Source organism: Gastrolobium bilobum, unplaced genomic scaffold (genome assembly GCF_033153095.1).
Source record: "Gastrolobium bilobum isolate Gb01-03AN ecotype WA unplaced genomic scaffold, APGP_CSIRO_Gbil_v1 utg7600, whole genome shotgun sequence".
Taxonomy (NCBI): Eukaryota; Viridiplantae; Streptophyta; class Magnoliopsida; order Fabales; family Fabaceae; genus Gastrolobium; species Gastrolobium bilobum.
Genome location: NW_026897674.1, coordinates 241,500 through 313,130, shown reverse-complemented (window position 1 = coordinate 313,130; position 71,631 = coordinate 241,500). Strand labels below are relative to the sequence as shown.

The following is a 71,631-nucleotide window of genomic DNA, read 5'->3' as shown; positions in this document are numbered from 1 at the left end:
AATATCAAGAATAAAAGCAAGAAATTAAAGATTGAATTAACTAATTTAAAAGAACGTAGCTAGGGGTTCGATTTCCTTTAATCTCTTTATTACGGTTGAATTTCTTCTTAATATTAATCGTCCTTAGTATCAATCTAATCAATTCTTTCGCATGTAATTAGGGCTCAATCCCTTGTTACCCTAAACCTTTACGATCTTGGAAGAACCCTAGTTCCCCGGTTATTCCCCAAGAACGTGAGCATTAAGTTCAAGAATCTTAAAGATTACGCAAACTCTATGTCTATCCCTAGAATCATAAAGCGTCCGATGAAATTATCATATTAGGATCACACATCAACATTCCTATTGTCATGCATTTACTCGGGATTAATATATAAGATTCAAGCTCATATAAAGCATTAAAAACAGATGACTTCATTCATGATAAAAAGGAAAATTAACATAGTGAATTGTTCAAAGCATAATAAATCGATTGAATTCCATCTAACCCTAACTACTTAAAGAACTAGCCAGACATAACAATATCAAGAATGAAAGACAATATAAAAGCTCCCCCAAACTCCATAGATGATTGGTGAATCTTCAATATCCCCAGTGCAGACTTGATGTTGATCCGTCTCCGCTGCTCACGAACATGAATCGAGTGTTTTTCCGCGTCCCCTCTGCCTCCAAGTACCAAAGACTCTCTTAGAATATGAAAAGTTATTGATTCTGAACCCTAAATGTGTTTTTAAGGGTAAAGAATTTGTGCCCTAAGTGTATTCTTCAAGTGGGCTTAAGTTGGATCTTTCGGGGCGCTTAAGCTTGCTCATTCGCGCTTAAGTTTCCTAATTTATGAATGCAGGATTAACATTCGCGCTTAAGCCTGCTGGAGCGAGCTTAAGCGCGCTCTTCGATTCTGAACTTCCTTCTTGGCTCGCGCTTAAGCCCAAGGTTGGGGGCTTAAGCTTGCTAAGGCCGAACAAATTTGCTTATACAGGAGGCTTTAGCTTCCTAATTGGGGCTTAAGTTTGCTTAGGCAGAGGCCATTTGCTGATTTTTGGAGGCTTTAGCTTCGAATTGGGGGCTTAAGCCCCCTCTCTAACAACTTGAGAATCTTGATAAGATCTTCAAATCTTTTTGTTTTGCTCTCCTTCTATCCATATCTTCATCTTTGACTCCATTTGTCATCAAATCCCTTAAAATAGCAAATATTATTTAATTAATTCCTAATCAGATAATGTTCATGATTTTATATTAAAACCCTAGTTTTGACTTGTTCAACTTAATAATTTATATTAATTTAACCTATAAAAACAAGATAAACTAAAGGTTTATCAACAAGCTCTCGCTAGCTGTGCTCAGTAGTGGACTCAGAAAATTTTATTTATGACTGCACATTTAGTGGTTGGGATTCGGGGCAGTGTCCCCGAACAAATTTTTAAAGAAAATTTTAAATGCATTAAAAAATAAAACAATATAAACAAAAGAAAAGAAAAAAACTTCAACTTAATATATAAAAAGATAATAATCAAGAGTCAACTAAGCTATTATAATAAAATCAATGGCAGAACCAGAAATTTATATAAGGGGAGGTGAAAATAAAAAATATTATATAATAAATAAAATACTTACAATATAATAAAGACCGAGTAGGATTTCTAACAGCATTTTGAACGAAGTTAGCTATAATGTATCATATTTTTTTGTCTTATTTTACACAGTGGAATTTTTTAATTAAATTTAGAAACTATCACATAAAGACTAAAAGCATTATATTTTCAGTACTAAATTAGAATTGATCGCCATGTGTCCACCAATATCCTCCCTCTCTCTTTGGTGCATGGTCGACATCTACCCAACACAAAGGACACTATGCATTCCCTTATCCCTTTCACGGCTAGGACCCTTGACCAGATCCCAATTCATGCAATCAGAAAATTCATTCTCCTCTTACTCCCAAAATCGTAGACCCACCCCTTCACTTAATATTTTCTTTGGACCGTGGAGTTACATCAAGTTCATCACCATCGTCATTCCCTCTTCTTCCTCAAAATCGAAGCTCACATTGCTTTCCTGCACTTTGTGATTTGAGGGGGAATGAAAATAGACATTTTGTGATTTGAGAAAATGACACTTCATAATCAGTATACAATTTCAAAAGTTTATGTCTGCACTTGCAGTTATCATTGGCGCAAGTGCAAGTCCATTACTGGCTGTGTTGATGCACAACTAATTGTGCAACTCACGAGAATTTACCACTTGACGGTGAATTGATGCACAATTAATTGTGCATCAATTTGAGTGTAAATGATTCCATTAATTGCATAAAATATTAAAAAATGACATGAATTATATAATTTATTATTTAATTTTTTTTATCCGGAAAGGATACGAGCTCCAATCTTATATTCTAAAGGAATGTCATTCTTTGGCAAGTTTGCTGACGTGTCGCTTTCTCCTTCACTTTCAGCTTTGTGTTCACACTACAAAATATTTAAACCCTTTCTTTCTTTGGTAAAAAAGAATAAAAAGAAAAATATTAAATAAAATCAAATTTGTAATTAAATTTAATTGAAAAAATATGTTAACAATTGTTGGTGGCAGACAACTCATTTAATGTCCTTCAACTTTTCGCATTGGAATTTTCAAATTAATAATATCTCTGTTTTTTGAAATCTTCATTTTGAATTTTGAATTTTGAATTTTGAATTTTAAATTTGAATTTGAATTTGAATTTTAAAGGGTGAGAAAATATTTGAACAATTGTTGGTGGCAAGCAGCTCATTTACTATCTCATTACTTTTTTTTTTAGACATTATCCCATTACTTTCTACATGGTTAATTGTTAACCATATTAATGCTGCATAAAAAAAATACTATTTTGTTAAAAAAAAATCATTAAAAAAACGAAAATATTTTATAAAAAATGCAAAGATTTTGTGTATAAATAGGATATGTGTTATGGGATTTTTTCCATTTGGTAATTAGCTTCTGTGCACATATTTCCTCTCTTATCTGTCTGTTTATCTTCTCAAATTTGGTAATTAGCTTCTGTGTACATATTTCTTCTCTTATCTGTGTGTTTATCTTCTTCATCTTCTCAAATTGTTATTCTATTACATGAACATGTAATATTTTTGGTTTTTTTTTTGCAGCTTTGTTGTAGAACAAAACTGACGGGATGATTTGGAATCAATGGGATATGTGTTTATGTACTTCCTCAGAGGAAGGTATGACATTCTTCTCTATATTCTTTTCTTTTATAAGTATTTTCTCCATAATCTAATATCATGAATGAATGAGATGATATAATAAAATGTCTTAACTTTTAAATGACTAAATATTTAACTTTAGCCTTCTCTGGAAAGATCTACAAGCTGCAACAAAGAAACAAAAGTATACAACGAGCAATGGCATAATGCGTGGATCTCTCATCCTTTTGGCCAGTTCTGTCTTTTTCTCTCCTGTGTGTTATCTATGCTCTTTGGGCACCATATCAAAATTTAACACGGTAAAAATTTCTCCTTTATCTTAAAGTTCTTCTATTTTTCATCTTTAATGTCTGCAAGAGCAAGAAAAGCTTTCTCTTCTATTCTTCCTGTCCATACATAATTTGTTTCACATTGTTGTTGCTGTTCTTTAATTTATGTCTGTTCTTGACATATATGCTTACCATGATGATGGGAGTGATGAGTTGGATATGGATGATACTACTTTGATCCTCATAAAACCATGTTCTATTTCTTCAAAGAATGTTGGAAGTGTGCCAGATGCTAGACCAGTGCAACCCAATGACATAGTTTCAAAGCAATTTTTCTTTTAGGATTTTTTTGCTTTAATTATCACTATTAATTTATCCTTATATATATATTTTTTTTTGTGCCTATTGTATAAGTGCCTAGCCTAATTCAATGTAATTAGGCATTGAAAAGCTCTATTTTGCATGATCATATTCAAAATATGAACTAGAAGAGAAATTGATGGCTCTTCAATTTCAAAATATAATACAAGCATATGAAGCTTTTTATCTTCTAATTAAATTTATCATAATTAGCCTTGAAACCAACCTCCTTAAAAAAAGTGAATATTCCAAAATGTTTTTTTAAAAAAAACATTTCGAAAACATAATACAAAAAAAGAAAAGAATTTCGTACTAGTAATTTTTTTTTAAAATATTTAACATAAACATTTTTCAAAAATATTTAATCATTTTTTTATGATTAATATCTCGGCAAAAAAATTAAAATAATGCTTTTTAATTAAATAATTACGCATTTATTGCAGTTTTGGAAATAATTACGGATGTATTGCACAATGTGACGCCTCATTGAGGTGTCTCACCCTAAGGGTAGATGCCCCAATGGGGCGTCACATGTGACGCCCAAAAGGAGCATCACATGTGTGCCCTATATATACCCCAACCCCTCCATTCACTCTTCACACCTCTTCTCTCACTCTTCGTATCTCTCTTCTCTACCAAAATTCCTATAATCCTTTATCTTTAATTTAGTATTTGAATTTTATTTCTTATTCTATTTAAGAATGAGTTTACATCCTGATTCTGTTCGTGTTGTGTTATATTACAATGGTAGGAAGGTAGAAGGTCGACGAGGTGTCATGTTTGAAGGTGAAAAAAGGCCGACACATATCCAACGCAATGCAACCATTGTCGAACTGCATCAGAGAATTCAGCAGAAGTTAAGTCTTCAAGGCAACCAATGTATCACTCAGATCACGATAAGGTTATGGCAATGTGATAAATACATTAGTTTGCAAGTGGTTGACGATGAAGACGTGGAGATAACAATGGAAGAATTTTTCAACATGTCAAGGACAGATTTTCTGGAGTTGTATATCGACATCGCCGCAACGGATGAAGTTCCATTACCGGTGAGGTCAGCTGAATTAAATTCTCGCCGTCTTCCATCTTCGTCTGTCGGTCATGCGTCTCTAGTTGGTAACTTTTCTGAGGGAGATGAAAATGATCCGACTTGGGAAATGCACGAGGAAGACGACGACGATGATGATGAAAATATCGCAATGGAAGAACGTTTTTTGTCCGAGGATGCTAGTGCTTCAGAAGGAGATGAAGGTGGTGAGATGGGTGCGTCTCAAATCCCAATATTCCATGAACCAGTGGTCGCGCAAATGCCGCAATTGCTTGACATTGCGTCAGCCCCATTAGGTAATCATCATGAAGGTAATTGATATAATTCGTATATACCTGGATACATACCTGATTTAATACATGATGTAGGAAGTTTGTATTAAAAAAGTTAAAAATCGCAGTTGCAAGTGACGAGGCTGTTATTCCTTTTTGGCATGGAATTCTGCATCATTCGTACATTGATTGGAGTTATCGGAGCGAACAAGAACCATGCACTGATGGTACGATTTCAGGATCAGGTTCAATACAAGGTCCGTGGCAATTGGGTGACAAGTTATTTGTGAATCAAGAATTTGCAACAAAAAAAGATGTCTAAATGGCACTTAAGCACAACCTGATTAGGGAGCATCAAGAAGCAATTGTAATTGAGAGCACGCCTACAAAGTTATCTATGAAATGTTGTGCGTATGATAAAGGTTGCCCGTGGCGTGTCAGGGCGATCAAACCAGTGTTTGGTGAAAATTGGAAGATTACGAGATGGGGTGGAGATCACAATTGTTTGAATGAGCACATTTCCCAGGGACATAGACAGCTCGATGCGGACGTTATTGCGAATCTCGTTCTAGGTACATATTTATTTTTGATAAATTGTCAACGTTTACATATTGCTGTTTAATTAAATTCGTTCAATTTTATCGAGTGTGTGACCTATTCACTGCAGGGATGATAAGGGAAAAACCATCCGTCTCAATTTCTTTGGTTCAAGAAAGGATAACCTCTAAATATGGCTTTAAAGTTTCCTACAGAAAGGCATGGTATACGAAGCAGAAAGCGATGGCTATTATGTACGGTGATTGGGAGGAATCTTATGCTTTTTTGCCAAGGTGGTGCGAATACATGCTTCGCTTTTCTCCAGTTCATTTTATCATATCCAAACAAATGATTTTTATGCGGAGCATGGGTTAGTTACTGGAAAAAAGGTCTTTCATCGCATTTTTTGGACGTTTAGACAGTGTTGTGAGGCGTTCAAATTTGCCAAACCAGTCATATAGATTGATGGAACCCATTTATATGGGAAGTACAAAGGGAAATAAATCTGTAATTACTCCCTTAGGGTGAGACGCCTCAATGGGGCGTCACATGTGACGCCCAAAAGGGGCATCACAGTGTGCAATAAATTTGTAATTACTCTCAAAACTGCAATAAATGCGTAATTATTTAATTAAAAAGCATTATTTTAATTTTTTTGCCTTAATATCTCATTACTTTTTTAAATCTCGAAATTCAAACTTGATATATGTGGGAAAAGAGTTCAGTATTAATTGGTGGCAAATATTTTTATTTATATCCCACTACTTTTTTGAAATTCGAATTTTAAATTGATATAGGTCGAAAAAGAGTTCAACAATTTTTAGTGGTAGACAACTGTATTATTATATATTTATTGGAAAATATATTATTATGGTTAGGTTTAATAATTTTTATTATTATGTTATTTGGGCTCAATTTATTAGATCAATTAAAAAATATCATATATTATAATAATAAAATTTCTCCTATATATAATAATAAATTTTAATTTAATTTTTAACATTTATTCAACATTTAATGTTTATGAAGTGCAAAGATACATATACATATATATATATAATAAATGTAAATTTAATATAAAATTATAGATCAAATGAAAAAATATTTAAAATTATAAAAATATATGCATAATTGTTAAAAAATAAGAAATGACACATTTATACTATAAAAGAAAAAAATAAAAAAAATAAACTTAAAAAATTAATACCAAAAGAGAAAAAAATTCGTACAAGTATTTTCTTAAAAAAACAAGTAACATAAATATTTTAAATATATGTATGTAAATCTAATCTAAAATTATAAATTAAAAGATAAAAAAATTATTTTTCGAATAATATGTAAAATTAATAAAAAAATTACATCTATTATTCTGTATAAAATAAAATATAAAACTTTAATCACTATTAAAATGAATGACCATTTAGTGACCACTGACCATTCAACTCCTTTATCCTAAAAAGATGTTTGCCATTAAGTATTTTACAGACTATTTTAATGTTTCTCATTACTTTTTTCATGGAAAATTATTAAGCATATAATAATATTATTTATTATATCTTTTGGGGGAAAATATTTAATGTATATAATTCAAACTTTTTAAATTTGAATTTTGAACTTGATAGGTGGGAAAAGAGTATAAAGCAAAAACTGATATTATAAAAAATTGAAATTTGATTAAACAAAGTATTCTAATTACGTTTTTTCTAATGTTTTTTTTTTAAATAATAAATTATTCGATTATATTAAATGCAGTTCAATACAATTTACCAAATATACACAATGAAAATAAATGAATTTAAATTTTAAATTTAAATAAAAAATAAAAAAGGACATTTATCGTTCTGTAAAAAATAAATAATAAAATTTAATCACTGCAAAAAAGGTTTTAATTTAATGTATAACAAACAAATTAAAATTTTATTTTTTTGATGTAAGAGTATAAATAACACAATTTCATATGTCGTAAATGAAAACTAGAAACTATTATTTGGAGAATCTGCACATCTTTTTATCCATGTTTCCTACTACTTTCTATATGAAAAATTATCTTAAACTTATTAATAATATTAATTGTTATGTCTATTGGGTGGAAAAATATTCAATATTGAAAATTTAAATTTTAAATTTATATTGGGAAAAAATATCTATATAAGAAATTTGAATTTAATATAAAATTATAGATTAAACAAAAAATATTTAAAATTATAAAATATATGTATAGTTGATAAAAAATAATTTAAATTTTAAATTACAATAAAAAATAAGAAATGAAGAATTTATACTTTAAAAGAATATTTATTAAAATTTTAACTTAAAAAAGTAATACAAAATGAGAAAAAAATTCCGTACAAATATTTTTAAAACAAATATTTAACATAAACATTTTGAATATACATGTATAACCATTTAAAAAAACATATAAAAATATAGTAAGTTAATACAAAAGAATTTAAATTTTAAATATAAATAAAAAATAAAACGACCTATATAATTCTGTAAAAAAAATTTATAAAAATTTAATAACTATAAAAATAAAATTTTAATTTAGTATATAAGAAAGAAATTTAACTTTTATTTTTTTATTGCAAGAGTATAATTAACACAATTTTCTATGTCGTGAATGAATAACTAAGAGCTATTACATGAAAAAAGTGCACAACCTTCTACGTATGTTTTTCACTACTTTTTGTATGAAAAATTATGAAGTCTATAAATAAAATTTATTATTATATCTATTGGGTGAGAAAATATATAATATTTAAAATTTAAACTTTTTAAATTTGAATTTTGAACTTGATAGGAGGGAAAAGAGTTCAGCATTTAATGTTTCTGAGGTGGAAAAAGGACATATAAAATAAATTTGAATTTAATATAAAATTATAGATTAAACAAAAAATCTACTTAAAATTAAAAAAATATTTATAGTTGATAAAAAATAATTTAAATTTTAAATTTAAACTTCATAAGTGGGAAAAAAAAGTTTAAAATTTTGGTTGTCAAACAGCTATATTGATATCACACTACTTTTTGCATAGATGATTCTTAAGCCTATTAATAATACCATAACTTTTTGCATAAAAAATTGTTAAACCTATTAATAATATTTTGTTAAGCCTATTAATAATATTTATTATTATGCAATTAAACTAATGAATGATCTTTTGATATTACCCTATTCAACTATAAAGTGTTTGATAGAATATTAAACGTACAAATTAAAATATTTTTCAACTCTTTATCTCTTATATATGTCACAAATACACATACCACAAATAGTCAATTTAAAGGCAACTGTAAAAAATATAGATATATAGTAATCTAGATGCAACTATATGAACAATTTTGTGTTGCTAAATACAAAAACATATTACATGCTCATATAAAATGCTAACAGTTAAAAGTGACAAATTGGGCCCGGCCCGAAAAGCTTGCCCACCAACTTATTTTAATAATTAAATTAAAATTTTATAATTATTCTTTTATAATTAAATTCCTAAATCTGATTTCAATTTTTGTAAATATAAATTTGTAAAATTCAAAATACTAAGGATACAAATCCTTGCAAAAAAATTATTATTTACATAAAATGTTGTTAGTTAAAGGTTGCAAACTGGGCTTGGCCCGAGGGCCTTCCCGCCCCGCTTGCAACCGAGTTTTTATAATTAAAATAAAATTCCACTAGTCTTCTTTTATAATTAAATTTCTAAATATGATTTCACTTTTTGTAAATACAAATTTGTAAAATTTTAAATACTAACGACTCAAATTCTTGCAAAAAAAAATAGTTATTTCTTATTATTTCATAACTATAAAAGCCTTTTTTGTGGATAAATATAAAAACTCATTACATGTTGATAGTTAGATGTGACAAACTGGGCCTCAGCCCGCAGGGCCGACCCACCAACATATTTTTATAATTAAATTAAAATTTCATCCTTCTTCTTTTTTAATTAAATTCCCAAATCTGATTTTAATTTTTGTAAATACAAATTTGTAAAATTTCAAATGCCAACGACACAAATTGTTGCAAAAAATAATAATAATAATTATTTATTATTAGCAAAAAGTTCACCAATACCCTTGTGGTTTGCTTCAGAATCACTTATGCCCCATGTGGTTTTTTTTGTATCACATATGCTCCTGTGTTTTGTAAAAAATAAAAAACCCCGGGGGTATATGTGATAAAAAAAACATACCATTTTGCAACCACAGGGGCATATGTGATAAAAAAAAATCACAGGGGCATAGATGATTCTGAAACAAACCACAGGGGCATTGGTGAACTTTTCCCAATATAAAAACCTAAATGCAACTATAAGAACATTTTGTGTGGATAAATATAAAAACATATTACATGCTGATAGTTAGAGGTGGCAAACTGGGTTCGGTCCGGAGAACCGACCCACCAACTTATTTTTATAATTAAATTAAAATTTCATACTTCTTCTTTTATAATTAAATTCCTAAATCTGATTTTAATTTTTGTAAATTCAAATTTGTAAATTTCAAAATACTAAGGACACAAATCCTTGCAAAAAAATAATTATTTATTATTATTTTATAAATCTGATTGTAATAAATGAATGTCCATCTCTGGGATAAAATATAAAAACTTAGATGCAACTATAAGAATTTTTTTATGTGGATAAATATAAAAATGTATTAAATGCTGGTATATAATGCTGACAATTAGAGGTTGCAAACTGGACTCGGTCCGGATGACCGGCCCGCCAACATTTTTTTATAATTAAAGTAAAATTTCGCCCTTCTTCTTTTATAATTAAATTACTAATTCTGATTTTAATTTTTGTAAATACCAATTTGAAAAATTCCAAATACTAACAACACAAATCTTTGCAAAAAAATATTTATGTATTATTATTTTGTAAATTTGATCTTTCTAAATGAAAGTTCATCTCTGGAAAATACTGAAAGAAGATGAGTCAAACTCTGTAATTTTTGAATGATTACATGACAAGGTAAAATGCAGCAATATACTTTTATGTGTTGCGTTAAGAGTGAATCATGGAATGAATTTTATAACTTTTGCAAGTATACGTTACGCATCTTTCTTATTACCTTGATGTCAAACACAATGTTTAAATTTTTTTATTACAAATACATTATATTAAGTTGCAAATCACTTGGATATTTTGAATTTTAATCAAGTTTTTATTAATTATTTTTTATTTTATCATCGTCATGTTAATAATACATGTTTTGTTACCTGTATATATGAATATGTTTTGTAGTGCAGCTCAACATCGTTATTTAATTTGAGACTGAAGAAAGATATATCTTTTTTGTTTGTTCCTACACCATTCTATTAAATTTTAACAAAAAATATTATTTATAATATTTATTTTAAATTTAGGTAAACTTTTACGAGACAAACAAATCGTTTTTTTCTATGGATAATACACTAGTTTGGCAAGAAGCAGAGGCGCAATTCCAACATTTTTTTCAACGACAGGATCAGTGATTTTTCAACGGAAAATAATCTTTTTGTACAGACACGACCAGTTATTAATTTTTTTTGTATTTGTCAAGCAACCACGTAATGGGAGAGCTTCCAGATTACTGGGTAAATTTTCAATCATTGATCTTCCTAGATTTGACTAATGATAGATTTTATGGAAATCTACCGAAAACTATGGGCTCATTAAGACATATTCAAGGATTATATTTGGGGGCACCAACAATTTTTCAGGAGAAATATCATTTTCCTTTGAAAAATTGGAAAGAGCTTAAAATTTTATGGGCCACTACCGAGCTGGATTGGAGATGGACTTCCGAAAATGCTTGTACATGGGCTGCAGCTCAATAAGTTTCATGGGAGCATGCCATTCTGTATATGTCATCTTGTTGAACTTCGTCTGACCTTTCTTTAAATAATATCTCTTGTAATAAAGCCAAATGCTATGGCTAGTCAATCAAATTCAAATGTAACTATTACCTACAATAATTATGTATAATATACTAATATATAGTGGCTGGTGTTGGATCTTATGTTACAAGTGCATCACTCGTATGGAAAGGCAGAATGTCAAAATATAAAAGTGCCCTAGGATTGTTGAAAAGTATTGATTTCACCACCAACTGATTAATTGGTGGAAATTCCCAGCAGGATCACAAGTTTTCTTGGCTTAGTTTCTTTGAACACTTCAAGAAGCATTTTATGTATAGAAATCCCTTCGACTATTGGACAACTGAAATCATTAAATTTTCTTGAGAAGTCCTTTAGATACATGCAAATATAAGGCCCATCTTATAGCAAACATTAAGCAAACTAAAATTGGATGAAGAAACTATTGTTTACCATTAAATAAGAATAAAAAAAATATAATTACATGTTAATTGATGTGTTATTTTCCTAATCCTAAAGGTAGAAAAACTTATTACTTATCACTCCTAGCAATAAAGCAATACAAAAATCTCAAGGAATAAAAAGACAACATAAAATAAAAGATCAATGAAAAGCAAGGGGTGAAAGTAGGTGGAGTCTACTGATCCTTCTTAGTGCAGCCCTAAAGTTCTTGCAATGGCCGTCTTCTTGCAATCGCCACCTTTTCGTCAATCAACGATTATTATTTTCATAAATTATATTTATTAATTAATTATTAATTCATAATAATTGTATTTCATAGCTCGTATAATTTTACTGTCTCTCTGCGTTAAGGATTACAGCTGCTCAGTTGTGTTGTCTCTATCTTTTGTTTTTTCTTTTTTTTTTTGTTTGACATAGTAAATGAATACATAAAGGAAAGGCTCATAATTACCTATTAAATAAATCATTAGCTGGCTAGGTGCAAAGAACTTTCTTTGTTTTTTCTTTACATAATTAAGGTCGTTTTAAATATTTTATGCAAAGTTAACTTTATACTAAGGGTGGTCATCTGTATAATATACAATTTTTGTTGATGTCACTTGACATAGTGGTGGTAACCAACAAATGCCTTCCTACTGGCTGATTTTCAAAAAATATTGATTTCTTATTTATAGAACTATAAAAATAATAGAGAACTATAGAAATTATTACTGCATGGCTTTCTGCATAGTTGATACTGGCTGATTTTATTTTTTAGGAATTAATATTTGGTATGGATTAAAAATTGTCTAGCTCCTCCATTGACTTGACAAGCTCTCGTTAGTTGTATTCAGTAACGGATTCAGAAAATTTTATTTATGTTTGCACATTTAGTGACTGCCCCTGAAATGTTTTTAAAAATTATGGGACCACCACACACAAAGTTTTACCCTATCTAAGAACTCAAAAATCAAATAAAAATATTTTAAAAAAATGTGAAGTGGTCTAAACAATGGAATTTGGGCAAAACAGTGTGGGTCTCACACTTTGGGTGAGCCTTTCTTAGGATATGTTATCCAAAAATTTAGCCTAATCAGAGCAAAAACAGCAATTGCTGAAAGAACCGATACGTCTTGTCGCGACCAAAACTTCCTAAATTATAACAAAACTTCCTAAATTATAAAAGATCAAATAAGAAAAAGAATTAGGAAAAAAATAAAATAAAAGGAAAGAAAGAGCAAAAGGAAACAAAATAAAAATAAATAGAAAAAAAATTAAGAATAAAAGGAAACTAAATCTAACAAAATATAATATAATCTAACAATATCTAACAAAATCTTAACATAATCAAAAGATTAGGAATGATTGGAAACAAAATCTAGTCTAATCTAATCAAAATTCTAACAAAATCTAATCTACTGTTAATATTCACTAATTAGAAAAAAATAGAAATAGAAAAACAAAAATTAAAAGAAACAAAAACAGAAACAAAAAATAAAAACGAAAATTCAAGAAAACGAAAAAATATTATTATTTAAAAAGAAGAAGAAAAAGAAACAGGAAAAACAAAAAGTAAAAGAAAAAGAAGAACAAGAAGAAACAAAACAAGAAAACAGAAAAATTAGGGAAAAAGAAAGAACGCTTGACGTGCAGATTCCCCGGCAACGGCGCCAAATTTGGCGTGCGCTGTCGAACCCACGCAAATTATCGAGCTTGGCTTTGTAGTGATAGGACAACTTGGATCGTTTCCCAAAGAACCTGTTAGAAATTAGAAATGCTCTTGTAAAATAAAATATAAAAGGGAAGAGGGATTTTGTTGATTTGAAATTTAAATAGAACAGATTTGAACTGGATTTAAAAATTAGAATTAAAAAGCAATCAACCTAAGGAATCAGGATTCATTAATTTATTTCATCATTGGATAAAAAGATATAATTATCAATTCATGATTAACCCCAATCGAACTAGGAATCCTCAAATTCAATTGGAAACCCTCTCTAGACTATCGCCTAGCGTTTGGTTGAATACAATATTTAAATTATGCAATCGCAGTAATTTAAACCTGTTCAACTTATGTTCATCGGGTTGATTAATCTGACCATTAAATCTAATGATCAATTTTCCCTTCTAGAATGCAATCGCATTATTCAGTTTGAATATCTACAATCGCATGATATTCAACCTGAATTAGGACAAAACAAAATTGATGAAAAAGTTAAAAACCGATCCTCTGAAATAAACTAACGAAACTTTAACCTTAGATTGATTAAAGGTGTTTAGCCTAGCATCGCGAGGTTAAATATAATTCAAAATTAAATAGCATAAAAGAAGAAGAAGAAGAAGATGAAAAGAAAAGTGCAGAATTTTGTTAAAGAAAACTGAAAACAATTGTTCAATTCCAAAATCTGACTGCCGAAGGGTTTCCTAAAGTTTCCCTTAAATAACCCACATTCAGAACGGGTTAAGGTTCCAACACTTCGGCCCATAAAATAAAAACTGAATAAAATAAAATAAAACATTAAAGCATAGCCTTGGGCCCTAAACACATTGGGTTCTAATATGATTTACAAGTTCAAACGTCAAAGTAAAATTCCAGCAAAAATATGTTATCTTAGGTAGGGGTGTTCGCGGTCTGGATTGGATCGGTTTTGGAAGCAAAAATAATTCGATCCAATCCTTTCGGTTTGATCATATAATCATCCATTCGGTTTGGATTTTTTTCAAATCCGATCAGATCCAATCCAATTTTTTTCGGTTTGGATTGGATCGGTTTTCGGTTTTTTGAAAATTCTAAAATTTATTTCATTATTATTGTGCAAATAACATCTTTTGTATATATTGGCTCTGTAATTTTTTTTTTTGAAATATAAAAGTATTAGTAAACTATAATATAGTTTGTTTTTGGCAATGAGATATGAAGCTCTACAAAGATAAAATTTTGTTGATGAGATGTGACTAGATATTTTCTTGGGTTTAGTTGATGGGTTAATGGGTCTTGAGTTTAGAAATTTTTGGGCTATGATTGGAGAAAGACCCAAGTAGATGGGGAAATTAATATATTGGATCGATTTTCATCAGCCTATCCAAAAATCGATCCAATACAATTAAAATTTGCGATTTTTTTTTGGTTTTGATTTTCAGTTTTTTGATTTTCGGTTTATTCGGTTATCGGTTTTTTGGTTCGGTCACCGCGGTTTGAATCGGTTTGGATCGGTTGATGAACACCTCTAATCTTAGGCTCAGGTTTTTACCATCTTCTGGTCCTAATTGGGCTTCAGTGGCTGAAATAGAGATTGTAACCCTTTCTGTTAGCTGCAAAACGAAACAAGAACGGAGTTAATCGGACATCTGTAAATTGAGATATAGCCAAAATACGAAAGTAATGTAAATCTAAAAAATTCTGACGAAAATCAATTAAACCCAATCAAAATCTAGAATTATGATTTGACCCAAAAGACCTTTATTTAATTCAAATAAATCTTAAAAATACCGACCAAGAGTAATAAATAGCTGTAACAAAATATGTGTTATCACACCGTCGCCGCCATGTCATCTCCATCACCATCATCGCAGACACTGCTGTCACCACCACCACCATTACCGTCGCCGCCACCACTACCATTATCATGCCACTGCCACCACCATGTCATCATCATCACCATCATCGCAACCGCTGCCGTCACCACCATCACCCCAATTGCTGCCGCCGCCACTATGCCACCATTACCACCACTACCGCTGCCACCATTACTGTTATCACGCCATTGCCACCGCCACCGCCATCGCCACCACCACCATGTCGTCACCATCACCAGCACCATGTCGCCACCATCACCACCATCGTTGAGGCCACTGCTGTCACCACCACCACATCTACGTCACCGCCACCATCACCCTCATCACCACTACCATCATTGTCACCACCATTTTCACGACCATCACCACCACCACCGCCGTAGCTACTAGCGTCACCACCACCACCACACTACTACCACCTCCATGCCACCATTACCATTGTTATCACCACTGTCGCTGTCACCATTACCACCGCCGCTGCTACCGTGCCATCACCTTCACTACCACCACCATGACGCCACCGCCACATCATATGAAAAGGAAAGTGATGATTTGAAAATTTTTTATGCTTAATAGGAATGATTCTTTATTGTATTATTTGTTATGTTATCAAACGCAATTCTCATTCTCGGAATAACAATAAAAAATGTTATCAAACACATTTTTTTCTTTGAAATTGTTCCAAGGCACAGAAATAGAAAAGAATAGAATTGTTTTTTTTAGAAACAGTGCCAAGGAACAGAATGGTTGCCATGCACACCCCAATTGTCCCGAGAATGGCTCTCCCCATGGAGTAGGACATTGTAACTTTCTCTAGGTTCCGCCACTAAAGTTGTAGGTTATTTATTATAAAACTTTTTTTTTGCCGTAAAACTAGTCTTATTGCACGAATTAATTGGAAATATTTTCAATGAGATGACTACAAGTGTCATTCTATAAAAGAAAGAAAACAAAAAAGATTTATTGTTTTTTTAGATGAATTTATCTCCTATGCACACATAAAAATATATAAAATTCATATTTTTTTTCCATGAGTTCCACATTTTTTTACGTGTATACGAGATAAATTTATCTTGTATAATATAAAACACACCAAACCCAAACAAAAATCAAAGCCTTGTCAACCTTTGCTGCTCACACTTATTTTTGTGTGTGCTTATTGATAAACTTTTAGTTTATCTTGTTTTATAGACTAAAATAATATAAATTATCAAGTTGAACAAGTCAAAAACTAAGGTTTTAATATGATAATCATGAACATTATCTGAAATTTAATTAAATGAATTATCTTTGTTACTTTGAAGGGATTTTAAGATAAAAGGAGGCAAATTTGAAGATTGGAATCACAACTAGAAGAGATGATAGATGAAGATCAAAACAAGAAGATTTGAAGATCCTATCCAGTTGTTGAAAGAGGAGGCTTAAGCCCCCATATTGAAACTTAAGCCTCCTAAACAAGCAAATAGCCTCTGCCTATGGGAGCTTAAGCCCTCATTTCGAAGCTTAAGCTCCCTAAAAACGCAAAAAGCCTCGGCATTTAGGCGCTTAAGCCTCCAACTCAGGGCTTAAGCGCGCTGCAAGAAGAAAAATCCAGCTCGAGGAGAGCGCTTAAGCGCCCTCTAGCGAGCTTAAGCGCGCAACGCGAACTCTGCAATCACCGTTCTAGGGGGCTTAAGCGCGAATGACCAAGCTTAAGCGCGCAACGCGAACTCTGCAATCACCGTTCTAGGGGGCTTAAGCGCGAATGACCAAATTTAAGCGCCCCAGAAACCCAACTTAGGCCCATACGAGGTATTCAACTAGGATACGAACTCTTGGCCAATAAATAACACATTTGGGGGTCAGAATACAAAACTTTTCATATTGAAAAACAATTCTTGGTGCTTGGAGGCAGAGGGAAGGCGGAAGATTCATCGGTTCATGTTCGTGAACGGAAGAGACGGAACAACATCAAGTCTGCACTATGGAGTTTGGGGGAGCTTTTATATTGTCTTTTGTTCTTGATTTTGCTATGTTCGGCTAAATCTTTAAGTAGTTAGGGTTAGATGTTTAATCGATTTATTATGCGTTGAACAATTCGTATGTTAATTTTCCTTTATATCATGAATGAAATTATCTGTTTTTAATGCTTTATATAGGCTTGAATCTTATATAATGATCATAGGTAAATGCATGACAATAGGAATGTTGGTGTGTAATCCTTATCTGATAATTTCATCGTAAACTTTATCATTCTAGGGATAGACATAGAGTTTGCGTAATCTTTAAGATTCTTGAACTCAATGCTTGCATTCTTGGGGAATAACCGGGGAACTAGGGTTCTTTCAAGATTGTAAAGTTTTTAGGGTAACAAGGGATTGAGCCCTAATTACATGCGAAAGAATTGATTAGATTGATACTAAGGACGATTAACGTAAGGAAGGAATTCAAACGTAATAAAGAGATTGAAGGAAATCGAAACCCTAGCTACGTTTTTATTTCATCAGTTTATTCAAATCTTTACTTTCTTGCTTTTAATTCTTGCAATCAATTAGTTTTAATATTTTAATTTTTCAACTCAAATTCTGTTTCCAAATACAACTTTGATTGTCCAACTAAGTTTGCGATAGTGAATTAGTGCTTGAGTATAATCCTCGTGGGAACGATCTCTTTTCATATATTACTTGTACGATCGGTGCACTTGCGGTGAGTAGCAACACTTATCATATACTAATTTGCCGATTGAGATCAAACTTTAGGAACAAAACAATGACTGCAAAATACAAACATTAATATCCATGAACATTCTTATATTGGATCCCCGAATTATTTATTATTCCAATGAAATTAACGCCGACAATAGTTAAATGGATTAGCAAGCCCTACCAAGAATGAAAACCTAAACAGTATTAAAACAGGCCTCACCCAATTTTTCTGGGGCTGAGCATTTTCTTCTAACACCACTTCCTCTGTTTCACATGGCTCCTCACAAGAACAACAACAACAACATCAAAATTCATGAGCACAATTATGTTGCTCCTCCATCATCTGCAACCGAAACATCTATTCCTCTCACTGTCTGACATGTTATGGCTCAGGTTCCATCCACTTGAGTGTGTCTTCTTCTACTCCCTTAACGATTCACACTCATCAGACCCATCTTTTTTCTTTAACAAAGTGGTTCCAAGACTCAAAACCTCACACTCTCTCACCCTCCAACACTTCCTCCCTCTAGCTGGCAACATCGTTTGGCCTTCTGATTCGGAAAAACCCATCATCAAATACACCCCTGGTGATGGTGTTTTAATGGTCATTGCAGAGTCTGATGCTGACTTCAACCATATCATGGATAATTCACCCCATGAAGTGGTAAAGTCTCGTTCTTTAGTACCCCACTTGGAATCATCAGATTCTCTTGCTTCTGTTATCTCTCTACAGATAACTCTGTTTCCAAACAGTGGATTTAGCATCGGTATCAGCACCCACCATGCTGTTCTTGATGGGAAATTTTCAACTATGTTCATCAAGGCATGGGCTTCTCTATGTCAAAACTGTGAAGAATCGCCATCTGTGGTGCCAGAGTTAGTGCCCTTCTTTAACAGGGAAGTCATCAAAGATCCAAGTGAACTTAGCATCACGTTCACAAAAAATTGGACAGAAACCTTAACCAAAATGTTCCCTAAAGATAACAGTGATGGGCGATGCTTGAAGATTCTACCATTCCAACCAAAACTGGAGGACACAGTTCGAGCAACGTTCGAGCTCACACGAGGAGATTTGGAGAAGATAAAGGTAAGGGTATTATCCAAGTGGGACACGGAGGAAGAAGGAGCACAATTATGAAAGCCACATACTCTATCATCCTTTGTTCTCATATGTGCTTATGTTTCTGTCTGCATTGCTAAAGCTATTCAAGGAGTTGAAAAGGACAAAGATAAATTCGCTTTTGCATTCGCGGTGGATTGCAGGGCAAGATTAGAGCCTCCAATCCCTGAGAACTATTTTGGTAACTGTGTGTGGGGTTATTTCATTGATACACAGCCAAGGGATTATACAAAGGAAGATGGGGTCGTCATTGTTCCAAAGTGAGGGATTATACACAGCCAAGGGATTCATAATAAAATAAAAAGCTTTGATAAGGGAGTTTTTGGAGGAACCAGGGGTGGGTTTTCTAGAGTGAAGGCTTTGCAAAGTAAGGGAGCTGAAATAATGGGACTAGCAGGGTCAAATCGATTTGGTGTTTATGGTACTGATTTTGGTTGGGGAAGGCCTGCAAAGGTGGAGATAATATCAACGGATACAGGAGATTTAAGCTTTAGCTTGGCAGAGAGTAAGGATGGGAAATGTGGGGTTGAAGTTGGGCTTTTTCTGAATAAAAATGTTATGGAACACTTCAATACTTTATTTCATGGAGGACTAGAAAAAGGGAGCTATTGCTAGAAAAAGGGAACTACCCCATCACTAGGTTTGAGGTTGTATTCAATAGCAAAAGGACATAAGCACAAGTGCACAACTACTCTTTCTGAATATGCAATAACTGTTCTCCTTTAATTGTATTTTTTTTTAGGATAAATATTTTAACTACCAAAATTTTCTACTATCAATTTATTATTTATCTAATCACTATTAGATTGACATTTTCTCTTTCTTCAAAAACTTTTTAACATTCTCTCTTTGATCCAATGATAATATGATATGTAATAAGTTAGTAGTGAGAGTTTTTGGTAGTTAAAATATCTCAGTATTTTTTTTGGTTCCCCTTAATAAATTCGGGTCGTAATGTTTCAAACGCTTCACATTATAGCTAAAATTTATTTGAAATCACAATCTATTTTTATTGCAATTAACTACTCTCAAGTCTCAAGTATTATTTTTTATAATTTTAATTGAATAAGAAGCTACCGACACGGTATTATTCCTCTCATATTCGTTGCTCTCTTCTGTCTTCTCTAACTTAACAATGAAATGCTGTACTGGTACACCACCCCATTTGTCTCCACTAGTATTTTTTTAAGAAGATCTGGAGCACACAGCATAAGAAAACAATGTCGTGACGTATCTAACAAAGTCCAAAATCTCGAAACACCATATATTGGAAGAGGTAAACTCCTAATTCCTAGCTTCAACATGATCAACGTTAAGAAAAACAACTGAACAAGACCATCCTCAAGATGGAAAAGAAGTTTTAGTAACACCATCCAATCCTGTTCCAGCAACACAGTAAGCAAGAGGCCAATGTGATTATTGCATGTATATAAACATGAGCTTTCACTTAATAACTTAAGTTTTGAGTTAAATTGATATTTTATATGGTTTCAGAGTCTGGGAATAATCTTTATCGCCTCCTATTTTTTTTTTATAGAATTTTTTTAGCATAGTCAGGGGTCCGATGCATAATTCATCTTTCAAGTTTAATGAGCTATCTTGTGAGAGAACGTGTTAGAAATAAATAAAATTATTAATATAGACTCATCCAACAACTTGATTCTTTACATGGTATTAAAGCCTTGGTATTTCGAATTTAATCTTCGCCGCCTCTCTTTTCTTTGTGAAATTTCCTAACATAAATAGATTGAACCTGATGCATTATCCAATCTTTTAAGACCAATAGACTTTTTTTATAAGGAAGTGTATTAAAAATATATAAAATGATTAATATAACTTCAACCAATAATTTAAACTTTTGACTTCAATTGATTATTGCGGATAAAAGCGACAACTGACTCATCTCGACTCATGCAGGAGTTATAACCATCTTCGCACATTCACGCACTTAATTATATTATTTTATAGTAGAAAAGGACAATGATTTTAAATAAAAAAATACCATACCCTGGGAAAGCAAAAATGACTTACAAGGTGGGGCACGTCTCATTTGTGTCTTTATTCAATAATTGAGATGAAGAAAGTGCGTTAAAAAAAATTAATTGTGCGTCTCTCTCTCTCTATATATGTATAAAATGGGGAGGAATTTTTTGACTCTAGACTAAGACTTACAAGTCTTACTTCTCATCTCAACTATTGATTTTCGTCCATCTAACGATTATGTATACCAATTAATTAATTAATTATTAAATTCAAATAAATATTAACAATTAGATGAATGGAAATCAACGGTTGAGATAGAAAGCAAGACTTATAAGTCTTACTCTAGAGTCAAAATATCTCTCCCCGTATAAAATATTTATCCATTTAAATGATATATAATTATATTATTTTAAGAGAGAAAGATATAACTTAATATTTTTTATTTAAAATTTATTTAAAATAAAAATCACTCACTTTCTTTCCAATAATTTATATTGCTTACGTTTTTCTCTCACTTAAAATTACATAATTTAATGTTTTTTAAAAAACGAACACTAAAACATATATATATATATATATATATATATATATATATATATATATATTATCATTTTAAATAACATAAATTTATGTCATTTAAACTGAAATTACGATGTTTTGATATTTTTTTTACTCTCTTTCTTCCGATTTCGTGGAGGACGGAGAGTAAAAAAATAAGCATGCACTAAAATACAATAATTTTACTTAAAATAATATAAATTTGTATCTTTCAAAATAACAAATATTTTTCCTTAAACCACTAAACACAGAGACATTTTGAAAGGGGTTATTTCAATTCTAAATATATAGCTGTGACAAAATTTACTTCAAATCGGATTAGTAAGGTTTAATCAATAAATTCACGGAGAAATCCAAAATAATATATATTAAGAAAATATTATTCTATATAATAATAATTTTTTTATTTTTATACTGATGGCCATTTAGTAAATCCAAGAAAATAAACAACCTAACAAGTAAATTTCTATGTAAATAAGAATAAGATAATATAAAACAGAATAGATTTTTTAAATGATAATAATATTTTTTTATTTTTATACTGATGGTCATTTAATAAATTCAAGAAAATAAACAACCTAACAAGTAAATTTCTATGTAAATAAGAATAAGATAATATAAAACAGAATAGATTTTTTAAATGATAACTAATAATAAATAATCTCAAATTAAAAGTATTACTACTAAAATTAAAGTCCTAATTAAAATCCTAAGATCACGTATCCAATATACAACACATAATTACTGGCTTCATTCATAAATTTTCCAAAATATTTGTTGTTATCCTAGCGATCCATTGTATTTTTAAATTAAGTTATTTCATTCTTAATTTTTTTCAAAATAATTATTGACAAATTCATCAATCAAGTTTCAAAACCTAACTTATACGGAGTCACAATAAAAAATATAAGAAAATCTTATTATTAGCAAAAATATTAGACTTTACTTTAAAGGATCATTAGCAAAATTTTGCAGTTTAATAACTTAATACTTAACCCATGTTTTATGAGTTTGTGTTATTATCAACTTAACCTAATCTATGAACCCAATCTATCCAGTTATTTAGGTTGAGTTGTATGAAAAATCGAGTTTATGAGTTCACTATATCCATTTAACTCACCTATAACCTAACCATCCTTCTGGCGCTAATTCCGTCAAATTTTGATAATAAGCACTACGTGGTGTATTCACTAAATAACCACATGAGATTAAGGGAATTTAATTATTTTAATACAATTTTAAAATCAAAATATCAAATGATTTAAAAGGGAGATATTTTACCAAAATAATGTAATATGATGTGCTCATTTGTTGTGTGTTCAAGTGTATAATGCACGACTTGCAAATAAATGAATCTGACTTGAACACAAATATTTTATGTAGATGTAATGTTTATAATATTATAAGAGATAAACTATCTTATAAATTCGCATAAAAGTATATGAAATTCATAATTTTTTTCTCTTCACCATATATGACCTCGTTAGGTCCCATAAATTTTTATATGTATTTAAAGATAATTTTATTTTTATAACACGGAAAACATTAAACCCTATTTCATACTCACCTTGTTATTATTTAGATAAAACATTTCATTTTTCATCAATTCATTAATTTATTTAAAAAATTAAAAAATGTACAAAAGTCAATTCTTCCTTCTATGGTATTCGCGGTACCTAATAATTTCTCTGTCTCTCCTTGTCCGGAGGATAATCAATGGTTTCGGCGGATATAGAAAAGACTAAAGAGAGTTTTCTTTGACTTGTGCACCGAACTATAATCTACTTTAGGAAATGGAACTGCTTGAGCAAGACGCTAATAATTTTAAGAAACCATAAAATATAAGGCACTTTACCTATAGGTACGTGGACAATTTGATTTGTCTCTCTATATATCTGATTTGACTCGTCATAAATAAAAGATGTGTTTTAAATTTTAAAAATGAAATACAAAATTATGGTTTTTGATAAAAAAAAAAAATTACGAGAATTAATTTTAACAAGTTTGTAATTAAATATACACTTACATGTTTTTATCACAATTTTAATCGTTAATTTTCAATTAATAATTGAATCCTGCATTTTATCTTCTAAAATAGATTCCTACAGTGGATATCAATTGATTGTGAGTGTGTAAATTTTCTTTCCATAAAGATGAATATGTACACGCTTTTTTTTTTTTATGAAAAAAACAATGCTATGTATGCAACATATCATATGAATTACTTAATGGGTTATATTTATCTCATGCTATATGAGATAAATAATTTTTTTACACACAAAAAAGAAGTGGGTTCCACCACTTTTTTTCTCTCTCCTCTTACTTGTGCGTTTCATTTGTAATTTTATTTCTTCAACATGAGCTAATAATTTTCCTACAATATAAGAAAAGTATTTCCCTTACTTAATAAGTTAATACGTCTAGTAATACAATACTTTACAAACAGTTTTTTATTTATTTGTATTTATGTTTCCCAAACTCCATAGAAAATAGAAAACGACAATTAATTAAGCTAAATTGTAAGCTTCGCGAATCTTTCTAGAAGCACATAAGAAATGCAGACCGTAAGAGCCAAGCATAGGGTGGAATTTTGTTACACAACAGGACAATAACCTTCCAAGTAATTAAAACAAGGGTACAAAATAGAAATGATTTAATTGATATGAAAAGCAAGATATGATAGCTCCCTTGAGACTTACATAACTCAATGGATAATAAGCTAGACTGACGAAAAATAAAAGGCAAAAGAAAAAAAAAAAGAATAACAATTAGATATTATTATCATGGCAAAATTTTAAAGGAGACTGAAATTGCTTAAATAAAAATGACACCTATATATTAAATAAAAATAAATTTTTTAGACTGATTCAATTTCTTCAAAATGACACATATCTTTCTTAATTTTTTAAATTTTTAAATTTTTTTAAATTAATTATAAGTATTTTTATCATTTATTTATTTTTTAAAAATGTTATCTAAATTTTAAAGGAAAAAATGTTTATCCTCTTAAATGACACAACTTATATCTTTTCACCCACACAAAGAGGTGGGACGCACACATTTATTTTTTTTGTCAACTCTCTCTTCCCCTTTATCTATCTTTTTCTCTCTCTTAAAATGACACAACTTTACATCTTTAAAATGACACACACTTTTTCCAATTTTAAAATACCAATATAATATATGAAAAATTGCTAGATTGATATTTGAATCCCTCTCTGATTATACATGAAGAGATGCTCCTTGCAGAAATGATTTAGCATAAACCTTTTAGATGTTGATGATGATGTTGATCGATAGCAATGATGGAAAGAGAAAAATAGAGAAATAAACCATGATTTTGAAAGCGTTTGGCTTTTGAAGTAAGTTGTGAAAACGATAACTCCAGAAATCAATCACCACCATCGTTGAGGCCATTACTGTCACCACCACCACATCTACGTCACCGCCACCATCACGCTCATCACCACCGCCACCATTACCATCACTATCACTACCATTATCACGACCATCACCACCACCATCACCATCATCATCGACGCAGCTACTAGCGTCACCACCACCACCACACCACTACCACCTCCATGTCACCATTACCACTGTTACCACCACCGTCGCTGCTACCGTGCCATCACCTTCACTACCACCACCATGACGCCACCGCCACCACCACCACCACATCATATGAAAAGAAAAGTGATGATTCGAAATTTTTTTATGCTTAATAGAAATGATTTTTTATTGTATTATTTGTTGTGTTATCAAACGCAATTCTCATTCTCGGAATAAAAATAAGACATGTTATCAAACACATTTTTTTCTTTGAAATTGTTCCAAGACACAGAAATAGAAAAAAATTGTTTCTTTTTAGAAACAGTGCACACCCCAATTGTCCCGAGAATGGCTCTCCCCGTGGAGCAGGACACTGTAACTTTCTCTAGGTTCCGCCACTAAAGTTGTAGGTTATTTATTATAAAACTTTTTTTTTTGCCGTAAAACTAGTCTTATTGCACGAATTAATTGGAAATATTTCCAATGAGATGACTACAAGTGTCATTCTATAAAAGAAAGAAAACAAAAAAGATTTAGTTTTTTTAAATGAATTTATCTCCTATGCACACATAAATATATATAAAATTCATATTTTTTTTCCATGAGTTCCACATTTTTTTACGTGTATAAGAGATAAATTTATCTTGTATAATATAAAACAACGACTACAAAATACAAACATTAATATCCATGAACATTCTTATTTGGATCCCCGAATTATTTATTATTCCAATGAAATTAACGCCGGCAATAGTTGAATGGATTAGCAAGCCTTACCAAGAATGAAAACCTAAACAGTATAAAAACAGGCCTCACCCAATTTTTCTGGGGCTAAGCATTTTCTACTAACACCACTTCCTTTGTTTCACATGGCTCCTCACAAGAACAACAACAACAACAACAACAACATCAAAATTCATGAGCACAGCTATGTTGCTCCTCCATCATCTGCAACCGAAACATCTATTCCTCTCACTGTCTTTGACATGTTATGGCTCAGGTTCCAACCACTTGAGTGTGTCTTCTTCTACTCCCTTAACGATTCACACTCATCAGACCCATCTTTTTTCTTTAACAAAGTGGTTCCAAGACTCAAAACCTCACTCTCTCTCACCCTCCAACACTTCCTCCCTCTAGCTGGCAACATCGTTTGGCCTTCTGATTCGGAAAAACCCATCATCAAGTACACCCCTGGTGATGGTGTTTCAATGGTCATTGCAGAGTCTGATGCTGACTTCAACCATATCATTGATAATTCACCCCATGAAGTGGTAAAGTCTCGTTCTTTAGTACCCCACTTGGAATCATCAAATTCTCTTGCTTCTGTTATCTCTCTACAGATAACTCTGTTTCCAAACAGTGGATTTAGCATCGGTATCAGCACCCACCATGCTGTTCTTGATGGAAAATCTTCAACTATGTTCATCAAGGCATGGGCTTCTCTATGTCAAAACTGTGAAGAATCACCATCTCTGGTGCCAGAGTTAGTGCCCTTCTTTAACAGGGAAGTCATCAAAGATCCAAGTGAACTTAGCATCACGTTCACAAAAAATTGGACAGAATCCTTGTCCAAAATGTTCCCTACAGAAAACAGTGATGGGCGATGCTTGAAGATTCTACCATTCCAACCAAAACTGGAGGACACAGTTCGAGCAACGTTCGAGCTCACACGAGGAGATTTGGAGAAGATAAAGGCAGCGGTATTATCCAAGTGGGACACGGTAGAAGAAGGAGCACAATTATCAAAGCCACATACTTTATCGTCCTTTGCTCTCATATGTGCTTATGTTTCTGTCTGCATTGCTAAAGCTATTCAAGGAGTCGAAAAGAACAAAGATAAATTCGCTTTTGCATTCGGGGTGGATTGCAGGGCAAGATTAGAGCCTCCAATCCCTGAGAACTATTTTGGTAACTGTGTGTGGGGTCATTTCATTGATACACAGCCAAGGGATTATACAAAGGAAGATGGGGTCGTCATTGTTGCTAAGTGTATTCATAATAAAATAAAAAGCTTTGATAAGGGAGTTTTTGGAGGAACCGCGGATGGGTTTTCTAGAGTGAAAGCTTTGAAAAGTGAGGGAGCTGAATTGATGGGACTAACAGGGTCAAATCGATTTGGTGGTTATCGTACTGATTTTGGTTGGGGAAGGCCTGCAAAGGTGGAGATAATATCGGTGGATAGAGATTTAAGCTTTGGCTTGGCAGAGAGTAAGGATGGGAAAGGTGGGGTTGAAGTTGGGCTTGTTCTCAATAAAAATGTTATGGAAAACTTCAATACTTTATTTCATGGAGGACTACACTTTGATTGATTGGAGCTATTGCTAGAAAAAGGGAACTACCCCATCACTAGGTTTGAGGTTGTATTCAATAGCAAAAGGACATAAGCACAAGTGCACAACTACTCTTTCTGAATATGCAATAACTGTTCTCCTTTAATTGTATTTTATTTTTGGTTCCCCTTAATAAATTCTGGTCGTACTGTTTCAAACGCTTCACATTACAGCTAAAATTTATTTGAAATCACAATCTATTTTTATTGCAATTAACTACTCTCAAGTCTCAAGTATTATTTTTTTATAATTTTAATTGAATAAGAAGCTCCCGACACGGTATTATTCCTCTCATATTCGTTGCTCTCTTCTGTCTTCTCTAACTTAACCATGAAATGTTGTACTGGTACACCACCCCATCTGTCTCCACTAGTATTTTTTCAAGAAGATCTGGAGCACACAACATAAGAAAACAATGTCGTGACGTATCTAACAAAGTCCAAAATCTCGAAACACCATATATTGGATGAGGTAAACTCCTAATTCCTAGCTTCAACATGATCAACGTTAAGAAAAACAACTGAACAAGACCAGCCTCAAGATGGAAAAGAAGTTTTAGTAACTCCATAAACACCATCCAATCCTGTTCCAGCAACACAGTAAGCAAGAGGCAATGTGATTATTGCATGTCAAGTATATAAATAGAGCTTTCACTTAACAACTAAAGTTTTAACTTGAATTGATTTTTTATATGATTTTTAGAGTTTGGATACGATCTTTGCCGTCTCCTATTTTTTTTTATAGAATTTCTTAGCATAGGTAGGGGTCTGATGCATAATTCATCTTTCAAATTTAATTGGCTCTCTTGTGAGAGAGTGAGAGAGCGTGTTAGAGATAAATAAAATTATTAATGTAGACTCATCCAACAACTTGGTTCTTTATATGGTATTAAAACTTTGATATTCTGAATTCGATTTTCGCCGCCTCTCATCTTCTTTGTGAAATTTCTTAGCATAGATAGGCTGAACCTGATGCATCATCCCATCTTTTAAAACCAATAGACTTTTCTATAAGAAAGTGTATTAAAAATATATAAAACTATTAATATATCTTCAACCAATAATTTAAACTTTTGACTTCAATTGATTCTTGCGCATAAAAGAGACAGCTCAGTCGTCGCGGCTCATGCATGAGTGATAACCATCTTCGCACATTCACGCACTTAATTATATTATTTTATAGTAGAAAAGGACAATCATTTTAAATAAAAAATACCATACCCTGAGAAAGCAAAAATGACTGACAAGGTGGGAACGTCTCATTTGTGTCTTTATTCTATAATTGAGATGAAGAAAGTGCGTTAAAAAAAATTAATTGTGCGTCTCTCTCTATATATAAAATATTTATCCATTTAAATGATATATAATTATATTATTTTAAGAGAGAAAGATATAATTTAATATTTATTTAAAATTTAAATTTAAAATAAAAATTACTCACTTTCTCTCCAATAATTTATATTCCTTACGTTTTTCTCTCACTAAAAATTATATAATTTTATATTTTGAAAAAAACAAACACTAAAACATATATATATATATATATATATATATATATATATATATATATATATCATTTTAAATAACACAAATTTATGTCATTTAAAGTGAAATTACGATGTTTTGATATTTCGTGGAGGACGGAGAGTAAAAAATTAAACATGCACAATTTTTTAACACAAACTTATACGGAGTCACAATAAAAAATATAAGAAAATCTTATTATTAGCAAAAGTATTAGACTTTAATTTAAAGTATCATTAGCAAAAATTTTGCAGTTTAATAACTTAATACTTAACCCATGTTTTATGAGTTTGTGTGATTATCAACTTAACCTAATCTATGAACCCAATCTATCCAGTTATTTAGGTTGAGTTGTATGAAAAATCGAGTTTATAAGTTCGCTAAATCCATTTAACTCACCTATAACCTAACAATCCTTCTGGCGCTAATTCCGTCTACTTTTGATAATAAGCACTATGTGGTGTATTCACTAAATAACCACATGAGAATAAGGGAATTTAATTATTTTAATACAATTTTAAAATCAAAATATCAAATTGATTTAAAAGGGAGATATTTTACCAAAATAATGTAATAAGATGTGCTCATTTGTTGTGTGTTCAAGTGTATAATGCACGACTTGCAAATAAATGAATCAAGGTCTACTTCACGGCGCTTACTACGAGACATGCATTGGGGGTTCATGCCTTCTAGTATGAATGGGAATGGGATGACTTGTACAATTCAAACCCCCTCCCTTCATTGCCGCACCTATTTATTTTATTTTTTTTGTTGAAAAGCCGCACCTAATTTCAATTCACCAAGTCGCGTATTCATCCATGTGTCTGACTTGAACACAAATACTTTATATAGATGTAATGTTTATAATATTATAAGAGATAAAGTATCTTATAAATACGTATAAAAGTATATGAAATTCATATTTTTTTTGCCATGCACACCCCAATTGTCCCGAGAATGGCTCTTCCCGTGGAGCGGGACGCTGTAACTTTCTCTAGGTTCCGCCACTAAAGTTGTAGGTTATTTATAATAAAACTTTTTTTTTTGCCGTAAAACTAGTCTTATTGCACGAATTAATTGGAAATATTTCCAATGAGATGACTACAAGTGTCATTCTATAAAAGAAAGAAAACAAAAAAGATTTATTGGTTTTTTAGATGAATTTATCTCCTATACACACATAAAAATATATGAAATTCATATTTTTTTCTTCCATGGGTTCCACATATTTTTACGCGTATAAGAGATAAATTTATTTTGTATAATATAAAACACACCAAACCCAAACAAAAATCAAAGCCGTGTCAACCTTTGCTGCTCACACTTCTTGGATTAGCAAGCCCTACAAAGAATGAAAACCTAAATAGTATTAAAACAGGCATCACCAATATTTTTTGGGGCTAAGCATTTTCTTCTAACACCACTTCCTCTGTTTCACATGGCTCCTCACAACAACAACAACAACAACAACAACAACAACATCAAAATTCATGAGCACAGCTATGTTGCTCCTCCATCATCTGCAACCGAAACATCTATTCCTCTCACTGTCTTTGACATGTCATGGCTCAGGTACCATCCACTTGAGTGTGTCTTCTTCTACTCCCTTAACGATTCACACTCGTCAGACCCATCTTTTTTCTTTGACAAAGTAGTTCCAAGACTCAAAACCTCACTCTCTCTCACCCTCCAACACTTCCTCCCTCTAGCTGGCAACATCGTTTGGCCTTCTGATTCGGAAAAACCCATCATCAAATACACCCCCGGTGAAGGTGTTTCAATGGTCATTGCAGAGTCTGATGCTGACTTCAACCATATCATGGATAATTCACCCCATGAAGTGGTAAAGTCTCGTTCTTTAGTACCCCACTTGGAATCATCAGATTCTCTTGCTTCTGTTATCTCTCTACAGATAACTTTGTTTCCAAACAGTGGATTTAGCATCGGTATCAGCACCCACCATGCTGTTCTTGATGGGAAATCTACAACTATGTTCATCAAGGCATGGGCTTCTCTATGTCAAAGCTGTGAAGAATCACCATCTCTGGTGCCAGAGTTAGTGCCCTTCTATAACAGGGAAGTCATCAAAGATCCAAGTGAACTTAGCATCACGTCCACAAAAAATTGGACAGAAACCTTGTCCAAAATGTTCCCTAAAGAAAACAGTGATGGGCGATGCTTGAAGATTCTACCATTTCAACCAAAACTGGAGAACACAGTTCGAGCAACGTTCGAGCTCACACGAGGAGATTTGGAGAAGATAAAGGCAAGGGTATTATCCAAGTGGGACACGGTGGAAGAAGGAGCACAATCATCAAAGCCACATACATTATCATCCTTTGTTCTCACATGTGCTTATGTTTCTGTCTGCATTGCTAAAGCTATTCAAGGAGTTGAAAAGGACAAAGATAAATTCGCTTTTTCATTCGGGGTGGATTGCAGGGCAAGATTAGAGCCTCCAATCCCTGAGAACTATTTTGGTAACTGTGTGTGGGGTCATTTCATTGATACACAGCCAAAGGATTATACAAAGGAAGATGGGGTCATCATTGTTGCTAAGTGCATTCATAATAAAATAAAAAGCTTTGATAAGGGGGTTTTTAGAGGAACTGGGGGTGTGTTTTCTAGAGTGAAGGCTTTGCAAAGTGAGGGAGCTGAATTGATGGGACTAACAGGGTCAAATCGATTTGGTGATTATCGTACTGATTTTGGTTGGGGAAGGCCTGCAAAGGTGGAGATAATATCAGTGGATAGAGGTTTAATCTTTGGCTTGGTAGAGAGTAAGGATGGGAAAGGTGGGGTTGAAGTTGGGCTTGTTCTGAATAAAAATGTTATGGAACACTTCAACACTTTATTTCATGGAGGACTAAGCGTTGATTGATTGGAGCTATTGCAAGAAAAAGGGAACTACCTCATCAATAGGTTTGAGGTTGTATTCAATAGCAAAAGGACATAAGCACAATTACTCTTTCTGAATATGCAATAACTGTTCTCCTTTAAGTGTATTTTTTTTTTTGGTTCCCCTTAATAAATTCTGGTCGTACTGTTTCACATGCTTCACATTACAGCTAAAATTTATTTGAAATCACAATCTGTTTTTATTGCAATTAACTACTCTCAAGTATTATTTTTTTATAATTTTAATTGAATAAGAAGCTACCGACACGGTATTATTCCTCTCATATTCGTTGCTCTCTTCTGTTTTCTCTAACTTGACCATGAAATGTTGTACTGGTACACCACCCCATTTGTCTCCACTAGTATTTTTTAAGAAGATCTGGAGCACACAGCATAAGAAAACAATGTCGTGACGTATCTAACAAAGTCCAAAATCTCGAAACACCATATATTGGAAGAGGTAAACTCCTAATTCCTAGCTTCAACATGATCAACGTTAAGAAAAACAACTGAACAAGACCAGCCTCAAGATGGAAAAGAAGTTTTAGTAACACCATCCAATCCTGTTCCAGCAACACAGTAAGCAAGAGGCCAATGTGATTATTGCATGTATATAAACATGAGCTTTCAGTTAATAACTTAAGTTTTGAGTTAAATTGATTTTTTATATGATTTCAGAGTTTGGATACAATCTTTGCCGCTTCTCATTTTTTTTTTTTAGAATTTCTTAGTATAGGTAGGGGTCTGATGCATAATTCATCTTTCAAGTTTAATGAGCTATCTTGTGAGAGAGCGTGTTAGAAATAAATAAAATTATTAATGTAGACTCATCTAACAACTTTCTTTACATAGTATTAGTGTCTTGGTATTCCGAATTCGATCTTCACCGCTTCTCATTTTCTTTGTAAATTTTTTTAGCATAAATAAATTGAACCTGATGTATCATCTAATCTTTTAAGACCAATGGATTTTTTTATAAGGAAGTATATTAAAAATATATAAAATAATTAATATACCTTCAAATAATATTTTAAACTTTTGACTTCAATTGATTCTTGCCCATAAAAGCGCTCATCTCGGCTCATGCATGAGTCATAACCATTTTCGCACATTCACGCATTTAATTATATTATTTTATAGTAGAAAAGGACAATCATTTTAAATAAAAAATATCATACCCCGGGAAAGCAAAATGACTGACAAGGCGAGGCACGTCTCATTTGTGTCTTTATTCAATAATTGACAATCATTTTAAACGTTTTTTTTTTCGTTTTTTTTTCCCAAACTCCATAGAAAATCGAAAACAACAATTAATCAATGTTATTAAAATTGGTCTGGTCATTGACCAAGTCGAGGGGCTGGAGTACTAGGTCACTGGTTCAATCGCATGATTCAGTAATTATATACAATTTTATAATATATATTAAAAAATTATAAACATACTCAAATATGTATAAAAAATGACAAAATTTCAAATATTTTAATATAAAAAATAATAAATCACATATTATTATCTAATAAAAGATCAAACAAAAATATAATGATCGTGATATGAGGTTTTAGGTTCAGAAAATGAAATATCTAACTATAAAGTAAATCAAAATTTTCTGCATAGTGCATAATTGAGATAATAAGAGTGTGGTAGGTACATAATTTATGTAAGTCAATAAGCAAAAAAATATTCAAATATATCTATTATTATTTTCTTTTTAAAAAAAAATTTGATTTTTTTTTTGCTCCAGGTCGGGTCACCAATTAACTGACTGGGTCACCGATTTTCATAAATATTGGCCGGATCAGACCGAGTCGCACCGGTTCTGATGCATGACTGGTCTATTGCTTCAACCAGACTAATTATAGGACCGATTTACCGATTTCCGAATCGACCCCGCTTGATCTATCCGATTTTATTAACACTGCAATTAATTAAGCTAAATTGTAAACTTCGCGAATCTTTCTAGAAGCACGTAAGACATGCAGACCGTAAGAGCCAAGCAAAGGGTGGAATTTTGTTACACAATAGGACAATAACCTTCCAAGTAATTAAAACAAGGGTACAAAATAGAAATCATTTAATTGATATGACAAGAAATGATATCTCCCTTGAGACTTACATAACTCAATGGACAATAAGCTACGACTGACGAAAAGTAAAAGGCAAAAGAAAAAAGAAATAAATAACAATTAAGTAAATTATCATGGAAAAATTTTAAAGGAGACTGAAATTGCTTAAATAAAAATGACACCTATATATTAAATAAAAATAAATTTTTTAGACTGATTCAATTTTTTCAAAATGTAATACATATATTTCTTAATTTTTTAAATTTAAATTTTTTAAATTAATTATAAGTATTTTCGTCATTTATTTATTTTTTAAAAATGTTATCTAAATTTTAAAGAAAAAAGTGTTTATCCTTCTAAATGAGACAACTTATATCCTTTCACTCTCACAAAGAAGTGGGACCTACACCTTTATTTTTTTTTGTCAACTATCTCTCCTCCTTTATCTATCTTTTTCTCTATCTTAAAATGACACAATTTTGCGTCTTCTAAAATGACACACACTTTTTCCAATTTTAAAATACCAATATAATATATGAAAAATTGCTAGATTGATATTTGAATCCTCTCTGATTATACATGAAGAGATACTCCTTGCAGAAATGATTTAGCATAAACCTTTTAGATGTTGATGTTGATCAATAGCAATGATGGAAATAGAAAAATAGAGAAATAAACCATGATTTTGAAAGCTTTTGGCTTTAGAAGTAAGTTGTGAAAACGATAACTCCAGAAATCAACAGGAATGTATGATATCACCAAAAAACTGAATAATTCCACATCAAAACATTTCAGATAAGAAGTTATTAAATGATAAAGCAAAAACAACAAAAACTCAAGATTGAAGAAGTCCTTTAACAAAGAGAGAAGCAAAGGCCTCCATTGCTTCTTTCTTGGACACCAAACTTATCTCAACTCCATCACCATTTTTGCTATCAGAGAGACAAAATGCTCCAGTTCTATCAATAGACGCCATCTCCACCTTCTTTGGTCTTCCCCAACCAAAATCACAATTGTAAACATCAAACTTGGGTGACCCAGCAGCACCAATTGTCTTCACATCAGTGGCAAAACTATCAATCAACCATGATGACCAATTTTCTGCTCCACTCAGCACTCCATCCTTCAAAGTTCCCAAAGCTGCACTCAGTGCTTCCACAGCCACAATTAGTCCATCTTCCCCCAATAATTCTCTCGTTTCACAAATTGTAAGTCTTGCCCCAATGCAATTTCCAAAATATGTTGGAGGAAGAGGTGGTTCTAAGCGAGACCCGCAATCAATGTTCAGATTGTTGGTCCCAGATGAACTCAAGAGGGGGTGAATTGAGTTTATAAAATTTTTGCCTCCTCTTAAAACAAAAACAGATTTCCAAAGATAATCAATAGAAAATAAAGTATGCCAAAATCACACAGCAATTTGCGTGGGAAAACCTCCTTGGCTCGAGAGGAGTAAAAACACACGGCACCAATTTGGATAAACTCTCCAACTGGTCAAAAACACTTTACTAAAAGAGCCAAAAACAATAGTACAAGGTTAGCCCTACACTACCCTTATACAATTCACACCCAAATCTGAATGACTACTCAGCCACCCAAATGACACTTCACCAATAACTCACCTTCTGTCAACTCAGACAAAATCAATCACTTACGCACAATAGCTTAACTCTAAGCTAACAAAAAGATTTAATAATAGAAATACCATGTGCTTCTTGAATAAGCAGAGAGGTGAAATAGCAAACCTATGAGCATTAAAAGATAGACCTTGATCGTGCCTTGATTGCCACAATATTATAACTTATGCTCTGCTTGTAATCCTCTGGAATGGAATTTTATTTTTATAATCACGAAAGACTGAAGGACTGAAAGACCGATTTTCAGATAATCTCTTTATCTTTATTTAAAAAACAACCTTTTTATTTTTTGAATCAGAATCTAGAAGATTTTAAAAACAACCACAATATTTGAAAAGAGTGGTTTAATAGATAAGAAAATCTATCCAGAGGTTTGTTTGTAAAACCATTTTTTATCCTTGCTTTTCAAATATCTAAGGCAATCAAAGTAAGATCAAGTTCCTTAACAGCTCTTACATGTTCTATTGAATTCAACTCTTCTTAAATTGGTTCTCTTTGTTGGGCTGTATTTTTCTTTGACTTCAAGATCCACTAGGTGATGGGCTTGTGCTTTAGATTTAACCAATCTCTTCCAAGCAAGTTATTAAATTTACTATTTTGTCCTTGAAGCTATCAGACTTGATCCCATGCTTTTCTCTCTCTTCATGATATCTTTCATATCTTCTCCAATCTTCATGCAATCTTCAATTATCTTAAATACTATTTCAAATCATAATAAATATTATTCTGAAATCTCAAACAATTAGCTAATTAGTAATTTCTAGATAATAAAATATTATCAATTAAATTTACATTAAATTGATTGTAATCGTCAAAATATATTTTAAATCAATTAAACAATCTGGGTATAACAAATATCCAACACAGAGCCATAATAACTCTTCTGTCTTGAATTTCCTCAGCTTTCACCCTGCAAACCCATGCATAAGCTATAGATAATACAAAAGTTGACAAGTGAAGATTCCCTTTCTGTTTTGACACTACAAATTGTTTGAGCTTTTCAATATCTGAGCGAGACAATTGAAACAAGCCTCTAATTGCCTCTTCTGGAAGTTGGAGATCCCAAACCATGAAGCTTCTGTTGTTGGGTCCACCTTGCTTTAACCAATTACTTACATATTTAGCCTCTATTTCATTATTGTCTTTGATCATTTCCCTATCATAGAAAGGACTCAATTCAGGTGGCAAACAAAAGGGTGATTCTGATTCTGATTCTGATTCTGATTCTCCTAGCCTGCTGCATAGATAAGCCCAAGATTTGATAAACGAAGTTGAAGTCTTGCCATCTAGAACAGCATGGTGAGTGGTGATTCCAATGGAGAATCCAGAGTTTGGAAATAGAGTGACCTGAAGGGTTAACACAGTAGCTTGTTCATGGGATATGATCAAGTGGGGCACAAGATGGTGACTTTGTAACGCTTCACAAAGGTTTGAACCTATTAGATAGTTGAAATCAGCATCAGATTCAGCTACAGTGAAGGAAACAGTGTCACCTGTGTTGTACTTGATGATGGGTTTGTTGGAGTCAAGGGGCCAGGTGAGGTGACCCGCGAGAGGGAAGAAGTAGCCAAGTGCAAGAGAAAGAGAGCGTTTGAGTTTGGGAAGAAGGGTGTTGAAGAAGAGAGTGGTTGGATGAGGGAATTCATAGAAGAAAACGCGTTCAACAGGAGGTAACCTTAACCAGAGTAGGTCAAAGAAGGTGAGGGGAAGAAGTGATGTTTGAGTGGGTAAGTTTTCTGATCCCGAAGCCGGTGCTACTCTCAAAACTTCTGCTTCTTGTACCTTGGTTGGAACAAACTTGAAAAATACAAGACACAGGTGTTCTTGTTTTTGTCAGGTACTCCATTTTTTCGACGGAAAAATTCCGTCGAAAATGATATAAATTCCGTCGAAAATGAAGTTTTCGACGGTATTTTCAACGAAATTCAAGTCGTCGAATTTTCGTTCGTTGATAACCCATTTTTTGACGGAATTAAAGATTTTGTCGAAAATTTTCGACGGAATTTATTTCCGTGGACAACTTTTGACGGAATTCATTTCCGTGGAAAATTTTCGACGGAAAATCAATAAAATTCTTTGAAAATTGTTGTGATTTTCGACGAAAAACGGATTCCGTTGAAAATTTTCGACGGAAAATCAATAAAATTCCGTCAAAATTTGTTAGGATGGTTTTCGATAGAAAATGGATTCCGTAAAAAAAATTCAATGGAAAATCAATGAATTTCCGTCGACAACTGATGTAAAAATTTTCGACGAAAAACAAATTCGTCAAAAGATTTTAGAATTTTTTTTAAAAATTTCTGTCAACAAAATTAATATCAATTTTCTATAATGCACTTCATGAAAAAAATATAATCAAATTAAACAACATATCAAAATTAAATCTCCTTAATCATTACATTAAATGAAGAAAAATTTATTTCATGATATTAGGCTAAGTATTAAAAAAAGACGAGTGGTGTACAATAAGTATACATTGTAACCTTAAAAAATTAAAAAATACAAATCAATACACAATGTAAAACTGACTTTAGAATTCCTAAACATGTATAATATGAATTAAAATTGGCACTAATTTATTTGAGGTGCGGTCTTCCAATTGCTCATCCAAAGAAACCAAAATTGAATTATGTATTAGCCTCCTTGACAATAAGCACATTCTCCAATCTTATTCCAAAATTTCCATCCCCGTAGTACCAAGTTCTGAAAAAAAAAAAAATCATATGCATAATCCATAATAAATGTATTTAAGTATAATTGAACATTTATGGCTTTGAAATGATCAGCAAATAAATTGAAAATGATTCAACCCAATCAATTGTAAACATTTATGGCTTTATTAAAGGTGTATAAGTGTACAACCTTTATTAAAATATTCTAGAATAAATATATTTTAAGATCATGTTTTTAAAATAAATTTCAGAATAAAATCTAAACATGCAGTAACCGTAGCCTTAGAGAATTTAATGATTTGGCCTATGGCTAAAACATTCTAAAATTTAATGATTTAATATAAACAAACATGCAAAAGTCTCCCGTGCATCTTAAGTAAAAATAGTAAATGCATTGATTGTGAAATTCGAATTTCAAAGTTTTCACATTAAAAGAAAATAGTAAATGACATTGATTGTGTAATTCAAATTTCAAAGTTTTCACATTAAAAGAAAATAGTAAATGGCATTTATTGTGAAATTGAAACTGAAATTTGGAAATTAATTGTGAAATTGAAACTGAAATTTGGAAGTTTTCAATCTTGAATGAAAATAATAAATGACATAATTAGTATTAATTATAAGTTTTAAACCTTGCATATTTTATGAAAGAAATCACTATAATCACGCATAATAAACTATAATCATGCATATTTCAAGGCAAGTGCATATTGAGTACTGAATTCTATCTTCAAAGACCATTCTTATAATAGTTTATATATATATATATATATATATATATATATATATATATATATATATATATTCAATCAAGTAATATTTGTTACCTTGAGTAGAAGAAGGACTTGAAGCTAGCAAAACCTCCGAACCCAAGACGCGTCCTTTCCTGCAAAAATCATATAGTTAAAAACAATGGAATTGATTCTAAAGTCTTCCAAGTTTAATAATCATTCAAAATTTATAAAATCAATTCTTATATAATAAAATATTTAACTCAAAACTATTTTGACAAAGACAATTATATAGAGAGCTTGTAAGTAATTGGATACCTCAAACTTGTTATGTCACAAATACAATATGTCCAAGTCTGTGTCATGTTGTGTCCGATGTGTCCATGCTTAGGTGATTTGAAACCAGCTCGAAGTTAAAATTTACAGAGACTTATAAACTGCTTTCAACTAAAATAGCGTTGAACCAGCTTTTAATTTACCAAACTCCCCTTCAAGTTGCATTTGACAAAACTATCAAATAAAAGAGCCTAAGATAGATTATGTGTAAAATGTCTCAATATAAACTATTTTGCTGATGCAATTAAGCATAATCATCAAAAAAAGTTATAATTTTCATCAAAAAGTAAATGTACAAACATACGTAAGACAAGACTAGGCATCACTAAACACATACCAAGCTCTTGAAGGTTCACATCAGGAGCTAGAAGAGAATTCTCTTTCATCTTGCTGGTATGAATTTGAAGAATTTGCAATCAACCATTTTCATCGGGAACCTGGACTTCCAACCGCCCAGGTCTGCAAGACATAAGAAAATAATAATCAACTAAAAGATATGCACCACGTGCACAAATAGCTACTATGCAAATCTGTTGAATAAATAAATAAACTTGATTTAATTAGTTTTTGGTCCATTATGCTTAGTTATTATTTGGCCCAACTTCTAGAATAATCTTTAGGAGTAGTTTAGCCCAAATTCTAGAGTAATCCACTCTAGATTACTCCATGGAAATATCTAGAATAGTTCAACCTAGAAACTACCATGGAAATATCTAGGCTAAGAAAATTGTGGAGAATTCTAGAGAATTTTTTGTAGCCATTAGATGAGAATAGTGTTGGCATAATCCTAGCCATTGGTTAAGGAGGTGCCACTAGTATAAATAGGTGTGTCCTCCATCATTTTGTATCAAGCCAAAAAGGAAAAAGAGTTGTGTAGTAATAAAAGTGTTCTCTTCCTCCAAATCTTTCTAAACTTTTCCTTTTCTCAAATATCCTCCTCCCAACAAAGTGGTATCAAGAGCCTTAAGATCCTTTCTAGAGAAATGACAAGTAGCAACATGGTTCCTTTCCAAGTCCCTATGCTCACCAAGAGCAACTATGATAATTGGAGCATCAAGATGAAGGCCCTCCTTGGATCACAAGATGTGTGGGAAGTGGTAGAAAAAGGCTACGATGAGCCAAAAGAAGGAGTCACTCTATCCCAAACTCAAAGGGATAGCTTGAAGGATTCAAGAAAGAGAGACAAGAAAGCTCTCTATCTCATCTATCAAGGATTGGATGAAGATGCTTTTGAGAAGATTTCGGAGGCAGCCACCGCAAAGGAAGCATGGGAGAAGCTACAAACCTCTTACAAGGGTGCTAAGTCGGTCAAGAAGGTACGTCTTCAAACTTTGGGCTGAAGCTGTTGCAACTGCAGTCTATCTTTTAAATCGCTCGCCAACAAGGAGCGTGTGGGGAAAGACACCACAAGAAGCATGGAGTGGAAGAAAGCCTGGGATCTCCCACCTGAGAGTGTTTGGAAGCATAGCCTATGCACATATTCATGATGAGAAGAGGTCCAAGCTTGATGACAAAAGTGAGAAACTCATCTTCATAGAGTATGACTCTAGCTCTAAAGGCTATAAACTTTACAATCCTAACAATGGAAAGACCATCATTAGTCGAGATGTGGAATTCAATGAAGAAGAAGAATGGAATTGGGGTCTACATGATGAAAACTACAACTTACTTCCCAATTTAATGGAAGATGAAGAGATGGAGCAACCAAGGATGGAGCAAGAAAGAGAAGAGATCATGACTCCCCCAACTTCACCAATCAGAAGTCAACAACAAGAACCATTGTCATCTGGAAGTTCAAGCGAAAAAGCACCACGCTTCAAGAGCTTGCAAGAACTTTATGAGGTAACAGAAAATCAAGATAATCTCACTTTGTTTTGCCTCTTTGCTGATTGTGAACCAGTAAGTTTTCAAGAAGCCGTTCAAAGCAAGAAATGGAGAAATGCTATGGATGAAGAAATCAATGCGATTGAGAAGAACAAAACATGGGAGCTAGCCTCACTTCCAAAAGGGCACAAGGCGATTGGTGTGAAGTGGGTCTACAAAGCTAAAAGGAATGCCAAGGGAAAAGTTGAAAGATACAAGGCACGATTGGTGGCAAAAGGCTATAGTCAACGAGCAGGAATCGATTATGATGAGGTATTTGCTCCTGTTGCTCGCTTAGAAACTATTAGACTAATTATTTCTTTGGCAGCTCAAAACAAGTGGAGCATACACCAAATGGATGTAAAGTCAGCATTTTTGAATGGCGTACTTGAAGAAGAAGTGTACATCGAGCAACCAGCAGGGTACAAAGTCAAAGGACATGAAGATAAGGTATTGAAGCTGAAGAAGGCACTTTATGGGCTAAAACAAGCACCAAGAGTTTGGAATAGTCGAATAGACAAGTACTTCCAAGAGAATGGTTTCATCAAATGCCCTTACGAGCATGCATTTTATGTCAAGCTCAAAGATGGAGATATTTTGATCGTGTGCTTGTACGTGGATGGTCTAGTCTTCACCGGAAACAATCCAAGGATGTTTGAAGAGTTTAAGAAAGTGATGAAGAAGGAGTTTGAGATGACTGACATTGGACAAATGGCATACTATCTCGGCATTGAAATCAAGCAGAAAGAAGAAGGTTTTTTCATCACTCAAGAAGGTTACGCAAGGGAGATACTGAAGAAATTCAAGATGGACGATTGCAAGCCTATCAACACCCCAATGGAATGTGGAGTTAAGTTGTCCAAATATGGTGAAGAAGAAGATGTTGATCCTACTTTCTTCAAAAGCTTAGTTGGAAGTTTACGCTACTTGACATGCACCAGACCTGACATCCTCTTTGCTGTTGGATTCGTTAGTCGTTACATGGAGACTCCAATTACCACGCACTTGAAGGCTGCAAAGAGAATCCTCCGCTACATTAAAGGTACTCTCGACTTTGGCTTATTTTACTCATCCTCTAATGAATATAAACTTGTTGGATATAGTGATAGCGGTTGGGCTGGAGACATGGATGATAGAAAAAGCACCACTGGATTTGTGTTCTACATGGGAGATACTGCTTTCACATGGATGTCAAAGAAACAACCTATTGTCACTCTGTCTACTTGTGAAGCCGAATATGTCGCAGCTACATCGTGTGTTTGCCACGCCATTTGGCTAAGGAACTTGCTGAAGGAGTTGAATATGCAACAAGAGGAGCCAACCAATATTTATGTTGACAACAAATCTGCCATTGCATTAGCAAAGAATCCAGTCTTCCATGATAGAAGTAAGCACATTGACACACGCTATCACTTTATGAGGGAATGCATTGCAAGAAATGAGATACATATAAAATATGTCAAGTCTCAAGAACAAGCAGCACATATCTTCACCAAGCCACTCAAGAATGAAGACTTTGTCAAGATGAGAAAATTGCTTGGAGTTACAAAATCAAGTTTAAGGGGGAGTGTTGAATAAATAAATAAACTTGATTTAATTAGTTTTTGGTCCATTGGGCTTAGTTATTATTTGGCCCAACTTCTAGAATAATCTTTAGGAGTAGTTTAGCCCAAATTCTAGAGTAATCCACTCTAGATTACTCCATGGAAATATCTAGAATAGTTCAACCTAGAAACTACCATGGAAATATCTAGGCTAAGAAAATAGTGTTGGCATAATCCTAGCCATTGGTTAAGGAGGTGCCACTAGTATATATAGGTGTGTCCTCCATCATTTTGTATCAAGCCAAAAAGGAAAAAGAGTTGTGTAGTAATAAAAGTGTTCTCTTCCTCCAAATCTTTCTAAACCTTTCCTTTTCTCAATTATCCTCCTCCCAACAAAATCAACTGTAAGTGTTAGAATTAAGCACATTCACAATAAGTAGCAAATCGAACAATAACACAATTGATGTTGTTTGAGCTTCCTCATGCATAAGCTTCTTTAATACTTTCTCTGGATGCCACTTCTGCATCTGTGATATTTTGCACTATAGACACGGCTTCCTGAAAAGGTAGGGAAGACATAATCAGATGCTCATGTTCCATCAAATATTTGTTACCAAAATTAACAACACGATATTGCAGGCGGGCCTAAGATATTAGAATTCATATAGGTAAAAAATAACTAAAAATTCGAACACCCAAATTTAAATTATTACAAATCCCTGTTCTGGATGAAGAATCTACGGTGCTTCAAAATTTCCAGTGTAATAGATTTATAAAGCATAGAATGCTATGTTGCACACACCTGAAATCAAGAAGCAAGAAGCAAGGCCCTTGAAGGTTGCTTCTATTGACTAGTAGGTGTGCGTATGCAGAACAAATTTCAACATGTAACTTTTGAACTTAAAATTACCAATTTTGCTCACTGAAAAATACTACACAATTTTGGCTGGTTGTCACATAAAATCGTATCAATTCAGAAACGTGGCTTTCAAATTGCATGTATATTTGCAGTAGCAAGGTTGGATGTTAAAAGACATACTACAGAGGACAGCAATCATGAAGACCATCAAGTACAACAGTAGAGATCCATATACCAAGTTCACTAAAAATCCAATAAATGAAAAATGGAAATATTAATATATAAGGGAAAATATCTAACTCATACATTAACGAATAGTTAGATCAGCTTGGTACAAAGTAGTCAGCCGAGAATGGATTAACTCCAAACAAACATGTAAGATTAGGGCCAACTTTAACATGTAAGATAGTCTCACCTGGATTGATATGACATTCCACAATTCATAGACCAGCTTAGATCTTAACATGTTTTGCAGGTTGAAACACAACCATCTACACTAAAACACTACTATAAGAATTGACCATTATACAAATTGTCTAGGTATGATTATTGGAGGCACTGTTTAGTAAACTCCAACATATAACTTGAAAAACATTGATGGCTTTGAATGAAATATATTAATCCATGATCTCAGAAAGAAAAGTGACACAGATACATAACCAGTAAATGCATCATTAATAAAAAAGTAATCAAAGCATAAAATGAATTAGTACATTGTAGTTTCTTCAAACAATATACAGAACTAACCTGATTATACTCAGCCACCTGATTATACAGAACTAACCTAATATGGATAAGGAAATTTTAATTTTAAAATAGTACCTTGACTGTTAACTGATTGCGTATTCGTTTCCCAGTAAGGTCCTGGCGAATAAGGAAATTATTAACATCGCAGCCACCGCACGTCGTCGCCGCTACAGCTGCACATCGCCGACGCTGCCGCTCCTCGCCGATGCTGAAATGTCCTAGGTCATTAAAAAAAATTCCTAAAACTCTAAATCCAGCACAAAAACAAGTTAACCACGCATGCAAATCGTGAATTGGGATTCAGACATTCAAAATAGAAAAAAAAAAAAAAAAGAACAAAACAAAAAAAAAAAAAAAAAAAATTAATCGTTGGTCATAGATCGAAGCCTACGGGGTTCCTTGGTTGTAGATGTCGATGGTGATGGAGAACCCTTTAAGCGCCAGACTTGAGCTTGTTGAGGGAGTTCTTTTGGTGAGCTACGATGAAGGCTTTCGATAGTAGGATGGTATGAGCAGAGCAACAAGGATGCGTGTGAGCACAACAAGAAGGAAGTTATGAGCGCAAACGCAATCAGAGCCTTCGAGATTGGATCCGCCATTGACACTTGAGAGAGAGAGTTAACGAGCGAAGAGAGAAGAAATCATTGGAGTCACTTCCAATGTCACTAGGGTTCATCTTAGGGGGAAAGAAAACAGAGAGGCGGGAAAATTTTGGGGAAAAAAAAGAAAGCTAATATTTTTTTTATTTATTTGAAAGGAAGGTTAAATTAACTTCTTTGATATTATACATATTAAAAATATAATATTTATTATACATTATTTAATGCATTTGATTTTTCCTTTAAAATTATTTCTCTTTTTCAATTTGAAAGGTTTCAAATTTCAATATTTTTAAATAAACTATGGAAGTGTGCTTTTTTAAGTAGATATTTAGATATTTTTAGTAAAAATTCGTATATAATAAATATGAATGCATATTTATAAGTTAATAATAATTGATAAAGCTAGTAATAGAAACATATAATTTTCTTCCTTATTAATAATTTTCTTCTTTATTACAATTAATACAATTAATTGGTTTCCTTATTTTTATCCAATCAATCCAATTGATTGTTTCTCAAATTTTAGCCAATTATTTTAATTAATAGATTTCCTTAATTTTGGTCAATCAATCCAATAGATTTACTTTCCTAATTTCAGCCAATTAATTTAATTAATTGATTTCCTTAATTTTGATCAATCAATCCAATTGATTTGTTTCCAATCTTTCTTTTATTGATTGGTTTCCTTTATTTTCTCCATCTTTAATAATGAATATTTTCTAATTCAAAATTAGAATTTAAATTAATTTTATTAAATTCAAATTCCCTAAATTCAAATTTCAAATTACAAATTAGAATTCAAATTAATTTTGCTAATTTAACATTTTAATTAATTAAGCTACATTATGGATCAAGTTCAACTTAACCAATGATGCCACCTACTATCTCTTGGCTCAATATTTAATTTCTTTTTTTTATTTTTTTCAAAAGTTTTTTACGGAATCAAAATTTCGTCGAAAAGTTTACAATATTTAATTTCTTTTTCTTTTTATTTTTTTTCAAAAGTTTTCAACGAAATATCTTTTTCGTTCAAAATCTTCGACGGAAACGAAATTCCGTCCAAAAGTTCACAATATTTCATTTCTTTTAATTTTTTCAAAATTTTACGACGGAATTCTTTTTCCTTTGAAAATCTTCGACGAAATCGAAATTTCGACGAAAAGTTCACAATATTTAATTTCTTTTTCTTTTTCTTTTTTTCAAAAGTTTTCGACGGAATTATTTTTTCGTCGAAAATTGAAATTCCGTCGAAAAGTTCACAATATTTAATTTCTTTTTCTTTTTATTTTTTTCAAAAGTTTTCGACGAAATTCTTTTTCCCACTTCGATGCAATCGAAATTTCGTCGAAAAGTTCATAATATTTAATTTCTTTTTCTTTTACTTTTTTCAAAAAATTTCGACGGAATTCTTTTTCCGTCGAAAATCTTTGACGGAATCGAAATTCCGTCGAAAAGTTCACAAATATTTCATTTCTTTTTCTTTTTATTTTTTTCAAAAGTTTTCGACGGAACTCTTTTTCCGTCGAAAATCTTCGACGGAATCGAAATTTTGTCGAAAAGTTCACAATACTTCATTTCTTTTTCTTTTTATTTTTTTCAAAAGTTTTCGACGGAATATCTTTTCAGTCAAAAATCTTCGACGGAATCAAAATTTCGTCGAAAAGTTCACAATATTTCATTTCTTTTTCTTTTATTTTTTTCAAAAAATTTCGACAGAATTCTTTTTCCGTCGAAAATCTTTGACGGAATCGAAATTCCGTCGAAAAGTTCACAATGTTTCATTTCTTTTTCTTTTATTTTTTTCAAAAATTTTCGACGGAATTCTTTTTCCGTCGAAAATCTTCGACGGAATCGAAATTCTGTCGAAAAGTTCACAATATTTAATTTCTTTTTATTTTTATTTTTTTCAAAAGTTTTCGACGAAATATCTTTTTCGTCGAAAATCTTCTACGGAATTGAAATTCCGTCCAAAAATAGATTTCGTGGAAAATTTCGTCAATAATTTCAACAGAATTTTTTCCGACGAAAAATTCCATCGATAATAAAGACTTTTCTAGTAGTGAGGGCTGATAACGCTACCTATGTAATGTTTTTATGTGCTGATAACAGTTTTTAACTTTTTTACAATGAAACTGTTGGAATTTCAATTGCTCTGATACCAATGAGGCAATTATTGAAAATTTAATGGTATATTCTGATATCACTTGTTGGAGATGGAATAATAAACTGAACAAGTAGAATAGTATCAAACTTTTATAAAAACAAGATACAAGTGTTACAGCACTATGACTAATTTTTCTCTCTCAAAATAACTCTTTCCCAAACTCAAACTTCTTCTCTCTAACAATACTTTAGTACTATTTTCTTAACACATACAGTGCTTTGGCATCTTATATTATAAGACAAACCCATTATTTGGCAACTCCGCTGACGTGTCACTTCCTCTTTCAATTTCAGATTTGCATTCACACTACAAAAATTTAAACAGTTTCCTTCTTTGGTAAATCAGGGAATAAAAAAATATAAAAGAAATTATAATTTGGAATCAAAATCGATGGACACGATTTCGTATATCAAATCAATGGTACGGATTTGTTATCAATTGTATTGGCAGAGAGCTCATCTTATTTTGAAATTTGAAATTTGGAGTTCAAAATTTAAATTTAATTTTTAAAATCTGACAACACATTTAATGTTCAGCTACTTTTGTCCATTGGAATTGCTAAACATTTAAAAAAATATACAAGGCTTCTCATTGTTCTATGAATTGCAAAAACACATCCTTTTTCTTTCTCCTGTTCTTCGTCGTTCTTTTTTCCCCACATTCCATATCATTCTATTCGATTTTCTTGCTACTGTTCGTCGTCGTTTTTCTTGCCTACGATTTCTTTCTTCATTTCTTTTTCTTGCCTACGTTTTTCTCCGATTCGTTTCATATTTTAATGGAAGGTGTAACAGCCCGTTACGTACCGGTATTGTTAACATTAATTATGATATTAAGCGCAGTTACAATCACAGCAGTTCATTAAAAAAAAAACGAGAATAAATTTTTTCCGACTATTACGCGAGCATTTAAATCATAAAAAGCGTAATAATTAAAAGCTGTGACCGTCTCTGAAGCACGGACTCGTCCATTTTGGAAAAAAATGCGTGTCCGACACGTGTCGGACACGGACACGTTAGGACACGTTCGGACACGCGTCCGACACGTGGTCAACTTTTTGGGACACGTTGACTAGAGGGACACACGATTTTGACCGAATCCGACACGCGGTCAACGTATTTGGACACGTTTTGGCATTTTTGTAAAAATCAAAAAATTACAATTTAAAAAAAAGAGAAAATATTGCGATGAACCCTTCTGTCTTCGGTCTTCACTCTCAGATCTGTTAAGATCGACGTGTAAAAACGTAGATGCGGTTGGATCGGACGATCCCATGAAGAAGAGTGGGAAAGGAAGGAGTTGCTGTTGTCATCGGCGACCATCATTGGAAGAGAGAGAGAAAGTAATCATCCATATAGCTCGAAGGAAGAATACTGTTCTTTCTTAAGAGAGAAAGTAATCAACCATCCGATCGATGAAAGGTTTTTTTTCATCCAAATTGCAACAGAACAAAATCCGTATAAGAGAAACAAAGGAAAAGGCAATTAGATGATTCAGGACCGTGTGATAAGATGATTCAAGAAAAGGCAATTAATCTGTGTGCTTGTTTTTAATTGGTTCGTTCAGAAAGTCAAGGATTGCCAGCATGTCGTTTATTTCCTTTGTGTTTCTTTTGTGTTTTGTGTTTTGTAAAAGATTGGGTAATTTGTGTTTTTTTTTGTAAAAGCTGTCTATTTACAATATTTTTTATTTCCTTTCCAGTACTGGTTTAGAGATTTTAATAAAATCAATTTTAAAAAAATATTTACAATATTTGTTATTTTGTTCTTTTTGAATATTTGATTAGTTACGTGACTTATTATGGGTTACTATATATATTAAATGTAAACTATATTATATATATTAAATATATTATTTAATATCAAAACGTGTCCCAGCGTGTCGAAATTTAGCATTTTTCAGAATTAACGTGTCGGAGTGTCGTGTCGTGTCGTGTCCCGTGTCCGTGTCCGTGCATCATAGGTGACCGTAACCGTAAACTCTTGCGGAAGACTTATTTCAACTATTTTTATAACTTACATCATTTATTATGAGTTACTAAGGAGTTCCCATAAACTCACTTAGCCTATTTCCAACTTTACATTTTTACCAATTCGAACATGTTTCACTCTAAATTTTTCTGCGACCAAACAGATCGCAACCAACCCTTCTTCTTAGATTATATTTTTGTATTACTTAATTCCCTTTTTAACAAGCTATCATACGCTCAATTCGGAGCTCATTTGCTCCGGTTATCGCCGTTTGAAGTTGGATAAGCAATTAGCCCAAACAACCCCAAAAACAGCCCCAAACCACTCACATTTCTCGAATTACTGCACTCAATCCACTCAACCATTTGCTCTCAAATTTTTATCCTACAAACTAGACATCTAAAACTTCATTTTGATATATCACACGCTTAATTTGGCGGAGAAACGAAGCGGGAATTAATTTCCCAAATCCGGTCCAGAATCTGCCTCAGGTGCAGGGGCACATGGGCAGTCCGTGTTTATCTATTTTTTTCAGGCCGAAGATCAACCCAGAATTTCCTCAAATTTTGACACAAGGTAGAGGACATCTCAACCTTCAAAATGGCGTATAGCACGTCCCTAGGGGACTTCTATGGAGGGAGATATGCTCTCCCGAAGTTTGCCTAAAATCTGCCAATTCTACAGGAAATTCGCCAGAGTTCCCTTTGTTTTTCCAATAATCCCAAATTTGTAAAAGATCATTTAAACCTCAAATGTACCTAATAAACATATGATAATACAGTAATAATCCAATGGGTGGCACACACAAGGACCAACAACGCCTTGGGGCACTTACAACCCAATCCAGTTTATAGTTATTAAACATAGAGTCAATATTAATCATTCTAAAGTAGTTGCAATCACTAACACCTTTTTCATGCATATTTCCATCATACATATTATCATAACCTAAAATAGGCCTAAGGCCCTTCCATCATAATTAGACATGCATCAATACTATTACAATATGGCTTTACAAATTACAACTTGAAACTAAAACTTCAAATTACATTCTTCTAAAATTTCAACTTAATTTAAAAGACAACATAACCAAATACATCACTACTAGACTTAGGAAAAATGGCATGAACGAGATGCTAATGAAGCTACTAATAAATACAAATGACATGTTCATGCCCTAAGTCTAGCCTAGGCCACACGGCCAACAAAATGCAAAATAAGAAGCGCTCCACCGCTCACTCTGCGGGCCTCTTGCCCGAGGCTCCTGCTCCACTGCTACCTCCTGAAATAAATGCCCCGAGACGGGGTGAGATATACGAATATATCTCAGTAACCAAGAGGTTCTGGAGAAAACTCCACCCAATGGTTCACTTCGATGCATATCAATAGAATACAACAACCACTTTGAAAACGGGATATAGCAAGGGATTTAGAGAATGGGGAATATAAAGAAAACAAAATACGACGATACGGGATGGTAACCCCAATTCCACGTACGCCCTCGGCATATATAAGCCTATGGGTATCATCCAAGGTGTGTTCACAGAAACCACAACCATGATGCCCAAACCAACCAAAACGCCAAAGACATTCCTAGTGTGCTCCTACCCGGATCACACACCATGACCGCAGTCAACTGGAACTCCCTCCTGGAGACCTATCCAGCGGAAGTCCGAAAATGCCCGAAGGCTAATAAAAACTGTCTATTGGCCAGAGACTCGGTACATAAGTACCCATAGCAATAATGCATGCATGCTCATGTGTTATATACTATTCATACACACTTCCTACCGTTACCATCAACTGGCAAGGTGGAACAGAAAAGGGGAACAAGCCCCAGTACCAAGAGGTTACCTTAATTCGTGTTTCCACAAGCTCCGCAGCAGCTTATCCCTCAACTCGGTACACAGCGGAATGCCTACACAGAGGACATTCCCAATCACTCTCAGTTCAACCCATACATGTTAATTTATAATTACACATGCAATGAACCAATTTCTTACCTCAATCCACTTGGTCCCGGACCAAGGGCAATTCAATGATTCAAGATTCGGGATTCAGGTCGACGTACGGCAACCTATACAATAACGTACATCCATCAGTACTCGTCAAATAGTATCAAAACGCAAAACACAAAAATCATCCCCATCCTCCCTTGATGGTTCGGCCATTGTAGTGTAAATGTGAGATTTATTTTTCTAAATTTTCTTTCTCATTTTGTTACGTCTCATTAGGTTGTCAATAGGCCGGTTCAAGTGCCGGTTCGTCATTTTCGCGTCGAATTACATCAAAACGCGAAAATCGCCAAATCACCCTTTTTCCCCTTGGAGGTTCGGCCATGTAGGTGTAAATTTGAGATTTATTTTCCTAAATTTTCTTTCTCATTTTATAACACTCCCTTAGGTTGTTTAGAGGCTAGTTCAATCGTCGTTTTTCCGTTTTCCGACATTTACGCATCGTTTTGCGAAATATTTCATTCTGGGCTCATTTAGGTCTCTAAACACAATTTAATTTTCTCATTGATTCCAACACTCTCCAAGCACAACACAACCCATCTAAGCACCATATAACTACACAAATCATTATCCAATTCATTTTTCAACATCAATTCCTCAATCTTTCCTCAAAGAATCGAATTTTAACCTATGGCATTCCAAGGAATTTCCATACAACTTTAATCATTCCAACCTTCATACAACCTATTATATCATCATACCATCATGCCACAATTCATCAAACAAGTCTCAACACCAAAATTCACAAGTCCAAAATCATGATCATCAAATTTTTCTAAGTTAAATTCATCAATTTTCACCAATAAATTTCATCGCATTTCTAGCTCTAATACATCATTCTAACACATTATCATCTAATACACATTTTCAAATTGAGCTCTCTAACATCACTATTCATCATATCAAAGTTTAGGTTTTCAAAATCAAATCATCACCATCAACCATTTAAAATGCAAGAACACTCACCCAAACGGAAGGTATAGACTCCTCCTAAGCATACTCCACCATTGGAGCATTTAAAAGCTCCAAGAACACCAAATCTACCTTCAAAACCGCGGCTGTAATAGGGCAAGATCTCCTCACACACGCGATTTCAAGGTTCAAGAGTGGTACCAATGTGTTTAGGAGGTGTTTTCCAATAAGTTTCAAGACAAAAATCGTTGGATTCGGTGTAGAAATGACCAAGTTATGGAAGGAAGAAAGCTTGACCAATCCTTGGCCATGGTGGCTGCTGCGCGCGGGAGAGAAGAGAGGGAGGAGAGAGAAAATGTCATGAAAATGTGACTTTTAAGTCACTTAAACCACATGTGGGTCCCATACGCGATTTAACTCTAAATAAATCACTAATTTCAACCATAAATTCATGACCTACGTATTTTTCTTGTTCATGTCATATTTTTGATTCCCAAAAATACTGATAAAATTTTCACGCTTATCGGTACAATTATACCGCAGTATTTTTACACTGAAAAATCACTATTCATCAATTTTTCCCAAAATGACTCAATTCCATCAAATTTCATCAAAATTATATTTCCTAACTCAACAAACCATTTATAACTCATATTTGAAACCTAGAGCTCAAAATTCAACTGGCACGTTTTACGGTGCAATTGTAACGCGGTATTTTTACCCGCGAAAAATACTATTCACTGATTTTTCTGAAACTTGCCTGTCCACTCAATTTTTCGTTCTGAATCCATTTCCAGGGTTATTTTTATCATCGGAGACCTTCTACTCAATTTTTATCTGCCTAGGGTTGCGTGTTGGCTAATTACCGTTTTGCCCTTTCTTTGTATTTTGGCCTAATCTTTAGGATTTTCACTAATCCATCACTTGACTGCTCACTTAATATTTTAATTACTTGATTTAAAATTGTGAGGTGTTATAGAAGGTCCTTCTTCTGCAAACGTGTCAGGATTGAGGAAAGTGTTTGTTGATCTTTGCAATGCTATCTTCTTATAAACAAGACGTAAATAATCTTTACGATTCGTTTTCTTTCTTTATACTAATTATCTTTTTTTCATTTTGCAGGGAAAAAGTTTTCATCGTATTTCATTATGTGTGGTTCTTGCCTACGTTTTTTTTCCTTCGGTCGTATGTGTAGCGGATGTTGTATGATTATTATTTGTGTTTACCTTATAAACAAGTTGCTATGAATTCGTGTTCTGTTTTTTGTATACTAATTCTTTTTTTCCGTTTTGTAGGGCAGGAGGTTTTGTCGTATTTCATGGTGTGCGGTTCTTGCCTACATTTTTTTTTCTTCGTTCATATGTGTTTATTATTATTTTTGTTTACTTTATAAACAAGTTGCTATGAATTAGTTTTCATTTTTTGTATACTAATTCTCTTTTTTTCGTTTTGTAGGGCAGAAGGCTTCGTTGTATTTCATGTTGTGTGGTTCTTGCCTACATTTTTTTTTCTTCGTTCATATGTGTAGCTAATGTTATATTTTTATTATTTTTGTTTACTTTACAAGGAAGTTGCTATGAATTAGTTTTCATTTTTTGTATACTAATTCTCTTTTTTTTTTCGTTTTCCAAGGCTGAAGGTTTCATACTACTGTGATTAGTTATTTACGTAGTAAACGCCCTCAATGCTGCGTAGTGCTTTCCTACGTTTTTTTTTGCTACCCGGTACAAAAATTGAATGGTAATCAATGGAATAAATGTCAACGATGAAGAGTTTAAAATTTATCTGCATCGATGGTCCTTCTTCTGCAAACGTGCCAGGATGGAAGAAAGGGTTTGTCGATCTTTGCAATACTACTGCAAAAGTTGCAAGGACTTTTTAAGGCTTGCTGGGGATATTTTTTTGAATTCTGCGAGTTGAGGATATATTTTCTTCGTGCTTGATAATTTAAGAACGTCTGTGATGACGATTTAAGATTATTATTTTTTGTTGTTGTTGAACTATATTTAGAAATTAATCGTTGAAGTTGTTCTTGAATATTTTTAATTTGTGTGATGTTATGCTGCATCTGTGTGGTGTCTAGTTATGGTGCATGATGTTTGAATTTGTTATAATATAAATATTGGAATTTGTTGATGTTGTTGTAAAGCCATTTGTTGGAAGGAATAAATGATGCTTTGAAATAAGTTGCATAATTTTTATTGACGATGGTTGAGTTATAATTAAACATTGGGAAGGAACATCTTTTTTATGCTTAACAATCATGTATTAGGCATTTTCGTTGAGGTTTAATCATAAATATAACGCTCCGCGTTTCAGTTTATTCGTGATTTCAATATCAGAAGAAGTTAAAAGTTTTTCGATTTTTGGTGAAACTAAAAACAAAAATGATTTTTATTAAAATACAATTATTATGAATCTTGGGTTAGTTAACTGCCATTTTTGTCCAGTATATAACACTTCGCGTTTCAGTTTATTCTCTGTAAATGTCATAAAGCATACCGTGATAGGAATTTTAAAAGAGTGCTTAAAGAATCAGACATAACAACACACCATTAACTGCCATTAATTAATCAATCAATTTCTCATCAAAACACAATTAAAATTTAAAAGAAAAAATTATAGATTAAACAATTTTTTTTTTTAAATTATAAAAATTTAAATATAGTTGATACAATATAATTTAAATTTGGAAATTAAATGAAAAAAATAAGAAATGACATATTTATACTTTAAAAGAAAATAAATTACAATTTTAACTCAAAAAATAACTCAAAAAAAGAAAAAAATTCGTATGAGTGTTTTTTTAAAAAAATTAATATAAACATTTTTAATTTATATGTATAACCAATTTAAAAAATATAAAATTTTAAATTAAAAGAGAAAAAAATTACTTTTAAAAAAATATGTATAATTAATATAAAAGAATTTACAATTTAAATTTTAAATTTAAAAGTTATTACGAGATTTTTAATGCACATATTTTGATTTTCTTCTCATTCCTCACTCTTTTGAAATTCGAATTCTAAATTGATTCCAAATTTTGGATTTCAATTTTAAATTTCAAATTGTAATGGTGGGAAATGATTTGGAAATAAAAAATTAAATAAATAATAATTTCTTTTAAAAATCGAAATAAAAAATCAATGGAAAATTAAGTTAGTCATTTATGGTAGCAGACAACTCATTCAATGTACCACTGATTTGTACATTGGAATTACTTAGCTCTTTTAAATGCTTTCTCCATTGGAATTATTGCTCACTCTTTTAAAATTCGAATTCTGAATTGATTTCAAATTTTGGATTTCAATTTTAAATTTCAAATTGTGATGGTGAGAAAGGATTTGGAAATAAAAAATTAAATAAATAATAATTTCTTTTAAAAATCAAGATAAAAAATAATGGAAAATTAAGTTAATCATTTATGGTGGCAGACAACTCATTCAATGTCCCACTGATTTGTACATTGGAATTACTCAGCTCTTTTAAATGCTTTCTGTATTAGAATTGCTCACTCTTTTGAAATTCGAATTCTGAATTGATTTCAAATTTTGGATTTCCACTCTTCTAAATTTTGAATTCATGTTTAAATTTGAATTTTGAATTTGAATTTTTAACTTTGTAATGATGGAAAAACTCTTAAAAAAAATTTGTGGCAGACAACTCATTTAATGTCCCACTACTTTTCTTTTGTTGTATATCCCACTATTTTTTGCATGAATATTTGTTAGCCCTATTAATGCTGCATAAAAAAACAAAAACATTAAATTTTTTTGTAAACTAACAAAATTATTTATATTGTAAAATAAATTCGAAATTCGGAAACAAATTAAATGAAAAATCATGTGAACTTGATAGGTAGAAAAAGAGTTCAGCATTTAATATTTATGCAGAGAAAAAAGATAAATATAATAAATTTGAATTTAATATAAAATTATAGATTAAACAATAAAATATTTAAAATTATATAAATACATTTATAGTCGATAAAAATTATTTACAATTTCAAATTTACAAGAAAAAATAAGAAATGGCATGATTTATACTTTACAAAAAATAAATTAAAATTTTAACATAAAAACTTTAAATATACATGTATAACCAATTTAAAAAATATATAAAAATCATAAATTAAAATAGAAAAAAATTATATAAAAATATGTATAATTAATATAAAAAGTTTTAAATTTTAAATTTAAATAAAAAAATGACAGTTAGAGGTGGAAAACTGAGCTCGGCCCGGAGGGCCGGCCCGCCAATATATTTTTATAATTTATTTGAAATTTTATCCTTCTTCTTTTATAATTAAATTACTAAATCTGATTTCAATTTTGTAAATATAAATTTGTGAAATTCCAAAGACTAACGACACTAATCCTTGCAAAAAAATAATTATTTATTATTATTTTATAAATCTGATTGTAGTAAATGAAATTTTATCTCTGAGAAAAAATATAAAAACCTATACTCAACTATAAAAATCATTTTTTTGTGGATAAATATAAAAACCTTTTACATGCTGATAGTTAGAGGTGGCAAACTGGACTCGGCCCGGAGGGTAATTTCTGTAAATACAAATTTGTAAAATTCTAAATACTAACGACACAAATCCTTGCAAATAATAATTATTTATTATTATTTTTTAAATGTGATTGCAATAAATGAAAGTCTATATCAAAGATTAGTGTAGTTGCTTTGATTCTGTTCATATGCATTTGTTGCAATGTAAGCAAAAAATATGACTTATACATGCTTATTTGATTAAGTTGCATTCAAATCCCGTTCAGACAACATTTTTTTGGTCCTTAAAAAAATTGTAATCCATTTTTTTTTTATCATACTATGACTTTTGGGTGTTAACATATTAGTGTTACTTATTTAATGAGTTTTTGCCTTCTGTATAGTAGGCACAAGAAACGAAAATCACACAAGAAATGACATATTTAGTAAGTGTTGAACTCATCCCTCCAATGATTGCTAAGAAATGACACTGAATGAATAGCGTTTTCATATTATAGGTAAAAGCTGATATTTTAATTCTATATTTGCTTGATGTTATTGTTACCTTGATTTTGTTGATGAATATTATAGTTAGCAATGATTTGTACGCATTTTTCTTTTTATATCCCTTTCTCATGTTAGCATGGTGTATTATAACGTATTATGGTGTATTATGATGTAGTTGTATGTAAAATTAATTATTCCTCTGAATAACAGATTTTTGTTTGTGGTTGATATTTGTAAAGCTCTGTGTCAATGCTGTAATTTTTTCACTTGAAATATAGAACAAAATAACAACACAGATTTTTGTAAATATAAGGTTTGCAGTGCGATTAACCAACCACGGCGGACAACAAAAATTTTGATCTTTTTTTTTCATGCATCGCACGGGTAATATACTAGTTCTTTCTAAACACAACTCTATTTTTTTCCTTTTCTAATTCTCTCTAATTTTTCATCTAAGTGCTACAACACTTGCTCTCTTACATACGATTTTTTCATCCTATACTACTCCTACGGTCCTACCCATAACCTCTATAGCACGGACACGCTCCTCGACAAAAATTTTGCGTGTCGGACACGTGTGCGACACGCTCGGACACGCGGTCAATATTTGGGGACACACGGTCAACTCTAAGACACGTTTCGACACGTTTTTCCGACACGCAGTCAATTTTTTTGGACACGCGGTCAGCGCTCGGACATGTTTTTTTTTTAAATTCTTAATCTTATTTTGTTAACTAAATATAAAAGAAATAATTTATAAATTAATTTTTATCTGTTATGAAATTTGACATGAAAAATTAACAAAGTACGAAAAATTATTTATATTTATATTTATGTTATGAAATTTAAATATTTGATTGGTTATATAACTTATTATGGACTCTTTTATGTATTAAATATAAATTATATTATATATATTAAAAAATTTATTTAATATCAAAACGTGTCCAACGTGTCAAAATATGACATTTTTTAAAATTAATGTGTCGGCGTGTCGTGTCGTGTCTTATCCCGTATCCCGTGCCCGTGCATCATAGCCAATAACATATATATAAGCTTCACCAACCGACTTTGATAACCACTTAAACATAATAATATTCAAACTATGACTTCTACAACTTTCCATATTCATCTTGGCAACCAACTTTGTTTCCTTTTTCTATTTGTTTAATCCTTTTGTTTCTTTGACCAATTCAACTCACATTCCTTTCTTTCAAGAATGCTCTAGCATGGCGGTGCAACTTTGGTTTCTAGTTGAATCTATTATCTTCCATATGATTCTAGCTTGGCGGTGGAAACAAATATGAGTGGCAAAATCAAATTTGATTTCCAACAGAAACGAGGTTTGACCTTTGAATAAAAGGTTTCCCCAAACACACCTCTTTTTCTCACAACCCAAATCACCTGACATTCACGAGATTCGTAAGGAAGGCAGAGAAGACGAACAAAATTTGCAAGCAATTGAAGGTTCAGAAGGGAAGATTTGCAAAAAGAAGGACAGGATTCTCGAACAGGGTTCACTGACTCCTCTTTCTTTCTTATTACCCCCTTTCTATGTTGTTTGGCTGGTATTGTTCATTGTATTGTCTCTCTGCATTAAGGATTATAGCTGCTCAATTTTGTTGTCTCTATCTTTGTATTTTTGTTTGACATAGTAAATGAATACATAAAGGAAAGGCTGATAATTACCTATTAAATAAATCATTAGCTGGCTGGGTGAAAAGAACTTTCTTTGTTTTTTCTTTACATAATTAAGGTCGTTTTAAATATTTTATGCAAAGTTAACTTTATACTAATGGTGGTCATCTCAATCCTCTAAGTGAGGCGCTAAAAGTCATACACACTAACTAATCATTCAAGCTCTAATATTAAACTTGTAGCCTAAAGGATGTGCCTGTTACATGCCGTTCTAATTTGTCAACCCATGCCAGACAAATATGTTGAACATAAAATGAAATTGAACACGGGATCCAAGACACTTTTTTTTTTAATCATTAGATGAAATCTTGTTCTAGTATCACAAACTGAAAATGAATTCAAGGTATTTAGTAATTTTAGCATAAGTAACCCAATAATAATACATATTAAAAATTGTAAATTATCTTATTAGCATTTCTTTCTTTCTTTACGGAGTGATTGTAGCAAGTCAAATAATTATATAAACAATTAAGTATACACGGATCGATCAGCCTAATTTATTAAGTAAAAAGTTATAATGTGTTTCAAAATAATTTAAAGTAATTCCGTTGATAATTTTTAGATTCTAATCTGTTTTTTTGTGCAGGAACCAAATTATGAGGATCTGCTGAATCATGATCTACTGCAGTCTTGAGAGAGAACCCGAAGTTGTTCGAGTCTAATGTGAGGGTATGAGAGAGAGTGGAATTTTCACCAATGCAATGTCACACAAGTAATTCAGCTAATTCTTTCGGTCAGTAAAGCACGCTCGTTGATTTTCTAAAATTGTGCGTGTCAGACACGTGTCCGTCACGGACACGTTTCGACACACTCTGACACACAGTCAATATTTTAGGACACGTGGTCTAATTTCCGACACACTTTAACACATTTTTCTTACACGCAGTCAACTTTTTCTGATACGTGATCTATGCTCGGACACGTTTTTTTTAGTCTTAATTTTATTTTATTAACTAAAAATAAAAAAATATTTATAAATTAATTTTTTTCTGTTATGAAATTTGACATGAAAAATTAACAAGGTACGAAAAATTATTTTTGTTTATATTTATGTTATGAAATTTGAATATTTGATTGATTATATGACTTATTATGGACTGTTATATCTATTAAATATAAATTATATTATATATTAAAAATATTATTTAATATCAAAACGTGTTTCAACGTGTCAAAATATGTCATTTTTTAGAATTAACGTGTCGGCGTGTCGTATCGTGTCCCGTGTCCAGTGTTAGTGCCTGTGGTTGTGATTCAACACTCTCTCACAGGTACTCATGTCTAAAATTTTATTATATATTATAAAAATATTGATCAATATTTTATTAAATTAATATAATAAAAATTAAAAATGGATACAAAAATATTATAGTATATTAGAGATTTTTAATTTAAAAATAAATAATACATATTTACATCTTTATTTCTTTACAAAATTGCTGAAACTAACACCGAATCTTCTAACGTGAAATTTCCGTAAAAAGTTTGAGGAACATGGCATTTGAGTAATACTTTTATCAAAATAATAATATATTGATCCTTGTCCCCGTAAAGTTGACATAAAATTTAGAAGGGCAAAAATATTAATATATAAATAATGGATTTCCAAATTTAGCCTTTGAAAAAGTCTCATTTCAATGAAAGAAGAATAAATATTTTTTTTGTCCTCACCAGATTTCACGATGTCCGCTTTAGTCTCTAGCAAATAAAAAGGTTATTCGTGGTCTCTAAAAAATTTAAAATGAACCCATTTAGTTGAAATCGTGGTCCCTCACAAATTCAAAAAAGACCTATATTAATCCCTCAAAAGGACTAAAATGGATTCACTTTGAATTTCTTAAGGACCACGAATAGCCTTTTTATTTGTTAGGGACTAAAGCGGATATCGTAAAATTTGCTGAAGACCGGTTCGGGAATGAACATTAATGTCTAGCAGGATAGCTAATATTTGTATCTACGGAGCATATGGTAAAAATGACAGGCAATGAGAAGTCTTGCACTTTATGCTAACGTCTGATAGTATGAACAATGGATATGTGAGTCACCTGCTTAGTGGATAAGATGTGCTCTGAGCAAAAGTGTGAAAGTTGTAACCATGTTGAGTAGCCTTGTAAATACTAGGATAGGTTATTAGATAAGTTCCCCAGCCATGTTGACTAGCCAAGAATGAAAACCTAAATAGTATTAAAACAGGCCTCACTAAGCATTTTCTTCTAACACCACTTCCTCTGTTTCCCATGGCTCCTCACAAGAACAACAACAACATCAAAATTCATAAGCACATCTATGTTGGTCCTCCATCATCTGCAACCGAAACATCTATTCCTCTCACTGTCTTTGACATGTTATGGCTCAGGTTCCATCCACTTGAGTGTGTCTTCTTCTACTCCCTTAACGATTCACACTCATCAGACCCATCTTTTTTCATTAACAAAATGGTTCCAAGACTCAAAACCTCACTCTCTCTCACCCTCCAACACTTCCTCCCTCTAGCTGGCAACATCGTTTGGCCTTCTGATTCGGAAAAACCCATTGTCAAATACACCCCCGGTGATGGTGTTTCAATGGTCATTGCAGAGTCTGATGCTGACTTCAACCATATCATGGATAATTCACCCCAGGAAGTGGTAAAGTCTCGTTCTTTAGTACCCCACTTGGAATCATCAGATTCTCTTGCTTCTGTTATCTCTCTACAGATAACTCTGTTTCCAAACAGTGGATTTAGCATCGGTATCAGCACCCACCATGCTGTTCTTGATGGGAAATCTTCAACTATGTTCATCAAGGCATGGGCTTCTCTATGTCAAAACTGTGAAGGATCACCATCTCTGGTGCCAGAGTTAGTGCCCTTCTTTAACAGGGAAGTCATCAAGGATCCAAGTGAACTTAGCATCATGTTCACAAAAAATTGGAGAGAATCTGTGTCCAAAATATTCCCTGAAGAAAACAGTGATGGGCGATGCGTGAAGATTCTACCATTCCAACCAAAACTGGAGGACACAGTTCGAGCAACGTTCGAGCTCACACAAGGAGATTTGGAGAAGATAAAGGCAATGGTATTATCCAAGTGGGACACGGTGGAAGAAGGAGCACAATTATCAAAGCCACATACTTTATCATCCTTTGTTCTCACATGTGCTTATGTTTCTGTCTGCATTGCTAAAGCTATTCAAGGAGTTGAAAAGGACAAAGATAAATTCGCTTTTGCATTCCCGGTGGATTGCAGGGCAAGATTAGAGCCTCCAATTCCTGAGAACTATTTTGGTAACTGTGTGTGGGGTCATTTCATTGATACACATCCAAGGGATTATACAAAGGAAGATGGGGTCGTCATTGTTGCTAAGTGCATTCATAATAAAATAAAAAGCTTTAATAAGGGAGTTTTTGGAGGAACCGGGGGTGGGTTTTCTAGAGTGAAAGCTTTGCAAAGTGAGGGAGCTGAAATAATGGGACTAGCAGGGTCAAATCAATTTGGTGTTTATCGCACTGATTTTGGTTGGGGAAGGCCTGCAAAGGTGGAGATAATATCAACGGATACAGGAGGTTTAAGCTTTGGCTTGGCAGAGAGTAAGGATGGGAAATGTGGGGTTGAAGTTGGGCTTGTTCTCAATAAAAATGTTATGGAACTCTTCAATACTTTATTTCATGGAGGACTACGCGTTGATTGATTGGAGCTATTGCAAGAAAAAAGGGACTACCTCATCACTAGGTTTGAGGTTGTATTCAATAGCAAAAGGACATAAGCACAAGTGCACAACTACTCTTTCTGAATATGCAATAACTGTTCTCCTTTAATTGTATTTTTCTTTAGTTCCCCTTAATGAATTCGGGTCGTACTGTTTCAAACGCTTCACATTACAGCTAAAATTTATTTGAAATCACAATTTGATTTTATTGCAATTAACTACTCTCAAGTATTATTTTTTTATAATTTTAATTGAATAAGAAGCTACCGACACGGCATTATTCGTCTCATATTCGTTGCTTTCTTCTGTCTTCTCTAACTTAAACATGAAATGTTGTACTGGTACACCACCCCATTTGTCTCCACTAGTATTTTTTAAGAAGATCTGGAGCACACAGCATGAGAAAACAATGTCGTGACGTATCTAACAAAGTCCAAAATCTCGAAACACCATATATTGGAAGAGTTAAACTCCTAATTCCTAGCTTCAACATGATCAACGTTAAGAAAAACAACTGAACAACACCAGCCTCAAGATGGAAAAGAAGTTTTAGTAACACCTCCTGTTTCCAGCAACACAGTAAGCAAGAGGCCAATGTGATTATTGCATGTATATAAACATGAGCTTTCACTTAATAAGTTAAGTTTTGAGTTAAATTGATATTTTATATGGTGTCAGAGTCTGGGTACAATCTTTGCCGTCTCTTTTTATTTTTTAGAATTTTTTAACATAGTCAGAGTTCTGATCCATAATCCATCTTTCAAGTTTAATGAGCTATCTTGTGAGAGAACGTATTAGAAATAAATAAATTATTAATATAGACTCATCCAACAACTTGAGTCTTTACATGGTATTAAAGTCTTGGTATTCTGAATTTGATCTTCTCCGCCTCCCAATTCCTTTGTCAAAATTTCTTAGCATAAATCGATTGAACCTGATTCATCATCTAATCTTTTAAGACCAATAGACTTTTTTTATAAAAAGTGTGTTAAAAATATATAAAATAATTAATATATCTTCGACCAATAATTTAAACTTTTGACTTCGATCGATTATTGCGCGTAAAAGTGACAGCTATCTCGGCTCATGCATTGCACATTCACGCACTTAATTATATTATTTTATAGTAGAAAAGGACAATCATTTTAAATAAAAAATACCATACCCTGGGAAAGCAAAATAATCACTCCCCGTATTTAGATGATATATAATTAATTATTTTAAGAGAGAAAGATATAACTTATATTTTTTATTTAAAATTTATTTAAAGTAAAAATCACTCACTTTCTTTCCAATAATTTATGGGAAATAATTTTCTTATGTTGTAGGAAAATGCTTATCTTATGTTGTAGAAACAAGATTGCAAGTGGGACCCATAGGTAAGAGGAGAGAGAAAAAAAGAAATGGGACCCACCTAGCTTTTGTGTGTGTAGGAAATGTAGTTATCTTATGTAAAAGTAGATAAATATAACCCATAATTTATATTGCTTACATTTTTCTTTCACTTAAAATTACATAATTTTATGTTTTTTAAAAAACAATTACTAAAACACACATATATATATATATATCATTTTAAATAACACAAATTTATGTCATTTAAACTGAAATTACGATGTTTTGATATTTTTTGTACTCTCTTTCTTCCGATTTCGTGGAGGACGGAGAGTAAAAAATTAAACAGCACTAAAATACAATAATTTTACTTAAAATAATATAAACTTGTATCTTTTAAAATAAAAAATATTTTTTTCTTAAACCACTAAACACAGAGACATTTTGAAAAGGGTTATTTCAATTCTAAATATATAGCTATGACAAAATTTGCTTCAAATCGGATTAGTTATGATTAATCAATAAACTTACGGAGAAATCCAAAAAGTATTAAGAAAATATTACTCTATATAATAATAATTTTTTATTTTTATACTGATGGTCATGTAATAAATCCAAGAAAATAAACAACCTAACAAGTAAATTTCTATGTAAATAAGAATAAGATAATATAAAACAGAATAGATTTTTTAAATGATAACTAATAATAAATAATCTCAAATTAAAAGTACTACTACTAAAATTAAAGTCCTAAATTAAAATCCTAAGATCACGTATCCAATATACAACACATAATCACTCACTTCATTCATAAATTTTCCAAAATATTTGTTGTTTTGTTGTTATCCTAGGCTCCTAGCGATCCATTGTATTTTTAAATTAAGTTATTTCATTCTTAATTTTTTTCAAAATAATTATTGACATATTCATCAATCAAGTTTCAAAACCTAACTTATACGGAGTCACAATAAAAAATATAAGAAAATCTTATTATTAGCAAAAATATTAGACTTTAATTTAAAGGATTATTAGCAAAATTTTTGCAGTTTAATAACTTAATACTTAACCCATGTTTTATGAGTTTGTGTGATTATCAACTTAACCTAATCTATGAACCCAATCTATCCAGTTATTTATAGGTTGAGTTGTGTCTAAAGCGAAAGTCCTTTTCCCTCTTTGTTATTCTTTTTTATCCCCCTTATACACTTGGGTTTATGCAATCCAATTTATACCATGGATAAATTTTTGCTTAATTCTTCGCATGATCATGAAGATTTTGATAAGGCTTTGAGGTTGGATATCTTCTTATTTTTATTTTTTCGTAATATCTTTAATATTATCCAAAATATAAATGCATCTAAAAATCTAAATAAAATATAAAAAAATATACGGAAGATCACTTTTTTCAAAGTAAAAAAAAATTAATTAAGAATATAAAATCAGATAAAATAGAGTTAAAGTTTTAATAAAAAGACTCAAAAATGTGTCATTTTACAACACAACATGTTATTAACAATGTCCTAAAAACATTTAATATCCTATATCAAATACTTTCAATTACTTAAAGAAAGAAGTTTAATTTTTTTCCAGTTTCTAATATTTTATCTAATACTTTATATTTTGATTTCTTTAACTATTAAACTAATGATAGTCAATTTGATTAACAGTTGCCTTTATTTTTTGTATTTATTGTTTTTTCTGTCATCGTTAGGAATGCCAAACTAGTACAAGAATTAACAATGGTTAACCATATATAACAGGAGAAGAATTTTGGTTGTGCGCGCGTGATGTTTGTGTGGTTGTGCGCATGCATGAGTATGACATCATGAGAAAAAAGAGGGGTTTATAGAAGTTGAAGTTTTGGGTTTCTTTAATTTTAGTTATCAAATCTGAAGGTTTCATTCTTGGGTTTATTTGTTGGTTTTAATATTTTTATCGTAAATGTAGGTAATTTATCTACATTTATTTCCAAAAAAAATATTGTTTTGAGTTAAAAAATTATAATAAAAAAGACTATTATAACTCTGAAATAAATTATAATTACAAAAGTTACTTGATTTTCATCCCAAGATGATATCATTTTGAGTTTAATGTTAATAACTTATCTATATTAACGGTAAAAAACACTAACCCTTATTTGTTTAATGGTGGTCTTTTATTTATAAGTATACATAAGTCTTACTATAAGTTTTCATTAAGCTTTATAGCAGATTTTAAAATAAAAAACTTTTTCATTTCCTAAATATAAATTTAAATCATTATATCAATTAATTAATTTATCTTTATCTTTTTCATTAGCCTCTGACTGACATTTAAACTTAATTACCCGAGTAAATGAAGGTTAACGACCGGTCAAACATGGACATATTGCTATTGCTATATAGTTTAGAAAAGATGACAAATTGCTATATGAGTTTGGTGTTTGTCATTTTAAATAACATAAGTTATGTCATTTTAGGAGAGAAATAGACACAGAAAAATGAAAATCATGGGAGAGAGAAAGTGGATGGTTTTTTTAATTTAAAATTTAAATTTTTTGTGTCTATATCTCTTTTAAAATAACATAACTTTCTGTCATTTAAAATGATAAATACTTTTTACTAAGTGTATAGCTTTAAAAGAATGGCAAAGTGATCATCTTTTTTAAAAATGGAGACACAATGGTCAATAACCCCTAATAAACGCCTTGAATCTAATTAAAGTCATTATGTTCGTACAAAGCACTTATACGTTAATTATGGTCAACGATCTATGTCCAAACAAATTGACAATCTATATACAAAATTAAAAATTGTCCTAACAAGCACATAATTCTCTACAACTATAATAAGAACGAGACATTATTATTAGGAAAAATTGTTTATCTTTTTAAATGACACAACTTATATTCTTTCACTCTCACAAAGAGGTGGGACCCACACCTTTATTTTTTTGTCAACTCTCTCTCCTCCTTTATCTATCTCTTTCTCTTTTTTAAAATAACACAATTTTACATCCTTTAGAATGACACACACTTTGCCCTTATTATTAACTAAAATATCTTATTAAATAACTCAAATCAAAACATTAGACTTATGTGTATTGATTGATAGGAGAGAACTTTATTGCTCTTATCAGTGGCGAACCTATGTATATTTTAGTGTGTGCAAGTGCACACACAATTGTTTGGAGAAAAATAAAATAAAATATATCTTGGGTCATGAATAAAAATCACAGGATCCAATTTAATATTTTAAAAAAAAGTCGACTCGTGATCACTTTAAAATCTAAAATAGACCCATGTTAGTCCTTTTGAGGGATTAATGTGGATCTTTTTGAATTTCAGAGGACCATAATTTTGATTATCTGAGTCTATTTTTGAATTCTGAGGGATCACAAGTAGACTTTTTTTTCCTAAGAGATTAAATTGAGGCCCGTAAATTTTGTTGAGGACCCAAAATATTCTATTGTAACAGTTTAGTTGACTCTTGATTACTTTTTTTATATTAAATTAAAGTTTTTTATATATATTCTTTTATATTTTAATATATTTAAAATTTTCTTTAAAAATTTTTTCCTTTATTTTTTTATTCTAAGTATGCAGACATTAAAAAAAGTTTCTAGGTCCGCTGTTGGCTCTTATGGTCCCGTAACCCATCCCAGTGAACCGTTGAAAGAATAAAAAAAATGTTTTAATACTTGTATGTGAAAATTCATCCAAGTATTTTTTTCAGTTTTCGATATTTTAGTAGGATGTTTTCAATTTTGAACACCATTAGTGTTCATTTCATTCAACTTGTGTTTATTATGCTTGTTTTGAAAAAAAAAAATAGTGTTTATTGTGCTTGGAGACTCAAAATCAACAATCTTTAACACAAGTTAATTGAGATCGGTGGTAAATGAACCTAACGATACATAAGAGGAGATTAAAAATAAAATAAAATAAATAAATAAAAATAAGATAAAAATAAAAATAAAAATAAATAAATACAAAAATAAAAAATAAAAATTGGTAAGAGACGACTGAACTTGGTTTTTCGTCTTTAAATAAATTTCACAGCAATTTTTTCTGTGAACACAGCAAAACACTTTTACCATGAGACTATATTATAATTTTCCAAACTCTTAATTTGAAAGTTGTGTTGGGTTTGCTCTTTTACTAAAGCTCAAATGGGTTATTAGTATGAGAAGAGCCCAAGGAACCTAGAGCCCAATGAACTAGGATTTCTTGGAACCCATATAAATAGTACCTCTTAAGTCATCAGCCAAAAAGGTCTTTTTGTGAGAAAGAGGCAAGCTCTGAATCTAATCAGTACCCACACACTTCCCCTTCCTCCTCGAGAGATAGTTTGGAAGATCTGCCACAGTCCAGCTTCAAGGAGGTTGTTCGTGCTGCGGCGCTGAGATGAGCTGTTCGTGAAGAGGAATCCTACAAGGGAAGATTCTACACGAGACCTGCGCACCGAGAGGTAATTGTGAAACAAGGATGATTCGGTAAGCATACCAATGTACTAGGTCCTAAACCGCTTCCGCATAAATCTAAGATTTCCTACAATTGGTATCAGAGCCTTGGCTGTACATTGGTATGCGAATCTAGTTTCACTATTCATGTAATTAGTTTTGCTTCTTGAAATGTGGCACCTAGGGTTCTAGGATTATGGTATGAATCTAGCATGTGTATTTTATAATTCATTTTCATAAAAGTTTAAGTTTTAATCGGTAAAAATGCTTTAATCCATGGTTAGGGTCTCTCGTGTATTTCTTGATTTGTAACAAAGAGGCCAATCCCATATGATTAGGTTTCCTCCTTGCTGTTTTTGTTTATTTTTAGAATTTCTGTGTATTTTTTTAATATTTTGTAAAAGTTCAAGATCGAGAAATCGCGAGGAAGATGCGCAGTCAGCACTGTCGGAGACTTTTCAAGGATTTACCGATCTCGGAATGGGGCGATCTATATATGGTTGGAAAGAGGATGGAAAGAAGAACGCAACGGTGGGTGGATCACCGCCATCGGAGACTCCACGCTCCACCACGCGCCTCTACAAGAGTCTGAGAGTGGCCGCCACTCTCCGGCAAAGAATGGGAGAGTGAGGGAGCGTCCGACCACCTTTTTGGGTGGTTTCGGCGGCGGTGCACTCGTCTCTACGTGGTGTCCTTCCCCTGGAGTTTCAGCCTGATTTGACTTCGGGTGACGGCGCGGAAGACCTGACGGCTAGGGTTCCTCTTTCGCGTCCTAGGGTTTCTCGCCAAAGGATTGGGTCTTTGGGCTTTTGGGCCCATGAAACCCTAAAGGGGCTTGAGACAGATACTATGGGCTAGGCGAAAGTCGAATTCCAAAGTTGTATTATTTAATTTAATTTAATTTTATTTTCTTTAAAATAGGAAGACCATGGATTAAAGTAATTATGATTTATTATTTAATGCTTTTATTGATTGGTATAAATTATATGATTGGTAACATGCTTTATTGCGATAACATGCCATATAGAATAGGTGGTGCCATATTGTTGCATAACTTGTATGATTGCATGAGCATAATAGCTATTATGTCTTCAGCGACTGGTATGATAGTTATTATGAGATTATTTTGAATTTAAATCATCCTAAGAAATTAATTAATAATTATTATGATTTTTATTAAAAATCTAGATTAATAATTGAATTAATTAATTTTGGATAATTAACATCAAGACAAATAATCGTTATGGAAATTATTTTGATTTCAAATTATCCTCATAATTGATAATTATTATGATTGTTGCAATCTAGATTAATAATTAAGTCAGCTATTTGGATGATTTAAATCTAGAAAAATAATTAGAGAAAATTTCCTGAGAGAATTCTTTTATTTTGCGAGTAATTTGTGGGTTTTTCTGAAATGGTCATGGAATAACACACGCTGCATACAACATTCATGTATCATGATTGTTTGGAGCACACGCTGACGTAAAGTGACCGGATTTCAGGACCTTAATGCTTTCAAAATTATGTTAAGCTTAGTGCACGTTTATCGGCGCTCTTACTTATATAGTTTTTGAAATCGAACAAAGGATACTCTCAATTAAATAATTCTTGGAAATTAGAAAAATGTTGCTTATGTTGAATGGAAGGAGATTTAAATCAAGAGATTAATTTAACCTTCAAGCGCATTATAGGACCATTAATAAAATAATCATGTGTAGTCCCTTCGAATAAGCATGATTGAATTTTATTAGATTGGACTTAAATATCTATGGGAGGAGATTTAAATTAAGAAATTAATTTAACCTCCAGGCGCATTGTGGGCCTATCAATAAAATAATCATGTGAGGCCCCAACGGATAAGCATGATTGGATTTTATTGGGCCTTAATAATTTCAAAATTTTAATAAAGTATTGTACGTCCCATCGTCGATAATACTAAGTTATTAAAGATAATTTTGAAATTAAACAATGAATTCGACTGGGCTTATGAAAATTCTCAAACAAAAATGTTGAATGGGTGAAGGTTTTAAAAATTAATTAATTTTAAAACCTGCGGGCTCCATTTGTGGGTTTATTAGTGAAATGATATCGCTGAAGCCCCATCGGATAAGGATAATCAGATTTCACTAGATTAAATCTTAATAATTTCAAAATTTTAGTAAAGTATTGTACGGCCCATCGTCGGCAATGCTTAGACACTAAGGATAATTTTGAAATTAAACAATGGTTAATTATATTCAACTTTGGTAAAATTGTTAACCCTCCCATCGAGGCTCTGGCAATGGCACTGAAGGCCCAAATAACAATTTTGGTTTTTACAAGTGACTTGCCCATCGTAAGCCTTGTAAAGATAAACTGAAGGATTGTTAACAATAAACAAGAGTAGTTATGAGAATCTACTCGCACTTCGTTTGTTTATTGCATTATTTGTTTGTAATTGTGTGCTTTATATGTTTTTCAGAAAACATCTTAGAAATGATTTTGAGTCGAAAACCTCTAGATGGTACCAACTATGAATAAGTGAAAAGCAAATCTTTGATATTGTTCTAAAACATGGAAGCTAAAATTTGTCCTGACAATGCGAGGGCCATAGCAACCTGCAGAGGATGCGTCTAAGGAAATTAAGATGCATTTCTCAGATTAGGAAATGGCAGATATGGTAGTTCGCTGCTATATTATTGTCAGTCTTTCCAAATACTTGCAGAAGCAAGTGTACATGATTAAGAGTGGAGTAGAAATGCTTCAGACTCTTAATGACATGTTTGCTGCGTCTAGCAGCTTTGCTAGACAGAATGCAGTCGGTGCAGGTTTTGCTAAGAGTCTTGTTAAATCCAAAGGGAAACCCAAGGGTGGTAACAAGAACAAAATGACTTGGTTATCAGTTGTCAAACCAGTTGCTATGAAGAAGCCGCAAGGAAAGTTCTTCAAGTGCAGACTTAAGGGATACTGAAAGAAAAATTGTCCATAGGTGATGAAAAGAACCTGACATGGGCATATCAAGGCCTGATCAGTGAATGAATTATTGATTCAGGAATCACTGATTATGTTTGTTACTCTTTGTAGTAGTTCAAACATGGCATACCTGTCAGCAATGGACATAGATATTTTAAGCTTGAAAATGGGAACTTGTGTCTGCAT

The 71,631-nt window shown here is 32.1% G+C and overlaps 1 protein-coding gene and 1 pseudogene across 1 annotated transcript; both read left to right on the top strand.

The window, feature by feature from the left end:
* The first annotated feature begins 18,520 nt into the window (after positions 1 to 18,520).
* Positions 18,521 to 27,769, top strand: LOC133309245 (phenolic glucoside malonyltransferase 1-like; annotated as a pseudogene).
* Positions 27,770 to 30,751: 2,982 nt separating this feature from the next.
* LOC133309244 (phenolic glucoside malonyltransferase 1-like) lies at positions 30,752 to 62,842 on the top strand. The gene is made up of 3 exons (XM_061510002.1): positions 30,752 to 31,434; positions 31,690 to 32,156; positions 61,226 to 62,842. The coding sequence occupies exons 1-3, from the start codon at positions 30,752 to 30,754 to the stop codon at positions 62,695 to 62,697; spliced, it is 2,622 nt and encodes an 873-aa protein (XP_061365986.1). The 3' UTR covers positions 62,698 to 62,842.
* The last annotated feature ends 8,789 nt before the right edge of the window (positions 62,843 to 71,631 follow it).

What these genes read in the sequence shown, in the direction of transcription:
- LOC133309244 (XM_061510002.1), top strand. Translation starts at nt 30,752, where the DNA reads ATGGCTCCTCACAACAACAACAACAACAACAACAACAACAACATCAAA. An exon ending in CTTAGCATCACGTCCACAAA is followed by an intron (nt 31,435 to 31,689) that starts AAATTGGACAGA and finishes TGTCTGCATTGC; the next exon opens with TAAAGCTATTCAAGGAGTTG. An exon ending in TAAAAATGTTATGGAACACT is followed by an intron (nt 32,157 to 61,225) that starts TCAACACTTTAT and finishes TTAAAACAGGCC; the next exon opens with TCACTAAGCATTTTCTTCTA.